At 39.8% G+C, this 61,036-nt stretch overlaps 2 protein-coding genes across 3 annotated transcripts; one reads left to right on the forward strand and one right to left on the reverse strand.

Moving 5' to 3' along the window:
- Positions 1-1,429: 1,429 nt before the first annotated feature.
- On the forward strand, positions 1,430-31,291 carry LOC117335357. Of its 2 annotated transcripts, none has more exons than XM_033895296.1 (5): positions 1,430-1,686; positions 20,325-20,427; positions 22,476-22,621; positions 23,477-23,891; positions 30,374-31,291. In XM_033895296.1, the coding sequence occupies exons 1-5, from the start codon at positions 1,485-1,487 to the stop codon at positions 30,531-30,533; spliced, it is 1,026 nt and encodes a 341-aa protein (XP_033751187.1). In that variant the 5' UTR covers positions 1,430-1,484; the 3' UTR covers positions 30,534-31,291. The 2 variants fall into 2 exon arrangements, with proteins under 2 accessions (XP_033751187.1, XP_033751186.1); XM_033895295.1 differs by lacking the exon at positions 1,430-1,686 and adding an exon at positions 16,615-17,213.
- Positions 31,292-43,922: 12,631 nt separating this feature from the next.
- On the reverse strand, positions 43,923-55,020 carry LOC117335723 (E3 ubiquitin-protein ligase Siah1-like). The gene is made up of 7 exons (XM_033895899.1): positions 54,943-55,020; positions 53,452-53,581; positions 53,026-53,190; positions 51,796-51,928; positions 49,289-49,395; positions 47,140-47,332; positions 43,923-46,974 (listed from the first exon to the last, which is right to left on the reverse strand). The coding sequence occupies exons 2-7, from the start codon at positions 53,546-53,548 to the stop codon at positions 46,797-46,799; spliced, it is 873 nt and encodes a 290-aa protein (XP_033751790.1). The 5' UTR covers positions 53,549-53,581; positions 54,943-55,020; the 3' UTR covers positions 43,923-46,796.
- Between the last annotated feature and the right edge of the window lie 6,016 nt (positions 55,021-61,036).

Consider the following 61,036-nt stretch of genomic DNA (forward strand, 5'->3'; position numbering starts at 1 on the left):
AGCTGTAAACAAAGATAAACATGTTATCAGACTGTATACAAAGATAAACATGTTATAATGCTGTATACAAAGATAAACATGTTATCAGGCTGTATACAAAGATAAACATGTTATAATGCTGTATACAAAGATAAACATGTTATCAGACTGTATACAAAGATAAACATGTTATCAGACTGTATACAAAGATAAACATGTTATCAGGCTGTATACAAAGATAAACATGTTATCAGACAGTATACAAAGATAAACATGTTATCAGGCTGTGTACAAAGATAAACATGTTATCAGGCTGTAAAAAGATTAACTCGGTTAATGGAAGTATTAGACGATATGACATATAAGTAAGTTATTTTGATAGATACTCAAACAGAAACAGGAAGACGTCTATGTCTGCGATAGATGATACAATTACAAAAAGTACTCCGACAATGCTACTTTTGTTAATCATGAGTGATGATCGATTTTGTACAGCAACTTTAACAGGAAACTGTGGACAGGCACGCCGGATATACCAATGAATAAAGGCATCAGTATACGTTATCCAGTACCTCTGAGATTCAGACAATGGCGAGTGATTTAACTCCGAAGCAACAGGTCATTGACAAGAGACTGAAGAGAGCCAGGTGACGCCCTGGAAACATCCTTTGATAGGGAGTGTTTTGTATGCCGACCACCTTTCTTCTGATGGAGTAGTTATTCTGTGATTGCCAAGCGGAGTGATACGTGTGTGATTGCCCTCTTGATATTGTAGGTTTACATACGTGGTGGTGATTGCGTTCATATTTTGTGGATACCATCAGGTAACAGAGATGTATGGATGGTTGTCATTAGCACATGGAGGAATATATATGTGTGAATATTATCACGCGGAGTAATACACTAATGTGAATACTATCACGCGGAGTAATACACTAATGTCAATAATATCACGCGAAGTCATACACATGTGTGAATACTATCACGCGGAGTAATACACATGTGTGAATACTATCAAGCGGAGAAATTCACACGTGTGAATACCATCAAGCGGAGTAATACACATGTGTGAATAATATCATTCGGAGTAATACACATGTGTGAATACTATCACGCGGAGTAATACACACATATGAATACTATCACGCGGAGTAATACACACATGTGAATACTATCACGCGGAGTAATGCACATGTATGAATAATATAACATGCTGTAAGTTTGGACGTTTACATTAAGCTCTATGGCACACGGGGCATTGCAAACATGGAGATATTTTCCAGACAGTTCCGTATGCAGTAATAAACAAGTATACATTTCACTGCCATCACACCGCTAGCTTATCGCTGAAGGAACAGCAACTTTACGGATGTGACAAGTTGTGTAATTCATGGAATGTAGAAATAAGCTAAAATAATGATGAGGCTTACGTCATCACCACTGAATGATCATAGTGCGACCTGACATGGACCTTTACGTTTTAGAAGCCTCACTACGTCATTAAAATGGACGACGAGTTGATCGTCAAGGTGATTGCCATATGTACTGTGATAGCTGTGGGACTGTGCGGGACTGGGTACGTCCTGGCCAGGGCAGTGGCCTACAAGTCTGACCCCACACTTAGGTGTATATACAGGGGCATTCTGATCTCCAACCTCCTGGCGATGCTTACCAGCTTTTCCAACTTACTATTGGGCACCATTGCAGGTAAATATGTAAAACTAATACAGCAATTCATACAGGTCAATATAGTCCATAGCAACCGATAAATTCAATATAGTCCATAGTAACTGATAAGGTCAATATAGTCCATAGTAACTGATAAGGTCAATATAGTCCATAGTAACTGATAAGGTCAATATAGTCCATAGCAACTGATAAGGTCAATATAGCATAATGCAACTTATAAAGCCTAAAGTGACAATATAGCCCATAGCAAATGATAACGTCAATATATTCCAAAGCAACTGATATGGTAAATATAGCCCATAGCAACTGATACAGGTCAATATAGCCCATAGCTGCAACTGATACAGGTCAATATAACCCATAGCTGCAACTGATACAGGTCAATATAGCCAATAGCAGTAACTGATACAGGTCAATATAGCCCATAGCAGTAACTGATACAGGTCAATATAGCCAATAGCAGTAGCTGATACAGGTCAATATAGCCCATAGCAGTAACAGATACAGGTCAATATAGCCCATAGCAGTAACTGATACAGGTCAATATAGCCCATAGCAGTAACTGATACAGGTCAATATAGCCCATAGCAGTTACTGATACAGGTCATTATAGCCCATAGCAGTAACTGATACAGGTCAATATAGCCCATAGCAGTAACTGATACAGGTCAATATAGCCCATAGCAGTAACTGATACAGGTCAATATAGCCCATAGCAGTAACTGATACAGGTCAATATAGCCCATAGCAGTAACTGATAAAGGTCAATATAGCCCATAGCAGTAACTGATACAGGTCAATATAGCCCATAGCAGTAACTGATACAGGTCAATATAGCCCATAGCAGTAACTGATACAGGTCAATATAGCCCATAGCAGTAACTGATACAAGTCAATATAGCCCATATCAGTAACTGATACATGTCAATATAGCCCATAGCAGTAACTGATACAGGTCAATATAGTCCATAGCAGTAACTGATACAGGTCAATATAGCCCATAGCAGTAGCTAATAACGTCAATATAGCCCATAGCAGTAACTGATACAGGTCAATATAGCCCATAGCAGTAACTGATACAGGTCAATATAGCCCATAGCAGTAGCTAATAACGTCAATATAGCCCATAGCAGTAACTGATACAGGTCAATATAGCCCATAGCAGTAACTGATACAGGTCAATATAGCCCATAGCAGTAACTAATAACGTCAATATAGCCCATAGCAGTAACTAATAACGTCAATATAGCCGTAGGAATTGGTACAGTTTTTACTGAATACCAAATTAAATGGTATTGAGTAACAAGCTAAAGGACTACACTAAATGCAGGAGTTATCAACATATTTAAAAATATATTGAGAGTTAAATACAGAACTATACAACACTACAAAGCTGTGTGGGGCTAAAGTGTTGATGGTTGGAGGCTATCAAAACAGAACTCGAAATAGATAAAAAAAAAATGTCAAAATCTGGATTGGGAGGTGTAAACGGCCATTGATCATTTCATCATTTTCAATATTGCATCCATAAGCTCTCTCCCTATCGTGACATGGATTTTTTCTTTATTTCCATGTCGCTGATGCAAAATGTAATATAGAGCCATGCGTGATGGCTACAGTGCTATCGAGCAGTAGGTTCCATTGCTTACATAAATACCATCAATGTACTTACATCATCTAAACATCGACAGGTTTTGTAAGATTGCCTCACGTCCTGCTGGTGCTCAATTATAAATATATGTAGCTAAATTGACTTGGCCAATTAGATCTGGGACAAAATTGCTGGCTGCGAATATCCAATTTACCCTGTCTTCTATCCGGGCATTCGCTCTGTGTTTAGACACTTGAGAGCTATGGAATATCCTGTTCAGTCCTGCCGTCGTCCTCATCACATATTCCTTATTAATTTTACAAACTAGAATTTTTATATCTTTCGATTGGGAAACATTGGTAAATGTAATGCAGGACTTATATGGAAGGAAGTATATTTGGGGTGTGGTTTTGCAAGTTGGGACTAATTCCTTGATTTTTTTTTCTGCAATATATACATAATTTATTATCTAGATGAAATAATTATTTCATTATGATTTCTACAACAACAGAGAATACCGACATGATATCGAAACCATAATTCTAACTTAAATTATCTAGATTTGCATGGACACCCTACAAAATGTACGGGGATAGACCATATGTACCGGAAGAGTAAGCGTTTTCGTGCCAAAAAAATCGAGTTCAAGTCAGGGTGAAGTCACATGATCAAAACGAGAACTAGTTTGGTGACAACGAAGCTACTAGGCATATCAATAAACATGTCTGTTGGAGTTGTCACCGGTAGCTCAGAAGTCACCACATCGACAAGTTATGGTGTTTTTTCATTCTTTATTACTCCACAAAAAAGACCTTAAAATACGATACAATACATTTTCACTCTCGCATTCACATATATTACCTAAAAGACAACTCGCGCCGACCAAGGTTCCGGACCTCCGATAAATACAGTAACGTATATTGTATTATTAATTATAATATAGTATTAATATAATAGAAATATAATTATATGTATCCATTATATTATAAGCGCGCGTATATAATCTTCCTACCGGGCAATACCGCTCCTGTACGGGTTGTTCATGTCTACATACAGTATAACTTGTAATAGTAGATAGATCTAGTAATGGCATTCATAATGGTGATGACGACCATTAAACTTTCCCATGTCTTCATTCACATGTATCTCTCGAGACCTTCAGCAGTTGACATCTGTCACGGAAACCTTAATATGGGAATAGGTCCTTAAATGTCTTATCGACTGGGGCATTTTCACCGTAAGTAGAAGAAGCAGGTATGCTACCATCTAGAAATGGAAAATTTACAATTGAGAATTGAATGCCCCGAAAGCCTGTGCCAAATATAGCGATAACGAATTGTAACACGAAGTTACTTACGTATTAATATTAAACATAAATCTTTCTAGAAACAAATGAAAAATATTGCAAACACTTATTCATACTTCGTAACAGGCATGAGAAACATTAGGCTTGCTGTTATATCTATTTTCCTTCCTCAACATAGTCACATGCGCATGTAGGTCAAAGTTCGTGCGCAAAGACATGTTTGTAAATATCCCCGAAAGTGATTTCCTGGATGTTGTTTTTGTACGCGTCACACTGATGACGGGAGTATTATGGTATGGCTTCTTCCGTCCGTCCCACCTAATTTTTTGTCCAGTGATCTCCTACATTTATCATATTTAATTGTTCCGTCCAGCGATACTTTTTAATTCAAACACCTATACAACACCATTTCTGTTTGAATACTGAGATTTAGGGTGTCTGTGGCCCGGGTATACCGCCACTGGATTCACACAGTCAGCTCGATTAAAACATCAGAATGCCAGGCTGTTTGCTGAAATATCTCTGGTAGGTTGTCGACAAACTTCATAGCTTAAGCTTTCAATAAGATTCATTGGTGTCAACACGAACATTAAAAAATATTCTGTTTAATCTGCCAGAATTTCCAAATGTCCCTCTTATAAGTTTACCTACCCGTGAATGGTGTATACGAAACACTTAAACGATCAATCGGAGAAGTCTGCCGACAGTGCCCTGGCAACAATTTATTATGATTTCTTTATCGTTTGGTAACTATGGAAATCCTAGAACTACACATCGTCTAAAACATCCAAAAATGAAATATTAAGTCTTTTAGTCTCACTACTGTAAACGTACACAATCAAATTTCAGCGCAAAACCAAATTAAACTAATGTAGATAACTACAATTAGCGGAATCATAATTTAGCGAAACGCTCCCAGCGCAAAAAAAACCGCTAGAATAGGATTACCGCTAAATTTTGTATAGTTTAAGATAAGGCTGTGGTTCTGCTCGGTCTATTTAAGGATTAAACTGTCTTTTTTGGTGTCTATGGTCGATACCCCCCACCACCACCACCACCACCACCCAAAAGAAGAAGTTTGTAGGAAGATACTTTACACAATCAGGTCGAAGAAATAACTATGGCAGGAAACGAACAATGAAATAAACAAATACATTATTTGGGGCTTATTGATTTTATCTTGACCCGCCTTCTCATTGGAGCCTTCTCATTGGTCGGTATTGGTATATATCGGTATCCCGATAAACACAATTATGAAATCCGTTTTGTGATTGGACAATTTAGAGGCTGATGAAAATTTGAATTGCAAATATTAATTTTGTTGTCTACATTAGGAGTGCCTTTGCAATCAAACAAAGTACTGATAATTCTAAATTGTCCAATTTTGATGGAACTTTTATTTCGAATAGCTCGGTTGCCATGGAGACCTCAGAATTTAGAGTATGTGTGATTGCGCCGGAGAATGGTTCAATGTATTGGACTTCCATTTCTGGAAATGGAAATGGCCACCATTTACTAGCTTCTGATTGGTGGAAATTTTGATGTCCAATCTTGATGAATGATGTATTAGGTATTAAGTTTTAGCTCCATTTGCTACTGAGGGTTTGAGGGACTTCTGTAACGGCTCCATGCTCGTGTTTATTTTTCTCTATGTTTGATATGTTTTAGGACAAAGTCATTAATTTCTGTATGTGAGTTGAAGGACAAAGTCGTATACCAATTTCTGTATGTGAGCTTTAGAACAAAGTCATATCAATTTCTATATGTGAGTTTTAGGACACAGCCATACTAATTTCTGTATGTGAGTTCTAGGACAAAGTCATTAATTTCAATATGTGAGTTCTAGGACAAAGTCATTAATTTCTGTATATGAGTTGAAGGACAAAGTCGTATACCAATTTCTGTATGTGAGCTTTAGGACAAAGTCATATATTAATTTCTTTATGTGAGTTTTAGGACAAAGTCATATATCAATTTCTGTATGTAAGTTTCAGGACAAAGTCATATATCAATTTCTGTATGTAAGTTTCAGGACAAAGTCGTATACCAATTTCTGTATGTGAGTTTTAGGACAAAGTCATATATTAATTTCTTTATGTGAGTTTTAGGACAAAGTCATATATTAATTTCTGTATGTAAGTTTCAGGACAAAGTCATATATCAATTTCTGTATGTGAGTTTTAGGACACAGCCATACTAATTTCTATATGTATGTTTAGCAAAATGTTTTATCAATTTCTGTATGTATGTTTTAGGACAATGTTATATTAATTTCTATATGTGAGTTTTAGGACAAAGTCGTATACCAATTTCTGTATGTGAGTTTTAGGACAAAGTCATATATTGATTTCTGTATGTATGTTTTAGGACAATGTTATATTGCTTTCTGTATGTATGTTTTAGGACAACGTCCTATTGTTTCATGCATGTATGCCTTAGGACAAAATCAAATTGAATATCTGTGAGTACGTTTTAGAACAAGTTCATATAAAATGTCTATCGATACCTTTTAATTTGTCACTGTATCAGTGCCAGAAAAAAAAAATCAAGTTCATATGGAAGAGAATCGTTGTAATCTAGAAGAATGTGTTCTGTAGTGTACGGCAGTAATCCCGTTACCGTATAAATCTCTCATATAAAACTGTTTAGCGCTCACCAAAGCTATCACCATGGGTTTGTGATTACATCCATAATACATCAAGGATTCAACATCAAACTTTACACTCCAGATAAAAATAGGATTACTGGAAAATCGGAGCGCGTGACTTCTTTGGACCATTTACTAATTATCAACTAATTTTCTTACTAATTGCGCATTTTATTACTCCCAAACTACACATTATACCAAACAACCGCTGTCTTTTCCCAAAGAGAGTCGAACAAAGGCACAGTAAGGTATAAGGGAATATAATTGTCATTGTCATTGTCATTGGGAAGCTTTGGAAGGCAGTCTGCGCAAATCTCTACGACAAATGAGCGATGAAATATGTAGATTGTAGAATCGTGAGGTTGATTGATGTTGACAGCATCTTCCAAGTGTGGCGTTCCTTTTGCTGACTTATATCGCAGACCTGATCCTACTATGCTCTCTCGTCTTCAAATATTTATGGTTTGCTGTTCTTGACACCGCACGACTTTAAACTCAATGACAATACTTTATTTTCTACCTCAATCCTTAATATTCATCAAACATGTTGGTCCTGAAGGATAGATCCTATTACGTCATCGATAACACCTGTCAGGTAAAATTATATCAATTCCCGTACTGTGAACGTGGTTATTTTCACGGGGGGTTAATTTCGCGATTTCGATATGTAAACTATACGCGTTGGGGTAATTTTCGCGATCGATCCACCTTCGTTTGTAGTTCGAGATTATGCAAATTGATATAAAAATAATACGCGTGGGGGGAATTTTCGCTATCAAAAGGACCCCGTGTAATTAGTGTAATTTCCCCCTCGCGTAAATTTCCACGTTTACAGTAATTTCTCTTCATACGAATGACGTAACAATATGTACACCACTGTTCACATCAGCCATAACAACAGAGTTCTTCATTTTTATGACGTTCCTATTAGACCCGAAGGTTTGGTATCTCCCATGACATCTACCAATCATCTGTAACACATTACAGTCACGTGGGCTATATTTATACTAAATATATTTGTTAGAGGGGAAGTAGATGGTTGAACCATTCTGTCTTTAAATAGATAAACGAAACACAATAAGGTCATTTTAGGATAGTGCCTGTTTGAATGGGCCCAATTAAGGGTGACTTTATGGTGCAATATTACGGCAATTCGATGTCGATTCACTATACTGCCACCGGAATGGACCAGCTATCACTATACTATGTTCTTTGCTCGTTCCATTTAGTGATGAGTACTATATAGGGATGATGTATGTGACGACTAAAATCCATAGGCTTTTAGGACAAATGCTAAAAAAATTGGCTTTTAGGACAAATGCTCAAACCATAGGCTGTTAGGACAAATGCTCAAACCATAGGCTGTTAGGACAAATGCTCAAACCATCGGCTGTTAGGACAAATGCTCAAACCATCGGCTGTTAGGACAAATGCTCAAACCATAGGCTGTTAGGACAAATGCTCAAACCATCGGCTGTTAGGACAAATGCTAAAATCATAGGCTGTTATGACAAATGCTCAAACCATCGGCTGTTAGGACAAATGCTCAAACCATAGGCTGTTAGGAAAAATGCTCAAAACATAGGCTGTTAGGACAAATGCTCAAATCATAGGCTGTGAGGACAAATGCTCAAATCATAGGCTGTGAGGACAAATGCTCAAAACATATGATGTTAGGACAAATGCTCAGACCATAGGCTGTTAGGAAAAATGCTCAAACCATAGGCTGTTAGGACAAATGCTTAAATCATAGGCTGTTAGGATAAATGCTTAAATCATAGGCTGTTAGGACAAATGCTTAAATCATAGGCTGTTAGGATAAATGCTTAAATCATAGGCTGTTAGGACAAATGCTTAAATCATAGGCTGTTAGGACAAATGCTCAAACCATATGCTGTTAGGACAAATGCTTAAATCATAGGCTGTTAGGATAAATGCTTAAATCATAGGCTGTTAGGACAAATGCTTAAATCATAGGCTGTTAGGATAAATGCTTAAATCATAGGCTGTTAGGACAAATGCTTAAATCATAGGCTGTTAGGATAAATGCTTAAATCATAGGCTGTTAGGACAAATGCTCAAACCATATGCTGTTAGGACAACTGCCCAAATCATAGGCAGTTAGGACAAATGCTTAAACATAGGCTGTTAGGACAAATGCTTAAATCATAGGCTGTTAGGACAAATGCTCAAACCATAGGCTGTTAGGACAAATGCTCAAACCATAGGCTGTTAGGACAACTGCCCAAACCATAGGCTGTTAGGACAAATGCTCAAACCATAGGCTGTTAGGACAAATGCTCAAACCATAGGCTGTTAGGACAAATGCTCAAACCATAGGCTGTTAGGACAAATGCTCAAATCATAGGCTGTTAGGACAAATGCTCAAACCATAGGCTGTTAGGAAAAATGCTCAAAACATAGGCTGTTAGGACAAATGCTCAAATCATAGGCTGTGAGGACAAATGCTCAAATCATAGGCTGTGAGGACAAATGCTCAAAACATTGGCTTTTGGGACAAATGCTCAAATCATAGGCTGTTAGGACAAATGCTCAAACCATATGATGTTAGGACAAATGCTCAAACCATAGGCTGTTAGGACAAATGCTTAAAGCATAGGCTGTTAGGACAAATGCTTAAATCATAGGTTGTTAGGACAAATGCTTAAATCATAGGCTGTTAGGACAAAGGCTCAAACCATAGGCTGTTAGGACAAATGCTTAAATCATAGGTTGTTAGAACAAATGCTGAACCCATTGGCCAGAGAGAGGCAGCGACAAGGAGGTAATAGAAAGAAAAGAAAAATCCAAGGGAGAAAACTAAATAAAAATTGCATTTAGTCGACTTTTACAATTATGCAATGAGGAAAAGCAGTAAAATATTAGGTCATATCTCCAATTAACCATGACCATCCACCGAGTACACTTCATGGTATTGTGTACTGTGGGAGATTGTACTGTGGTGATTGTACTGTGGTGATTGTACTGTGGGGATTGTACTGTGGTGATTGTACTGTAGGGATTGTACTGTGGGGATTGTACTGTGGTGATTGTACTGTGGTGATTGCACTGTGGGGATTGTACTGTGGTGATTGTACTGTGGTCATTGTACTGTGGTGATTGTACTGTGGTGATTATACTGTGGGGATTGTACTGTGGGGATTGTACTGTGGTGATTGTGCTAAAGGGATTGTACTGTGGTGATTGTACTGTGGGGATTGTACTGTGGTGATTGTACTAAAGGGATTGTACTGTGGTGATTGTACTGTGGTGATTGTACTGTGGGGATTGTACTGTGGGGATTGTACTGTGGGGATTGTACTGTGGGGATTGTACTGTGAGGATTGTACTGTAAAGATTGTACTGTGGTGATTGTACTGTGGGGATTGTACTGTGGTGATTGTACTGTAGGGATTGTACTGTGGTGATTGTACTGTAGGGATTGTACTGTGGGGATTGTACTGTGGTGATTGTACTGTAGGGATTGTACTGTGGGGATTGTACTGTGGGGATTGTACTGTGGGGATTGTACTGTGGGGATTGTACTGTGGTGATTGTACTGTAGGGATTGTACTGTGGTGATTGTACTGTGGTGATTGTACTAAAGGGATTGTACTGTGGGGATTGTACTGTGGGGATTGTACTGTGGTGATTGTACTGTGGTGATTGTACTGTGGGGATTGTACTGTAGGTGATTGTACTGTAGGGATTGTACTGTAGGGATTGTACCGTAGGGATTGTACTGTGGGGATTGTACTGTGGGGATTGTACTGTGGTGATGTACTCTGGGGATTGTACTGTGGGGATTGTACTGTGGTGATTGTACTGTTGTGATTGTACTGTGGGGATTGTACTGTGGTGATTGTACTGTAGGGATTGTACTGTGGGAGATTGTACTGTAGGGATTTAACTGTGGTGATTGTACTGTAGGGATTGTACTAAAGGGATTGTACTGTGGGAATTGTACTGTGGGGATTGTACTGTGGGGATTGTACTATTGGGATTGTACTGTGGGGATTGTACTGTAGGGATTGTACTGTGGTGATTGTACTGTGGGGATTGTACTGTGGTTATTGTACTGTGGTTATTGTACTGTGGGGATTGTACTGTGGGGATTGTACTGTGGGGATGTACTGTGGGGATTGTACTGTGGTGATTGTACTAAAGGGATCGTACTGTGGTGATTGTACTGTAGTGATTGTACTGTGGGGATTGTACTGTAGTGATTGTACTGTGGGGATTGTACTATGGTGATTGTACTGTGGGAATTGTACTGTGGTGATTGTACTGTGGGGATTGTACTGTGGTTATTGTACTGTGGTTATTGTACTGTGGGGATTGTACTGTGGGGATTGTACTGTGGGGATGTACTGTGGGGATTGTACTGTGGGAGATTGTACTGTGGGAGATTGTACTGTGGGAGATTGTACTGTAGGGATTGTACTGTGGGAGATTGTACTATTGGGATTGTACTGTGGGGATTGTACTGTAGGGATTGTACTGTGGGGATTGTACTGTGGGGATTGTACTGTAGGGATTGTACTGTGGGGATTGTACTGTAGGGATTGTACTGTGGGGATTGTACTGTGGAGATTGTACTGTAGGGATTGTACTGTAGGGATTGTACTGTAGGGATGGTACTGTGGGGATTGTACTGTGGGGATTGTACTGTAGGGATTGTACTGTGGGGATTGTACTGTGGGGATTGTACTGTGGGGATTGTACTGTGGGGATTGTACTGTGGGGATGTACTGTGGGGATTGTACTGTGGGAGATTGTACTGTGGGAGATTGTACTGTGGGAGATTGTACTATTGGGATCGTACTGTAGGGATTGTACTGTGGGGATTGTACTGTGGGGATTGTACTGTGGGGATTGTACTGTAGGGATTGTACTGTGGGGATTGTACTGTAGGGATTGTACTGTGGTGATTGTACTGTAGGGATTATACTGTAGGGATTGTACTATGGTGATTGTACTGTAGGGATTATACTGTGGGGATTGTACTGTGGTGATTGTACTGTGGGGATTGTACTGTGATGATTGTACTGTGGGGATTGTACTGTGGTTATTGTACTAAGGGGATTGTACTGTGGGGATTGTACTGTGGTGATTGTACTGTGGGGATTGTACTGTGGGGATTGTACTGTGATGATTGTACTGTGGTGATTGTACTGTGGGGATTGTACTGTGATGATTGTACTGTGGGGATTGTACTGTGGTGATTGTACTGTGGTGATTGTATTGTGGTGATTGTACTGTGGTGATTGTACTGTGGTGATTGTACTGTGGGGATTGTACTGTGGGGATTGTACTGTAGGGTTTATACACTGGTGATTGTACTGTGGGGATTGTACTGTGGGGATTGTACTGTGGTGATTGTACTGTGGGAGATTGTACTGTGGGGATTGTACTGTAGGGTTTATACACTGGTGATTGTACTGTGGGGATTGTACTGTGGTGATTGTACTGTGATGATTGTACTGTGGGGATTGTACTGTGGTGATTGTACTGTGGTGATTGTACTGTGGGGATTGTACTGTGGGGATTGTACTGTGGTGATTGTACTGTGGGAGATTGTACTGTGGGGATTGTACTGTAGGGTTTATACACTGGTGATTGTACTGTGGTGATTGTACTGTGGGGATTGTACTGTGGTGATTGTACTGTGGGAGATTGTACTGTGGGGATTGTACTGTGGTTATTGTACTGTGATGATTGTACTGTGGGGATTGTACTGTGGTTATTGTACTGTGGTGATTGTACTGTGGGAGATTGTACTGTGGGGATTGTATTGTGGGGATTGTATTGTGGTGATTGTACTGTGGGGATTGTACTGTGGTGATTGTACTGTGGGAGATTGTACTGTGGTGATTGTACTGTGGGGATTGTGTTGTGGTGATTGTATTGTGGTGATTGTACTGTAGGGATTGTACTGTGGTGATTGTACTGTGGGGATTGTACTGTGGGGATTGTACTGTGGTGATTGTACTGTGGTGATTGTACTGTGGGGATTGTACTGTAGGGATTGTACTATAGGGATTGTACTGTAGGGATTGTACTGTGGTGATTGTACTGTGGTGATTGTACTGTGGTGATTGTATTGTGGGGATTGTACTGTGGTGATTGTACTGTGGTGATTGTACTGTGGTGATGTACTGTGGGGATTGTACTGTGGTGATTGTACTGTGGTGATTGTACTGTGGGGATTGTACTGTGGGGATTGTACGTGGGGATTGTACTGTGGGGATTGTACTGTGGGGATTGTACTGTGGTGATTGTACTGTGGGGATGGTACTGTGGTGATTGTACTGTAGGGAATGTACTGTGGTGATTGTACTGTGGTGATTGTACTGTAGGGATTGTACTGTGGTGATTGTACTGTGGGGATGGTACTGTGGTGATTGTACTGTAGGGATTGTACTGTAGGGATTGTACTGTGAGGATTGTACTGTGGAGATTGTACTGTAGGGATTGTACTGTGATGATTGTACTGTAGGGATTGTACTGTGGGGATTGTACTGTGGTGATTGTACTGTAGGGATTGTACTATAGGGATTGTACTGTGATCATTGTACTGTGGGGATTGTACTGTGGTGATTGTACTGTGGTGATTGTACTGTGTGGATTGTACTGTGGTCATTGTACTGTGGGGATTGTACTGTGGTGATTGTACTGTGGGGATTGTACTGTGGGGATTGTACTCTGGTGATTGTACTCTGGTGATTGTACTCTGGGGATTGTATTGTGGGGGTTTTACTCTGGGGATTGTGCTGTGGTGATTGTACTCTGGGGATTGTATTGTGGTGATTGTACTGTAGGGATTGTACTGTGGGGATTGTACTGTGGTGATTGTATTGTGGTGATTGTACTGTGGGAGATTGTACTGTGGTGATTGTACTGTAGGGATTGTACTGTGGTGATTGTACTGTGGTGATTGTACTGTGGGGATTGTACTGTGGGGATTGTACTGTGGTGATTGTACTGTGGTGATTGTACTGTGGGAGATTGTGCTGTGGTGATTGTATTGTGGTGATTGTACTGCTGGGATTGTATTGTGGTGATTGTACTGTAGGGATTGTACTATAGGGATTGTACTGTGGTGATTGTACTGTGGTGATTGTACTGTGGGGATTGTACTGTGATGATTGTATTGTGGGGATTGTACTGTGGGAGATTGTACTGTGGAGATTGTACTGTGGTGATTGTACTGTGGTGATTGTACTGTGGTGATTGTACTGTGGAGATTGTACTGTGGTGATTGTACTATAGGGATTGTACTGTGGGGATTGTATTGTGGTGATTGTACTGTGGGGATTGTACTGTGGTGCTTGTACTGTGGTGATTGTACTGTGGTGATTGTACTGTGGGAGATTGTACTGTGGGGATTATACTGTGGTGATTGTACTGTGGTGATTGTACTGTGGGGATTGTACTGTGGGGATTGTACTGTGGGGATTGTACTGTGGTGATTGTACTGTGGGGATTGTACTGTGGGGATTGTACTGTAGGAATTGTACTGTAGGGATTGTACTGTGAGGATTGTACTGTGGAGATTGTACTGTGGGGATTGTACTGTGGTGATTGTACTGTAGGGATTGTACTGTGGTGATTGTACTGTGGTGATTGTACTGTGAGGATTGTACTGTGGTGATTGTACTGTGAGGATTGTACTGTGGTGATTGTACTGTGAGGATTGTACTGTGGGGATTGTACTGTGGTGATTGTACTGTGAGGATTGTATTGTGGTGATTGTACTGTAGGGATTGTACTGTGGGGATTGTACTGTGATGATTGTACTGTGGGGATTGTACTGTGGTGATTGTACTGTGAGGATTGTATTGTGATGATTGTACTGTAGGGATTGTACTGTGGTGATTGTACTGTGGGGATTGTACTGTGGTGATTGTACTGTGAGGATTGTACTGTGGTGATTGTACTGTGAGGATTGTACTGTGGGGATTGTACTGTGGTGATTGTACTGTGGTGATTGTATTGTGGTGATTGTACTGTGGTGATTGTACTCTGGGGATTGTACTCTGGGGATTGTATTGTGGGGATTGTACTGTGGGGATTGTACTGTGGGGATTGAAATCCACTAGCTCTATGATAAGCATCCTCTATCACCACTGCCTTGGTTATCATACGTGCCCCAACACACATGGCAGCACAAACCTATACAAACAAAGAATACCTTAATTGGGCGCCTTACTGGTTCTCAATGATGAAATACACCACAAAACAATACGATTAAACGTTAACAAACTACACACACGTGTAAGCAGTAGAGAGCTGGGCTCGATCGATCGGAGTCGAGAGATGCATTGGGTATTCATGCGCGCATCTTCTCGGATCTACAGAAGCAGACAGTGCTTGGAAGCTGTGTTTTGTAAATTCTTACAAATTTTCAATCCGACGATGAAAGCTTGATTCCTTTACCAGGAAACGCAAATGCATTGGATGAAATCATCAACACATATACTACATGGATATACTATAGATACTTTCGAAATTCGAGGGGCTGTATTCTTCTTATAAGAAACGTAACACTTAGATTTGAATATGACCCGCAGGACAAAGCCTCTCTTGTTGGGTACGATTGTGCATGCTCCATTAATACGTAAATACAAGTTACCATAGATGTCACTAGTGCGGAGTTCAGTGCAGGGAAAATGACAGGTGATGGATGTCGAGAAGTAACCTTTAACTCCAGGGAATATTGAATAAGAAACCATAATCCTGGTTATAAAGACTCTTGATTGAGTCGCGTATAATGTAGCTGTCAGAAACCCGTGTGAAACGTCTTAATGAAATTGATGTATTCATTACTGTGATGACCAGTAAAGACCAGGGATATTCATCAACACCTCACACAAGTTTTCTCACACTTGAGCGACCCATTCCAGTTCTCGTCAAATTCCTTTGGATATCGTCAATCACAGACGACAAATTGCATCCTGTGTATCGATTGTGTCTAAGCAGATTTTACAAAACAAGAGTGACGCCACAAAGTCCGTTATACTATATATGATTCCACTAGCTGCAAAGTCACAAGCTCAATTCTGAAAGAAAATATACATTGGGCAACAGGAAAGAACGCCTATGTAGTAGATATACAATCACTTGCGATTGATATAGTTCAATGTCATATACAATCACTGGCGGATTGATATAGTAAATGTCAAAGTGAACAATCACTGGCGGATTTATATAGTAAAATGTCAAAAGTGAACAATCACTGGCGGATTGATATAGTAAATGTCAAAGTGAACAATCACTGGCGGATTGATATAGTAAAATGTCAAAAAGAACAATCAACGGCGGATTGATATAGTAAATTTCAAAGTGAACAATCACTGGCGGATTGATATAGTTAAATGTGAAAGTGAATAATCACTGGCGGATTGATATAGTTAAATGTGAAAGTGAACAATCACTGGCGGATTGATATAGTTAAATGTCAAAGTGAACAATCACTGGCGGATTGATATAGTTAAATGTCAAAGTGAACAATCACTGGCGGATTGATATAGTTAAATGTGAAAGTGAACAATCACTGGCGGATTGATATAGTTAAATGTGAAAGTGAACAATCACTGGCGGATTGATATAGTTCATTGTCTAAGTGAACAATAACTGGCGGATTGATATAGTACAATGTCTAAGTGAACAATAACTGGCGGATTGATATAGCTCAATGTCAATGCGAACAATCCACGGCGGATTAAAACAGTGCAATGTCTAAGTGAACAGTCACGTTTGGATTGATATAGTACATTGCCAAAGTGAACATACTGCCATGGATATTGGCGCGAGTATTAAGGTGGGAGTTATAACTGTAGTCCTACAAGTGTTTGTGGTTATGGGTCTTGTAACCATGACAAGATTGTGTATAATCCGGAACAAAACGATCACGGGATCACTGATCCGGCTTAGTTTAGTGATGAACCTGTTGTCAGGGACGGCCAATCTGGTAGGGCTTTTAGTCGGCACAATACAAGGTTAGTAAGTAAAAAGAACATTGACCCTTGAATATATAGGAATAGCATACATGGCTGATACTTGATATGTCCGTGAAAGATCGATAAGTGAGACAATCTGATCAGTAAGAAGAACAACCTTATGATGTAAATAACTAGAACAACCTTATATGGTCATTAACTAGGATAACCTGCTGGGGTCAGTAACTAGGACATCCTGATGGGGTCAGTAACTAGAACAACCTTATATGGTCATTAACTAGGATAACCTGTTAGGGTCAGTAACTAGGACATCCTGATGGGGTCAGTAACTAGGATAACCTGATGGGGTCAGTTACTAGGACAACCTGATGGGGTCAGTAACTAGGACATCCTGATGGGGTCAGTAACTAGGACATCCTGATAGGGTCAGTAACTAGGATAACCTGATGGGGTCAGTAACTACGACATCCTGATGGGGTCAGTAACTAGGACAACCTGATGGGGTCAGTAACTAGGATAACCTGATGGGGTCAGTAACTACGACATCCTGATGGGGTCAGTAACTAGGACAACCTGATGGGGTCAGTAACTAGGATAACCTGATGGGGTCAGTAACTACGACATCCTGATGGGGTCAGTAACTAGGATAACCTGATGGGGTCAGTAACTACGACATCCTGATGGGGTCAGTAACTACGACATCCTGATGGGGTCAGTAACTACGACATCCTGATGGGGTCAGTAACTAGGATAACCTGATGGAGTCAGTAACTAGGACAACCTGATGGGGTCAGTAACTATGACAACCTGATGGGGTCAGTAACTAGGACAACTTGATGGGATCAGTAACTATGACAACCTGATGGGGTCAGTAACTAGGACAACCTTATATGGTCATTGACTAAGACAACCTTATAAGGTCAGTTACTAGGACAACCTTATAAGGTCAGTAACTAGGACAACCTTATAAGGTCAGTAACTAGGACAACTTTATAAGGTCAGAAACTAGGACAACCTTATAAGGTCAGTAACTAGGACAACCTTATAAGGTCAGTAACTAGGACAACCTTATAAGGTCAGTAACTAGGACAACCTTATAAGGTTAGTAACTAGGACAACATTATAAGGTCAGTAACTATTGAATTTTGGCTGTGAAACAATGAAGAATTATTTGGAGATTTAACAATCAATGTATAAGTTCTCATAGCTAATAATATGTGATAAAATGATAACAAACAGCCTGTGTTAAGATATTGTCTTACTTTTATAACACGTTAAGTTTTGAAGATATTGGTAATTTCGAATAAAATACACGCTGATGCAACGATAAGATGGTACCCCTTTGTTCTCGAACAAAATTTTGTTGGAAACAAGAAATATCTTTAAACAAGAAATATCTTTAAAACAGATAAACGGCATAGTTTTAATGCTGGTGGTTATGATATAATTAAATGAACGAACTAATGTGTTTCAGCACAGAAAACAAAATTATATCAGTTTGAATCATTTTTGGTGATAATAAGACTGCATTTGAATCAGGAATTTAATTTTATTAATGTGTCATTTGAAAAGATACATCCACTTATTCAGCTTGCATTCAACCTTAACTTTGTTTCGTTTTTAACTGCATGTCTGTATTTTGCATTTACCGCTACATTGCCCAATCACATACTTCATCTTGACCAGTAACGCCATGTGTCGCGTCATATCCGGACCAAAAGAAAATTATACGGCTATGCCGAAAAAGATAAACGGCATAGTTTTAATGCTGGTGGTTATACTGTAAAACTGCTGGTGAAATAAATTAACAAACTAATGCGTTTCAGCACGGATAACAAAATTATATCAGCTTGAATCGTTTTAGTGATAATAAGGCTGCATTTTAATAAGGAATATAATGTAATTAATGTAGCATTTGAAAAGATACATCCACTTATTCAGCTTACATTCAATCTTAACTTTTTTTCGTTTTTAATTGGATATCTGCGTTTTGCATTCACCGCTACATTGACCAATCAAATACTTCATCTTGACCAGTAACGCTACCTGACGCGTCATATCCGGGGCCAAAAGACAATTATACGGCTATGCCGAAAAAGATAAACGGCATAGTTCTAATGCTGGTGGTTATACTGTGAAGCTGCTGGTGAAATAAATTAACAAACTAATGTGTTTCAGCACGGATAACAAAATTATATCAGTTTGAATAATTTTTGATGATAATAAGACTGCATTTGAATCAGGAATATAATTTTATTAATGTGTCATTTGAAAAGATACATCCACTTATTCAGCTTACATTCAATCTTAACTTTTTTTCGTTTTTAATTGGATATCTGCGTTTTGCATTCACCGCTACATTGACCAATCAAATACTTCATCTTGACCAGTAACGCTACCTGACGCGTCATATCCGGGGCCAAAAGACAATTATACGGCTATGCCGAAAAAGATAAACGGCATAGTTCTAATGCTGGTGGTTATACTGTGAAGCTGCTGGTGAAATAAATTAACAAACTAATGTGTTTCAGCACGGATAACAAAATTATATCAGTTTGAATAATTTTTGATGATAATAAGACTGCATTTGAATCAGGAATATAATTTTATTAATGTGTCATTTGAAAAGATACACCCACTTATTCAGCTTGCATTCAATCTTAACTTTGTTTCGTTTTTAACTGCATATCTACATTTTGCATCTACCGATACATTGACCAATCACATACTTCATCTTAACCAGTAACGCCACCTATCGCGTCATATCCTTGTACAAAAGAATATTATACGGCTATACCGAAAAACAGATACGTGTTGTATAAGATAAGTACAGAGAGACTCCGAAAACAGGCACACCCCACCATCGAGTACTCGTGTTTATCATCATGCAGACAACACAATTTTTAGATGCAAATACAATTGCAAGCAATTATTTCCCTTCGTATACGGATAAGCAACTACTTGTATACAATCTATAATTTGTTGTTAAACATTTGTGTGTGCTTATACCGGTTTGCTGTATGTTATATGTTATACATTATATGTTATACACAATATGTGTAATAGATTCAGATTTACCCTGCCTAGTCCCGCAGCAGCGCAGTATGATTTCCTAAAACTGTATCATAATTTTCTTCCTGGTGTTCGCAGGTACTTGGACCCTTGGGAACACCGCCTGCCAGCTGGTTGGGCTAACCAACCTCGTTCTGACCTCTGGGGCGACGTGGATCATGGCCATAGCAGCCGTAGAAAGGTACAATGCACCTCCATTTCCTCCTTTTTATGAAAATTTATTTTATCTTTTAAAGAATAGACACAGTGCATCAACTCAGCAGAGATATTCTTAAAACGCAAATTCTAAGTAGACCAGACATTTTTTCGAAGTTGGGTGATTTGTGAATCCGTTTTTTCTGATTGGCCGATGTTTAACTTGTAAACTGATTGACACTTTATTGAGATAACATGTTGACAATTCGGTTCCTAGTCAGAGGATAATGAATTAAGTTGTTAAGCATTTCGTCAGCATTTTACGTTATTAAGCATTTAACCTATATTCCAAATACATAAGATTAAACTTCTTTTAATAAGTAGTCAGACCACATCTTACGTTGAGGCGTATAACTGATCAAATCAAAGCCAACGTTTTATAATGAAACGTGACAATATTGGTTTCGAGTTTGAAAAGTGTACATTTTAATGACAAAATGATCGATTGCCTGAAGGTCTTCCTCTCCATGCTTTCTCTTCCGGCTCCACATGTAACGAGGCCACATTGATTCCAAAATACATAATAATTTCTTTAGATGCATGCTGTTTCCAGTTTTAATGATACATGCTATCGAATAATTGGAATCAAAGGAATGCACTATAATATGATTGAAATAAGAGAAACTAAACATCGGCCGTTTTGAGAAGTACGGCTACAGCATAAACTACATCAAGTTTCACATGACTATTAATTTCGACATGACCACGGGTTCTGATGAAAATGGCACGAATTATTGTCTGAATGAAAACGTGTTATAGACCATATTCTGGAACATTTTCTTCAGGTTAGTAAAGTAAATATGATAGAAGTTGTATGACACAACTAATATGATATTTAAGAGTGTGACGTTTCGATGACACCACTGACACCTTCATCATACTTATTACCAAACGTACTAGCACTGTCCTATGTGAAACTCGCACTTTGTAACTCGCAACTCGAAGAAAAGAACCCTAGTCCTCCTTGTCCAATGTGGTGTCCGAGATTGTAAAAGTTTCTATCTTCTCTGAAGGATGTTTCGTCTTTATTATGATCCTATTGACACCAAGTTCGAAAATAGTGTGACGAGATGGTAAAAATAAAGTTAACAACGAGCTTAAGGAAAGCTAAGAGAAGACCGGGAGGCGGAACACCAAATAAAGAACAAAACGAAAGGGCAGGTAGTTATTCCGTACATCAAAGGTTTGTCTGAAACCACTCAGAGAGTTTATCGCGGTCATTTGATTGTTACAGCCATGAAACCTCACAAGACTATCCGAAATATCCTAGTCCATCCTAAGGATAAAACACCAAAAGAAAACGTCGCCGAGTGTTTAAATACAAAATAGGATGCAAGAACTGCGACGCTTATATCGGAGAAAAGGGTAGAAGATTTGGGGTCCGACTTGACGAACATCAGCGTGGAATCCAAAGAAAGAAAATTCACCAGATTAGAAGGGAAACAATCTGAGTCCAAGCTTAATTAATCGGCTCTTACAGACCATTCTGTGCGGCAAAACCACATAATTGACTGGGGAATTCATAAATTGTGGCAGGGAAAACCACTTGTCCAGGCGGCTGATCAGGGAGGCCATCTGGATACGCCGCAGGGACGAGGGGGCCATAGACTCTCGCACATCTATGACCAGGTGTTAAATAAAGCGTAGCCGATTCGACTACAGTAAATCCCACAATCTCGTACACTTGTCTGATTCTTTTTTATTTTCACCATCTCGTCACACATTTTTCGAACTTGGTGTCAATAGGATCATAATGAAGACGAAACATCCTTCAGAGAAAATCGAATCTTTTACCATCTCGGACACGACATAAGACATTTCTAGTACACTTCACATTAGTCATTAGTCTGATGAAGGTCAACTTCGCTAGCCAAGGGTGTTCAATACGATACTCTCCTTTTCACCCTTGGCTAGCGAAGTTGGATGAAGGTGACAGTGTACTCATCGAAACGTCACACTCTTAAATATCATATAAATTCTATCACGTGTTAAAGACCAAAATCATCAGGTTTCCGTTGGATTTATTTATTTCAGGTATTTCCGGTTCTTGTTGGCCTCCGACCATCCGTCGACATTTTCTCAGAAGAACGTGAACATCCTAGTGGCGGGAATGTATGTGTTGATCATTCTCGTGGCTACTGGGCCCCTCTACGGCTTAGGGGAGTACACCAACTTCCGCGGTGAGTGGCTTAACCCCTGTCATGTGACAGATAATGGTAATGTGGCAGGTCATATGTGTCTAATATACAATGTAATCGAATTTCGTCACCTCGAAGTCAGTGCAGCCAAGAAAAACCTTAAAAAGATATCGCGAATATTCGAGGAAACCGAGAATATCTTAAATATATTTTTACTCTCGAAACTGAATTTTTCCTTCGAGTTAAACAGGGTCTTCGATTTATCAGAGTTTGAGATAATGAAATTTGACCGTGTAGATGGTTTGTTTACTGGATTTATCGCCCCTGTCAGTGTTCATTTTGAGGTGTCTCCTTATAGTAGTCGGTGACTACCTCACTGAACATGCATTGAGGCCCAGAGTAATTAGGTTAACGTATCTTGCCCAAAGGACACAATCACGACAGTACAGTACTGGTCTGTTTCTGAACTTGACGAGAAACACGAACCGACACGGGTAGGGAGCGTCGAACCACGCACCTCGGATCTTTACTTGAGGTCACGTGACTGGCGCTCTAACCAACGAAGCAGGAATATTTTGATAAATTGTTTATGTTATTTGCCTCTTTAACTCTAAAGTTAGGATAATTCGCTCTTTAAGTTTTAGCTTTAGTAAACATTTAACTTTTCAACTTTGCTTAAGAGCTTATGTGATTTCATCGTATGAACAGTCCACTTACATGTACATGCTGTTAAGTTAACTGGATTGATAATTTTCATTTGACATTGCAAATATTGAGTTATTATTACGTCATGATAACAGTTACATGCCTGTGTGTATAAAAACTCACATAATTATTACTCTGATTAAGACCTTTTAAGACATTCACATTTTTATAGCGTGTATTTATTATTAACAGGTCACGTGACACTGACAATAATGGCGAACTCAACCATACAGAATATATCGCATGCTGACAAGATGGCGGATGAGAGATTTCACGTTACGCTCCTTCATCGGGCGACTGTTATCGGTAAAATCCCCGACCCCATACCGTGGTTCGTGAAGCACCTAGAACAGGACTATGGAATGACCACATCTCGATTCATGTGGATGGACCGGGGTCTCTGCTTTCTGTTACGGGCTTGGACACAGCGTCACGCCCTGTCGTTTTGGTCAGCGTATCAGGCGGACGGACTCAGATCACAACTCACACGTCATCTGTGGCAACAAGAACTATTATGGAGTGCCCGGATGGAACACCTGGATTTCGTTGCACATCTAGATCAAGATGAGTACAGAAGATATGTGGATATATACGTTCCCCTCTCAAAGTGAGTATAAACTAGAGGTGGATTGTAAAGTACTATCGTATGATATAGCGAAGATCAGAGGTTCATCTGTCATGGAGAATCGGAGGGGATCTGTGAGTAAGGGAAAACATCGTTGTTGTTTCGTCTAGTGGTAGGATGCAGGGCTAAGTGACCGAAGGGTCGCTAGTTCGAGTCCCGGTGCGGTTTCTGTGTGGTATCAATGAACTTGCTTTACTCCTTTGTGTTCCGGTCAAATAAGCTATATGAGTATGTGGTAAGACAGTGAAAAACATGTCGTGTGAACGCTATTAGCGCCGAAATGGCAGCTCCGGCAGTATGCTCCCAGGAAGTTGAGAAAGATATTGACAAACTGTACAACCCACGTAGTGATAAGTGTAGCGTAGCGTAGTGCAATCAATTGTGGGTATCCGACGATAAATGACCAATTACCATGGATACAAAGTTGTGAACCACTTTTCGATACTCTCCTTTTCTATACTCTCCTTTACAATACTCTCCTTTACAATACTCTCATGTAAGATTACTTACTCTTTACCAATACGCTCCGGTACAATACTCTCCTTTACAAGACTCTCCTGGGACAATTAGTGCGTACGATGATTCCTTGACCAATATCGGGCCTGTACAATAAGCTCCTTTCAGATACTCTCTTGACGATACTCTCCTTGACAAGACTCTCCGGACAAGAAGCGGCGGGATCAAGACGCGCCGGGGACAAGACGCGCCGGGACAAGACGCGCCGGGACAAGACGCGCCGTACGAGAAGCGCCGGACAAGACGGCCGTGACATGACGCGCCGGGAACAAGACGGCCGGGGACAAGACGCGCCGGCAAGAATGGCCGACAAGACGAGCCGGGACAATACGCGGCCGGGACAAGACGCGCCCCGGGGGACAAGAAAGCGCCGCAAGACGCGCCGTGACAAGAAGCGCCGACAAGAAGAGCCTGGACAAGACGCGCGGGGACAAGACACGCCGGGACAAGACGCTGACGGGGACAAGGACGCGCCGGACAAGACGCGCCGGGACAAGAGGCGACGGGACAAGACGCGCCGGGACAAGACGCGCCGGGACAGGACGCGCGGGGACAAGACGCGCCGGGACAAGACGCGCCGGGACAAGACGCGCCGGGGCGAGACGCGCCGGGACAAGAAGCGGCGGGACAAGACGCGCAGGGACAAGACGCGCCGGACAAGACGCGCCGGGACAAGACGCGCCGGGACAAGACGCGCCGGGACAAGACGCGCCGGGGCGAGACGCGACGGGACAAGAAGCGCCGGGACAAGACGCGCCGGGACAAGAAGCGCCGGGACAAGACGCGCCGGGACAAGACGCGCCGGACAAGACGCGCCGGGGCGAGACGCGCCGGGACAAGACGCGCCGGGGCGAGACGCGACGGGACAAGAAGCGCCGGGACAAGACGCGCCGGTACGAGACGCGCCGGGACGAGACGAGCCGGGACAATACGCGCCGGGACAAGAAGCGCCGGGACGAGACCCGCCGGGACAAGACGCGCCGGGACGAGAGGCGACGGGACAAGACGCGCCGGACAAGACGGCGACGGGACAAGACGCGACGGGACAAGACGCGCCGGGACGAGAAGCGCCGGGACGATAAGCGCCGGGACAAGACGCGCCGGGACAAGAAGCGCCGGGACAAGACGCGCCGGGACAAGACGCGCCGGGACAAGAAGCGCCGGGACAAGACGCGCCGGGACATACGCGACGGGACAAGACGCGACGGGACAAGACGCGACGGGACAAGACGCGCCGGGACAAGACGCGACGGGACAAGACGCGACGGGACAAGACGCGACGGGACAAGACGCGACGGGACAAGACGCGCCGGGACAAGACGCGACGGGACAAGACGCGACGGGACAAGACGCGACGGGACAAGACGCGCCGGGACAAGACGCGCCGGACAAGACGCGCCGGGACAAGAAGCGGCGGGACAAGACGCGCCGGGACAAGACGCGCCGGGACAAGACGCGCCGGGACAAGAAGCGCCGGGACAAGAAGCGGCGGGACAAGACGCGACGGGCAAGACGGCCGGGACAAGACGGCCGGGACAAGAAGCGCCGGACAAGACGGCCGGGACACGCGCGCCGGGAAAGAAGCGGCCGGGAAGATGACGTCGCCGGGACAAGACTGCGCCGGACAAGAAGCGCCGGACAAGAAGAGCCGGGACCAAGAGGGCCGGGACAAAGAAGCGGCGGAGACAAGAGGCGCCGGGACAAGGACGCGCGGGGACCAAGAGGCCGGGACACAGAAAGCGCCGGGACAAGAATCGGCGTGAAATACTCGACTTAACATACTCTCCTGGACAAACTTCTCTTTACGATCTATCCTTTACGATACTCTCCGGTCGACGATACTCTCCATGTACAAGACTTCTCCTGTACAATAACTCCTTTACAATCAGTCTGAAGTGACACAATACTCTCCTTTGACGATATCGTCCTTTTAAAGACTTACGTTTGACATACTCTCCTTTACAATACTCTCCTTATTCCTTTACACGTTACCTCTTTACAAGTACTTCTGTTACTCTCCTTTACAATAATAGCCGGTAAATACGCGCCTGTACAAGACGCTACGGGACATAGACGCCGGGACATAAGTCCGTGGACAAGAATCGCGGGGACAAGACGCGAGTGCAAGACTAGCCGTTGACAAGACGCCGCCGGGACGAGACGTGCGCCGGGACCGATACTCGCCGTGACGAGAAGCGCGGTACAAGAATCGAGCGGGTACAAGAAGCGCCGGTACAAGAAGCGCCGGTACAAGAAGCGCCGACACGACGCGCCGGGGAAAGACGACGGGTAGCTAAGACGCGCGGACAAACGCACAGGGACAAGGAGTGACGGGCGAGACGTCGCCTTTCCGAGACGGCCGGGGACAAGAAGCGCCGTGACAAGACGCGCCGTTCCAAGACGCGCAGGGACAAGACGGACGTGCGAACAAGACGCTCCGGGACAGACGCGCGGGACAGAGACGCGACGGGGACAAGAAGCCGGACAAGTACGCGCCGGGACAAGACGCGCCGGGACGAGACGCGCCGGGACAAGACGCGCCGGTACGAGACGCGCCGGGACAAGTAAGCGCCGGGACAAGGACGCGACTGGACAAGACGCGCCGGACAAGACGCGCCGGGACAAGACGCGCCGGGACAAGAAGCGCCGGACGCGCCGGGACAAGGACGCTACGGGACAATGACGCGCCGGGACAAGACGCAGACGGGACAAGACGCGACGGGACAAGACGCGCCGGGACAAGACGCGCCGTACAAGACGCGCCGGGACAAGAAGCGGCGGGACAAGACGCGAGGGACAAGACGCGACGGGACAAGACGCGCCGGGACAAGACGCGCAGGGACAAGAAGCGGCGGTACGAGACGCGCCGGGACGAGACGCGACGGGACAATGACGCGCCGTGGACAAGACGCGCCGGGACGAGACGCGCCGGACGATACGCGCCTGGACGAGACGCGCCGGGACACTAGACGCGCCGGTACAAGACGCGCCGGGACGCGCCGGGACAATACGCGACGGTACAATGACGCGCCGTGACAAGACGCGCAGGGACAAGACGCGCCGGGACAAGACGCGCCGGGACGAGACGCGCCGCGACGAGACGCGCCGGTGACAAGACGCGCCGGGATCAAGACGCGCCGGGACGCGCCGGGACAAGACGCGCCGGGGACAAGAAGCGCCGGGACAAGACGCGCCGGGACAAGACGCGCCGGGACAAGAAGCGGCGGGACAAGACGCGCCGGACGAGAAGCGCCGGGACAAGACGCGCCGGGACAAGACGCGCCGGGACAAGACGCGACGGGACAAGACGCGCCGGGACAAGAAGCGCCGGGACCAAGACGCGCCGGTACAAGACGCGCCGGGACAAGAAGCGCCGGGACAAGACTGCGCCGGGACAAGACGCGCCGGGACAAGAAGCGCCGGGACAAGACTGCGCCGGGACAAGACGCGCCGGGACAAGAAGGCGCCGGGACAAGACGCGGCGGGACAAGACGCGCCGGGACAAGACGCGAGTGGACAGACGCGCCGTACAAGACGCGCAGGGACAAGACGCGCCGTAGCAAGACGTCAGGTACAATACTCTCTTAAAATAATTACTTCCAATAATCTCCTTTACAATACTCTCCTTTACAATACTCCCTTTACAATAACTCCTTTACAAATACTCTACTGACAAGATCTACTTAAAAACTCTCCTTACAAGATCTCCGTTACATAATCTTCTTTACAATACTTCTTCATACTATCTTACATATCTCCTACAATACTTCCTTTACAATAATCTACTTTACAATACTCTCTCTACAATGACTCTCCGTTACAATACTACTCCTTACAAAATCGGTCTTTACAATACTCTCCGTTACAATACTCTTTACAATAATCTCTACAATAACTCAGGTACAATACTCTACTTTACCCAATACTCTCCTTTACATATCTCTGTACGATTATTCCTTTACGATACTCTACTTTACAATACTCTCCTTTACAATACTCTCCTTTACAATAATCTTCTTTACAATACTCTCCTTTACGATAATCTCCTTTACAATACTCTCATTTACAATACTCTCCTTTACAATAATCTCCTTTACAATACTCTCCTTTACAATACTCTCCTTTACGATACTCTCCTTTACAATACTCTCCTTTACAATACTCTCCTTTACAATAATCTCCTTTACAATACTCTCCTTTACAATAATCTCCTACAATACTCTCCTTTACAATAATCTCCTACAATAATCTCCTTTACAATACTCTCCTTTACAATACCCTCCTTTACAATACTCTCCTTTACAATAATCTCCTTTACAATACTCTCCTTTACAATAATCTCCTTTACGATACCCTCCTTTACAATACTCTCCTTTACGATATTCTACTTTACAATACTCTCCTTTACAATACTCTCCTTTACAATAATCTCCTTTACAATACTCTCCTTTACAATACTCTCCTTTACAATAATCTCCTACAATACTCTCCTTTACAATACTCTCCTTTACAATACTCTCCTTTACTCTACTCTCCTTTACAATACTCTCCTTTACAATACTCTCCTTTACAATACTCTCCTTTACAATACTCTCCTTTACGATACTCTCCTTTACAATACTCTCCTTTACAATAATCTCCTTTACAATACTCTCCTTTACGATACTCTCCTTTACGATACTCTCCTTTACAATACTCTCCTTTACAATAATCTTCTTTACAATACTCTCCTTTACAATACTCTCCTTTACATTACTCTCCTTTACAATACTCTCTTTTACGATACTCTCCTTTACGATACTCTCCTTTACAATACTCTCCTTTACAATACTCTCCTTTACGATACTCTCCTTTACGATAATCTCCTTTACAATACTCTCCTTTACAATAATCTCCTTTACAATACTCTCCTTTACAATACTCTCCTTTACAATAATCTCCTTTACAATACTCTCATTTACAATACTCTCCTTTACAATACTCTCCTTTACAATACTCTCCTTTACGATACTCTCCTTTACAATACTCTCCTTTACAATACTCTCCTTCACAATAATCTCCTTTACAATAATCTCCTTTACGATAATCTCCTTTACGATACTCTCCTTTACGATACTCTCCTTTGCAATACTCTCCTTTACGATACTCTCCTTTACGATACTCTCCTTTACAATACTCTCCTTTACAATACTCTCCTTTACAATACTCTCCTTTACCTCCTTTACACTACTCTCCTTTACAATACTCTCCTTTACAATACTCTCCTTTACAATACTCTCCTTTACAATAATCTCCTTTACAATACTCTCCTTTACAATAATCTACTTTACAATACTCTCCTTTACAATACTCTCATTTACAATACTCTCCTTTACGATACTCTCCTTTACGATACTATCCTTTACAATACTCTCCTTTACAATACTCTCCTTTACAATAATCTCCTTTACAATAATCTTCTTTACAATACTCTCCTTTACAATACTCTCCTTTACAATACTCTCCTTTACAATAATCTCCTTTACAATAATCTTCTTTACAGTACTCTCTTTTACAATACTCTCCTTTTCTATACTCTCCTTTACAATACTCTCCTTTACAATACTCTCCTTTACAATACTCTCCTTTACAATACTCTCCTTTACAATACTCTCCTTTTCTATACTCTCCTTTACAATACTCTCCTTTACGATACCCTCCTTTACGATAATCTCCTTTTCTATACTCTCCTTTACCATACCATCCTTTACAAGAGACCAGTCTTAAAATAGCCATTGCTGTTGACAGGACGTTTGGCAATAAACCAAGCTCCAACATCTTCCCTATTTACCAGTCTTATCGTTTGTGTGATCGTCCCTTTAAAAAAACTAAATTGACCTCTTTACGGAATCTCTATTATAGATCAAACAATAGATTCTTGCCTGAATATGTATTGTTTTTTGTTGCAGACCTTGGTCAGTGTACAGTGGATTTCACGTCACCGCACGTGCACGCCACGCTATGGTCCGGATACCAATTGGTCATCAACACACTGTTGCCCCTCGCGCTCTCTCTAATAATGTACGCGGTGTTGTACGTTCGGAACCCCTACATGATGTCCGCGTTTGACAAGAACCTTTCACAGGAGGACTATTCTAGCCTTCGCGTCTTCTGTACGTCATCCATGACGTCATGCTTTTTCACTGTTATTTACTTTGGTGTGACGTTGGCCAACGCTGAAGGCTCGTACATATCACCGGATGTGAACTTTGCGGTGACCTTTGCTTATTATAGTAGTAATTTAGCTATGTGCGTGTGTGTTTGTTGTTACGACAATATGTGTCTGGCCGGACTCAAAGCCTCCTGTCAACAATGTTGGTTGTACTCTCGGGACTCAATTTCTAACGAGATCTCGGACATCAAGCTTCGTCAGAGAACACTGCCGAGAATAAGGTATGCCAACAAGGTTCGGTTTGGCCAGATTAATCTGTGACGTCATTTAACGTAATGTTTACATGTTACACCGGGCAGTGCAGCATGACTCCTTGTTGAGATATATATTGTTTTTCAGAAAGGCAATTTGAGGGAATCTGCTGGCCAGACAATGAATGCGATGTTTGGGCACGGTCAATGCATTACTAAATTGGTAACGGGGAAGTATGTAACGCATTAGTTATCACACAGGGTATAGAAAATACTATATTGATGCTCTTTTATAAAGGACTGGACGGTCATCTTGAATGAGTGAACCCTGATCATGTCAGTGTATGAAAAAAACGCAAAATCAGGCAGTGGTATTTCACAAATTCTCCAGGTACTGCTTTAGAAAGATACACACGGAAAACATCATTTAGAGTGAAAACAAAATAAATGAATTTAAAATCAAAGTTTTAAAACTTACTTATTATGCAACTCTAGAAATGAACGAAAATCGCCTTGTTCAATTTTGTTTGGTTTGTTTTGTTTAATGTCCTATTAACAACCAGGGTCATTTAAGGACGTGCCAGGTTTTGGAGGTGGAGGAAAGCCGGAGTACCCGGAGAAAAACCACCGGTCTACGGCCAGTACCTGGCAACTGCCCAACGTGGGTTTCGAACTCGCAACCCAGAGGTGGAGGGCTAGTGATAAATTGTCGGGACACCTTAACCACTCGGCCACCGAAGCCCCTGCCTAGTCCGAAGTCACTTGATTAAGGACAATAACATAACCATCATCTTGTTACTATCCAGGAATGCACAGTTATTTTACAAGGTAGTAGGTACGCTCTAAGATGTTATATAAAGAACGTTGTCCACAAAATGGCCGCCAGGTGGCGGCTTCTGATTGGTCGTAATTTAGATGTTGTTAGATTTTCCTGAATGGTATATTAATGTGGTATGACATGACACACACAATAGTGAAATGCGTTTCATGATTGGAAGACTTACAGGCTTCTGAAAATTCGAAACGTAAATATGAATTTTCATTAACAATAGGTTGATTAGCTAAGGAGTGCTTAGCCGTACTCCTGTAGGAATTTTAAACAATCAAAGTACTGAAAGTACTGAATTATCTGCTATATGTAGGCGTACACAACTTACATGTACACATGTTGAGTACACATGTACAATACACGTGTAGAGGTCACATGTACAGGTCACATCTACAGTACACATGTAGAGGGAAATCGACTATAGTGTATCTTATCTTTACTAAATTTCAGAAAGCAACGTAAATACTACAAAGTTTTGTCGGTACGAGGGTTGGAAAGTAATAAGAATGATATTAATTATCAGCATTGCTTAATAAGAACGCCACAAGACACATTCCTGTGACGTCATAAGACAATATTGAATTATTAGCTACGTCAATAGATCTGGTATTATTTTTTATTACTGAACAAAATACAGAATTCCGACAAAATAACGAAATCGTATTGGTTGGTTGAAAAGAATAAAGATAATACATCTGGGTGTTCAGGGAGGAGAAACGTCTTCTGATCTTTATAAAAATGGGGTTAAATCACATTCTCAAAACATGTTCCGTGAAGAGTATTCTGCTTTATCAACGACACCCACCATACATATCTTTATAAAAATGGGGTTAAATCACATTCTCTAAGCATGTTCCGTGAAGTGTATACTGCTTTATCAAAATATATCAACGACACCCACCATACAAATCTTTATAAAAATAGGGTTAAATCACATTCTCTAAGCATGTTCCGTGAAGTGTATCCTGCTTTATCAAAATATCAACGACACCCACCATACAAATCTTTATAAAAGTTTAGCTAAATCACATTCTCAAAATATGTTTCGGGAAATGTATTTTGTTTTATCGACGACATCCGAAATACAAATCTAGATCAAATTCGGGTTTAAATCACATTATCAAAACGAGAGCTAGAATAGTGTCAACGGAACTACTAGGCATATTAAACAAGCATCAAACATCGTATTAAAAGTTTTCTTTGGGCTCGAGCCAGCCGTAAGACGTAGTTTATAAGGATTTTTGTCTTATCCAAGCCATACGGCTTTAAAAAATCGTTAAAGAAACAAGATCAGGAACAGAGCCAACCATTGGGAAACATCAACAGCACGTGGCGTTATCAGTTATACTTAGAACAGGGTTAAATAAAAGAATATAATCATCTTTTGTCGTTTATTTCAAAAAGGAGACAATCCTCTTAGTAGTACATACTTTGAATAACACTATTGTAATTAGCGCGAGTTTCCTCTGTCCCTGACACCAGACATAGCCAGAGGAAACTCGGGCTATGAGGGGCATTGTCGTCTTAAATGTGACAAAAACATGAATATTCCTCCATTTCGCTTACAAATTCGAGAAATAACCAAGTATAACAGTATAGCGGATAAAAAGAGTGTATTTCAGCTTCAGTGTAACTATAAAGTATCTACAGAAAGTCTATCACTAGTAAAGTCTACCACTAGTGATAGAGTCCACAAAATAACTACAGAAAGTCTACCACTAGTGATAGAGTCCACGGAGCGAGCAAATGGCTCACATATATGGAATCAAAACAAAAGTCTGAAAAAGCCTACCAAGGCGTGATTACAACTGGGCGGGCATGCTTCAGGCAAGAACCTTTACAAGTCTGTTGTGTCAAAGACAAATTTCTTGTTTTTGATTAATCTAAGGCTCTTTAGAATTCTGGAAAACCGGCTGCCAGACTCTGCCAGGAGTGGTGTATAATTGCCAAACAAAATCTTGCATATTTCTTACTTCTCTACCAAGCTAATATCAGAACGACATTTCTATTTCCCAAGACAAATGAGTTTAGTTTTCTGGCTATTCATTTCTCATCCGTACAAAACACGAGTATGAGGAACCCGGAAGTTTGAAAGCTTTAAGTCATGGATTTAAAAAAAAAAAGTTTCTAAAACAAGAACGTACAAAAGAGGAGATAGATGTATTGTGTTACATCACGAGTGACAGGAAGTTTGCCAGACACAAATCCGTATATAATAACGAATTGTTAAAAACAAGACAAAAATAAATAAAAAAGGAAAACAAACTACCAATTACTCTGTCTAAGACCTTCTCCTGGTAAGGAGATTGAAAATTAGACCTGTCCTTATGAGCTTGTCAATTACTTTGCCTATAACTTCAAATAAAATATTTCTTTTCTTTTTTTTTTAATGTTCTGGTCGGGTTGCGCAGTGGCAGCATATGTGTTTCTTTGACCAGTTGAAAACAAAGTATATGGCAATATTATATAGCAAGCTTTGTTGAGAAGAACTCTCATATTGGTATTTTATGCTTACCGAAATGTATCTCATTATCTGAGTGACTCTTACCTCTTTAAATACCTCATTACTGTAGATCATGTAACATTCGTGGTGTGTAATCATTAGTTATGTTCGTGGTTGGTCCTCGAAAATAAGTAAGATGAGTTTGAAGTTCTACGCTACTGTTTGTTGGTATCACCGGAAGCTTGACACTGGACACCGCAAAAGTAAGTAACCGCGAATATTGCCCGAGGTACAGTATATAATGAGACTTACTCGTCACCTAATACATTTTTCATGTATATCAATGAAATAAGCACAAAATTCTTTGTAAGTTTGAATTTTATACAGAGAATGGGTTAAATCGATTTTATCTACAAACTCCAATCTACCCTTTTCACGTTTTTATTTTAATGACATGGCGGCCTCTAAAAATCCACTAAGTTACCTAAAAACTCCCGGAATATAATTCATGCATTTAATTCGTAATAAACGTCGCCTGCTCAATACTATTTACCAATAATCGTCTCTTTGAACGTAGCTAGCTATATATTTAACATCTCCGAACTACCAAAGTCTAAAACGAATATTCTAACCATGAATAATACATTGCTCTCTGGCAGGGAAAATCTTCTCGGTAAGACATTCCTTTAATAACGAGGTATGTACTTTTTTATACCTGTATATTAAAAGGGCCTTATAGACGCGAGGCATCATTACCATGCCATGTAGCAGAGGACCGACTAGGAAATAGAGATCAAAAAGGCGCAATTAGTTTTAAATCAGGGAAAATTGACTGGCACATACCAACTATGAGACAATGGATTACGACAATCAATGTACTGGAATCCCCAAGACAATTAAAGTCGCCGACCAATATAACAAGTCCCTAATAGCAGTAATGGTGTACTATAAAAATACACTATCTACATCTTACACTGCATTTATTTATTTAACGAAGGACCCCTTACTACGGAACAGCATTAGGGCCATGAAGCAAACAAATTAAATTCATTTTTTCATGTTAATAACTCGAAATTTCGACTTAGTAACTCGAAATTTCGACTTACTAAATCGAAATTTCGAGATAATAACTCGAAATTTCGACTTACTAACTCGAAATTTCGAGATAATAACTCGAAATTTCTGTACCTGTACCAACAAACTATTACTTAATTAGTTCATAAAACATACATAAATACATACTACAAGGAAGTTGAGTTGCGGCCATAGGTATTTCTGGCTAGGTGATTTGCTGCTATATATCGAGAGTTCGAGGCCCTGACAGGGCACATTAAAAATTGTCTTTATTCATCATTTGTGTTTCTATGTTAATCATAAGTATATTCAACACAATCTATCATATTCACTTAAAGGGGCATCCCACGAAAGCAAACTAATTTTACCTTTGGTTATTAAGACGAATTGGCTATAAATCATCCTGACCTAAACTGATAGAGAAGATGAAGTTGATTTTTCATTCTTGTGTATATATATGTATGTGGGAGGCCACTTAAAAGTGGCCAAGAACTAAGAAGGCTTATAGTAAATTGATAGTGGAGGTAATAATGACTATAAGGAGGGGCCTTTCATCTATGTTTTTAGTCTTTGACAAATCACGGAATTACAAGTACAGATGCTATCGAAGACTTTGATTAAATGAATTTAACAATTCTGCTTAAAACTTCATAAAAGTTGAAAGATGGTCAAACATGTACCTGTATAAATGAATCGCCTGAAGATGGCCGTTAGGCCTGAAAACGTTAACAAAACACAACCGTTGTCATGTTGAATTTATATTTTTCAACTATATATACATATACATACAGTGCATTCCTCTTAATATCATGTCCTATTTGTCAGACAAAAACATGATATTAACAGTAGTGTGACATTAAGAGAAACATGTTTTTTCACTAAATCTAGTGCATTACCAATCTCCAGAACTAAAATTATTATCTCGAAATTTCGAGTTATTAAGTCGAAATTTCGAGTTATTATCTCGAAATTTCGAGTTAGTAAGTCGAAATTTCGAGTTATTATCTCGAAATATCGAGTTATTAAGTCGAAATTTCGAGTTAGTAAGTCGAAATTTCGAGTTATTATCTCGAAATTTTGAGTTATTATCTTGAAATTTCGAGTTAGTAAGTCGAAATTTCGAGTTATTAACATTAAAAAAATGAATTTATTTTTTTTGCTTCATGGCCCTAATGCTCTTCCGTAGATTATGGCAAAGAATTGGTAAAACAGGAGGTTAAACGGGAGGTAAACAGGTAGGTAAACAGGTAGGTAGAACGGGGGTAAAATTGGAGTAAAACGGAGGTTAAAACGGCAAGTTCAAAGGGAGGTAGAGTGGAAGGTTAAATGGCAGGTTTAAAAGAGAGATAGAACGGGGTCAAACGGGAGGTAAGACATAAGGGGGGCGGGGGGGTAGAAAGGGAGGTCAAAGGGGAGGTAAGACAGAAGGGGGGGCGGGCAGAAAGGGAGGTCAAAGGGGAGGTAAGACAGAAGGGGGCGGGCAGAAAGGGAGGTCAAAGGGGAGGTAAGACAGAAGGGGGGCGGGCAGAAAGGGAGGTCAAAGGGGAGGTAAGACAGAAGGGGGGCGGGGGGTAGAAAGGGAGGTCAAAGGGGAGGTAAGACAGAAGGGGGGCGGGCAGAAAGGGAGGTCAAAGGGGAGGTAAGACAGAAGGGGGCGGGGGGGGGTAGAAAGGGAGGTCAAAGGGGAGGTAAGACAGAAGGGAGGCGGGGGGTAGAAAGGGAGGTCAAAGGGGAGGTAAGACAGAAGGGGGGCGGGCAGAAAGGGAGGTCAAAGGGGAGGTAAGACAGAAGGGGGGCGGGGGGTAGAAAGGGAGGTCAAAGGAGAGGTAAGACAGAAGGGGGGCGGGTAGAAAGGGAGGTCAAAGGGGAGGTAAGACAGAAGGGGGCGGGGGGTAGAAAGGGAGGTCAAAGGGGAGGTTAGACAGAAGGGGGGGGGGGGGGTAGAAAGGGAGGTCAAAGGGGAGGTAAGACAGAAGGGGGGCGGGCAGAAAGGGAGGTCAAAGGGGAGGTAAGACAGAAGGGGGGCGGGGGGTAGAAAGGGAGGTCAAAGGAGAGGTAAGACAGAAGGGGGGCGGGTAGAAAGGGAGGTCAAAGGGGAGGTAAGACAGAAGGGGGCGGGGGGGGGGTAGAAAGGGAGGTCAAAGGGGAGGTAAGACAGAAGGGGGCGGGTAGAAAGGGAGGTCAAAGGAGAGGTAAGACAGAAGGGGGCGGGGGGGTAGAAAGGGAGGTCAAAGGAGAGGTAAGACAGAAGGGGGGCGGGTAGAAAGGGAGGTCAAAGGGGAGGTAAGACAGAAGGGGGGGGGCGGGTAGAAAGGGAGGTCAAAGGGGAGGTAAGACAGAAGGGGGCGGGGGGTAGAAAGGGAGGTCAAACGGGAGGTAAGACAGAAGGGGGGCGGGTAGAAAAGGAGGTCAAAGGGGAGGTAAGACAGAAGGGGGGCGGGCAGAAAGGGAGGTAAAAGGGGAGGTAAGACAGAAGGGGGGCGGGTAGAAAGGGAGATCAAAGGGGAGGTAAAATTGGATGTAAAAAAGGAGGTAGAACAGGGGATAAAATGGGAGGTTAAAACAGAAAAAGGGGGCGGGGAGTTAGAAAGGGGGGTAAAATGGGAGAATGCTGCATAGGATTCACTGTCATATTGGCTTAACTCCATTAGATCAATAATACTTACAGGAATACAATGTAGACATATCAAAATAGAAAACATAACACACGTCTGTGTGTATTTTATAGACGGAGAAGTTCCCTACAGAATCCAAGCGGTCATTGTACCAATACGACGCAGCAGTGCCAATAAGTCCGATATAATAATCCCCCGACCGTCTATGGCATGGTGTACTCAGTTTTAACTATCTAGCTGTCTTAACATCAAAATCATCTACGTCGTTAAACCAACAAGAGGCCCAGAGGGCCTGAATGGCTCACATGACCAATCAGGAATAATGACGAAATTAGTTTCCAATTTCCATGTTGCCTGTAATGTGTTGTTACTGTTTTAGGAAAAAGTATACAATATTTCTAAAAGATGCGATATGATTCATTAATGTACTAGGTGAATCCTACTATTGGGTTTTACATTATGCGCATTGTCGAAGTTATTAATGATATTGAAATACCAAAAATTGCTTCTATTGGTGTTTTTGTTAAATCAATCAATACCCATGTAAAACCCATTACATGTAGCAATGAGTATTGACCCTGTGCGGGAAACATAGCCATATATTTTATAATAGTGACATTGAAAGTAGGCCAAGGTCATTTGTATGCCGAATCTTTATAGCTATCAATCCTAGTAATAACTGCTAACAAATATCTGGTATATGGGTCTTCTGAAACTTGTAAATGTAAACTTACACCAAAAGTTATATCAACTTATATCAATCACGCTTGTTGGCCCGGATGGAAGCGCTTGAGGGGATTTTTTTTTTTTTTTTTTTTTAGAAAATACCAATACGATGTCTGTAAACGTGACGGCCAAATGTATAGGTCCAATGTACACTTTTTACCCAACGACAGGACATCATACTATTACAATTATTTTTTCTTTGTTTTCATGGTAAATACTCAAATGTGATTGGACGAAAAATTCTTTTCATTCTTCAATGAAAGAAATTCCGAGAATGGCGCGACAAATGTGACGTCACAATACGACAATTGACGTTGCGTATTGATTTGAGAAAAAGAATCCCATTTAAAACCAGTAAAATTGTACATAAAACATGTTTTAAATTAGAAAATCATTTTCAAAAATTAATTATAAGCGTTGATGTAAAATTTTTTTTTTAGTTTCATCGGGGTATGAAACAAATTTTGTTTGCAAACTTCTGTAAGAATCCGCTACGCGGATTCATACAGTTTGCAAACAAAATTTGTTTCATACCCCGATGAAACTAAAAAAAAAATGACATCAATGCTTCAATGAAAGAACAATTGGCAGAAATTGATAAATCAGGAGATGTCGACCAAAATCGCTTTTGGAAACTTTTTAAAAATCGTTCTAGAAAAACAGGCTGCGGCCAAACAGAAATGATGTACAATGACAAAACCGTGCGAGAGCACCAACAAATTGTAGATGGATGGGGTCATCATTATAGTAAATTATTTAATAATGAAACTCTGGAGTCGTTTGTCAAGACGGTTTATCAAGATGTATTGTTGACGGTAAATGAAATTCAAAATAAGTCTTACCAGGAAACAAACACGTTTTTATCAGATTATTTTACAATTGGTGAGTTGCACACAGTAGCGAAAAAACTTAAAAACATCAAAGCTAGCGGGTACGATAGCCTAGTCTGCGAACATATTAAGTATGGAGGTGATAAATTGTTAAACTATACTGCTGTGCTGTTCAATTTGATTGTTAAATATGAACATATACCCGAAGACTGGAAAAGAGGAACACTTTTTTCTTTGTACGAGTCTACAGAGGTATAACTCTTATTCCAATCTTCTTCTCTTTTTTTTAAACATTTGAGTCAGTTTTGTCACTGAGGAAGGATATTTTACTAGACTCTGAAACGTTTCCGAATAGACAGCAATCTGCATATAGGAAAAATGTATGTAGTTTATTACCTCGTTTAACTTACAAGAATGTGTGAAATATAACCTTGAACATGGTTCGGAATCTTTTTGCCTTTTTAGATAGCATGAAAGCTTTCGACACAGTTTGGCATGAAGGCTTGCTTCTCAAGCTGTACAGCATGGGCTTTAAAGGGAAAAGTTGGACTTTATTAAGAAATATGTATACTGGTTTTGTTAGCTACCTTTAAAGGTCACCAATCAGCATACAAGGCGGGTCGTTGTCAGCGAAAATGTACTTAGTTTTTATTAATGATTTACTTAATGATGTAGAATTGTCAGGGAATGGAGCATTTTTACTCGAGTCCAAAGTGAATATACCTACACAAGCTGACGATATATGTTTGATCAGCAACACAGTTATCGGTTTACAAGGTATGGTCACAATTTGATTTTCATTTTCTGCTGACAAAAGTAAAATCATCATTTTTACGAAAAATAGAAAGCATGCCTAACCAAAAGGCACTTACTTGTATGGTAAATCATTACCGGTTGTAGAACAAATTACGCATGTTGGAGTTATTTTAAATTTTAATTTTTGTTCAATAGACAGAACGGAATCGGCATGTAAGAGACTAAAAAGTGGAACCATGTCACTCGTTCGATCTGGTGCTCACCCTAAAACCCTTAATCCTCTAACTGTCGCCAAGGTTATCAAATCAAAAGTGTTTCCGTCAGCTCTTTATGGATGCGAACTTTGTCAGCTGTCTAAAACAGAGTTAATCATATTAGAACGTGCTCAAAACCTCATTGTTAAATCTATTCAAGGTCTTAACATTAGAAATGATATGGCGAATTCCTTGATTGGATGGACCTTTATAGAAGGCTATATTGATATTAAGAAACTTTTGTTTTTTGGTCGACTTTGAATAATTTAAATATTTATGTCACACTATTTTTCTCAAGCGGCTGTTCCTGTATTTATTTAATAAGTCTTGTCAAAATAGTTTTATCCTGGTATGTAAGAATACTACACAAGTAGGATCTGTTTAGTTACCTATTACAATATTCTGTAGATACAGTTTTCCCAAGTCGTTCATCATGGAAGTCAATTGTTTATAAAATTGTCTATCATATGGAAGCAATAACCATGTTTAGGTAGCAGTGTACAGTAAAAATGCCAAATTCTGAAAAATATGGCACATGTTTTAGATATGTAAACATTGCCAGTTAACCTTACATATAACCTCTAATAAAGTATATATATTTGAAATCTGTACAACATTTGCAATTTTAATAGAGCTCTGAAGGATAAGTAAACTGATATTTTCTGTGATTTTTAGAGCTGTGAATACCATGGTAACAGCTTAAAAAATTCTCAAAAATTGCAAAATATTATGATATTTGACCCAAAATGGCACAATTCTCTACACAATTTTTTTCTGAAACCTATTTAAAATTAAATATCTCTATCCCAAAGACAGAATTAATCTTGTTTGGACATATGTTGTAAATTAAGTTTTTCCGCTATCTTACCTTTTCTGTGGGCTTCCATTTTGCGCTGTAGGCCAAACTAAATTTCCTGTGTAAACACACGTTCGGAAAATCCGGATATTTAAAATCCGGAACCAATTTATTGATTTTTGTTTTAATAAATGTGAAGCCTGTATGTACTACTTCATACTGGATATACCAATTATAGTGTACATTTATTTTTTCATTTTTTATACATATCATAATACAGGAGTTATTTGCTTAACAAAAAAATTGCCCATGGCCAGGCTGTCTTACTGTGGTGTGCTACCTTAATAGAATGAATAATGATTCAGATTTTGATAGATTTCGTCTCATTCACAATATAATCACTCCAAATATTCTATGGAGGTTCGCACAAAAGTTTCCTGAACACCTCAATAAGATTAACAGTATTGTTCGGTTATGTGTTAATGTACGTTTATCAAATTCTTTTGAGCTGTCATTTTTGTGGTATTTTTCATAATGACCGTATAACACATGTAATATTATAGTGTACAAAAACTGAAAGTATAAGAGATGATTTATGATGTCTACTTTGCTTAGATTTTGATTTGGAATTAAACACCCTTCTACACTCGTTGTCTGATTACAACTTAATCCATGTACTTCTGGGAGGAAGCCCTCCTCACATGTTAAATTTTCAATATTTTTCTTTAACCTTAAATTTTACGCACTAAACAAATCGTATGCCGTCTCCGCAAAATTAGCCAATAAGTATAATTTCAACATCTCCATGATAATTTATGTAGTACACAATAAGTTATTTACGCAAATCAGGATATATTATTTATAGTAAAACATGAATCACCAGGCCCGGATCCAGGATTTTCGAAAGGGGGGGGGGGGGGGGGGGGGGTGTCCAGTAATTTAGTGATAATGCGAGCGCCATAGGCGCGAGCCGACTTTTTTTTTTGCTAATTTGTCGACAACAGATGCCAGTGCCGTTTCATGTTATACGGTGTTTCCTCATTCGTACCTGTCGGTAATTAGTATCACTCTATTCACGTTAAAACCGCGCATTCTTATCCATGTTGTGTTTCTGTCTTGCTCTCATTATGAAATCAATCAACTTCACAAATTTCATCATCTTATCGAATCTATGTGATGAAGTTACGCAAAATTTCGTATTAAGATATAAATATTGACTTACCAGGTGTTGTTAACCTGTCATTGTGAATAATGTCTGTTGAAGTCGAACCCCAGTCGTCTAGGTGAAAGGCAAGTGTGTTGCCACTGTGGCGTCCGGAACTTGAAAATATCCTTCAGAATGTTTTATCATATCTGACCCCTTTGAGTTTGAAAACAGGTCAAGGTCATTAGTATGAGGAAACTTTATAGCATCACTAGACCAGTAGTGCAATGCGTACATGTAGTAGATATCATGAAGCTATCCTCAACAGTATTGGAGTTATGCATTGGAAACAGCAGATGGACAGATGCACGGACGGAGATCCTTTTAATATCTCCCATCAACATGCTTTCCGGAGATAATAATACTTTTACAGGGTTTGGTTTAGTTTATTTTCTTTAACGTCCTATTACGAGCTAGGGTGTTTAACAGGAACAAAATTTTATTTTCATGGAAATTGATGAAACTTGGGGAGTAGACCTTTTTGTTGTAACAGACAAAATGGGGCTGATGAGTACATTGAGGTTATCGATTGTATATACCACCCTTTGTTTCTATATACGCAGTGTTAATATATTTGGAACAATTACTGAGAATTCAGCATCTGAATAAATATATAGTCAATAACTGGAATTTTCATTTGAAGTAATTTTAATTCTTTAGTGCAATTGATATTTATCCATATTCCAGAATGAATAACATACTAGTACTTGGACATTCACATTAGAGCTAGCCTAGCAGACGATAATCCTTGGCCGTTTTCGTTTTTTGCGGTCCAAACGGTTGGATCAGTTGGAACGGTATTGCTCGATCGTTTATGAAGTAATGATGGACCTTGTGATTTTATATTGTTTTCAGACGAGCCTTGACAAAGACTCCCAAGGCCTGTATTAACATTTACATTTAAAAACTGACGAATCGGTTTGTCGTCATAAACGAACAGGCCCCTTGTGTCAGTGACTGGTCTGTTGATCACCAGAGGAACTGGTATACCGACAGTCAGAAAAGAATGTGTTTGTTTCTTAACTCGTTCTTTTTTTTCAACAACTTTTAAATTAAGAAATTTACAATCAGCATATCACAGTGTATCATCATATAATTTCAGACAGTTTGGCCTTTTACAATGCAGTTTTGCCGCCATTACATTCTCAGGTTCAGTTTAAAGCAACCGAAAGCTTGACCTTAGGAAATTTTCTTCTGCATATCAGTGTTCCATCATAAAATTTCAGTAAAGCTTCTGTATGGATTTCTTTGATGCATTCTACCAGTGTATTTTCTGTTCTATTTTTAGTAAGTGATCTCAACCTTTCTCCTTTTAAGCCTAAAGACGTCCCAAGTAAGCATTTCTTCAAGGAAGCACTGGAGGAAGTCAAAGTGCCATTGGTCCTCAAGAACCCAATATATTGTGAAAACTGACTTGATGATATGTGTGTTTCGATGTCCACGATGTCAAATTTTGAGAAAGGGATCTTAATACTGAAATGTTGATGCCATTCAGAAAGGTAACATCGCCATCTTGATTTTCACTGCAGGTGAGACAAGAGACACGGAAAGCAAAACAACACAATTTGTAGTATTATAAAAAATGTAATATAGGACTACTGAACGTATGGGGGTACAGAGAAGTGACTAGATAGCAGTTGTTCTACAAAGAAAGGTCTGCAAACGATATACGGCACAAAGACATAATGGTTTAAACATACAAAGCGCTTCACAACAATAAACTAAACCAGGATGCATGCTACCTTACACATTGTGTTAAGTATTCTATCACCCTTACAAGTGATGCCCAGATACAAAAGTAAGAGATCATGGCAAAAATATTCTTCTCAAAAGTAATATTGCTGTAGAAGGAGAGGAGAAAATGTAGCGGTCAGACAGGGGTTCGAACCCGGGACCTCAGATCCCTAGCCGGATGACCTGCCAATTGAGCTACCTGGTCACCGATGATCAACTCAGTCCAGTCCCGCTACATTGCAAATACTTCTCTATTCTGCTGCCCTTCCTAATCAACCCTCTTGGTCCATCACTTATAAAAAACTTATACCAGGACTGTTTTATAAAGCAAGAATTACAGGTCTCATCTGTCCAGCTTTGTCAGTTAAGCTCCAAAATCCAGTCAAACTTTTTCCTAAAAACCACCAAAAACCCTCCATTTCATAACATGGAAGCACACTAAGTCTTCTTGTATAGCTATCAAATTACATTTGTAATTATAACATTGCTAATTAAATTTGAATGGTTTGTTTTTGTTTAACGTCCTATTAACAGCCAGGGTCATTTAAGGACGTGCCAGGTTTTGGAGGTGGAGGAAAGCCGGAGTAGCCGGAGTACCCGGAGAAAAACCACCGGCCTACGGTCAGTACCTGGCAACTGCCCCACGTAGGTTTCGAACTCGCAACCCAGAGGTGGAGGGCTAGTGTTAAAGTGTCGGGACACCTTAACCACTCGGCCACCGCAGCCCCAATTTGAATGGAATTGTATACATTGTAGATATGTGTAAATAACAATGCATAGCAAAACAGAGATAGAGTTTCGCAAAATCACTAATTCTAAAAATTCATGCGAATATGTCAATTTTTCACCAAAAATCACTCTTTCTAGACTAATTTGTAAATCAATTGAAGAACCAAAATAACAGATTTTATATCAATTTCTCAAAATCAAAGGTTTTTAATCCAAAAAATACAGCCAAAAAAAGGAAAGTTTGTGTAATTTTAGAATATGTTGAGATGTCTGTACTACAATACAACCACGTTCCTAGTTTGGTTGAAATAACATCAACACTTTTTCAGAAACGGAGCTTAACACAAAGCTTTAAAAGTCCAGATACCCAGCATTAATAATTTTGCTAAACCATAATTTTGTGGTGATATTCCGCAAACGAAGGCTGTGTTGAGATGTCCACTTTGTGGTGATATTCCGCAAACGAAGGCTGTGTTGAGATGTCCACTATGTGATTCAACTATATTCCTTTTTCAAATATCAAATATTTTAAAACATTCTATTGTAAATATAAATGCTTGGTATAAAAAATTTAAAAATTCATAATTTCCCTACATTTAGATGCACTGTTTGTCTTCAGAATAAATAATGTTGCCGGTAGCCCTCTGAGATTTTCGCAAAGCTAATACCTGTTCAAAAGGGGCATTCCTTCGTTTGAATAAAGCGTGTGTCTCCAAAATGAATTTTAATGGGAAATGTATATTTTTCCCAAGTAGTAAAAGCCATAATCTTTAAATTAATACGGCAGTTTTATTCTCAAGGGAAATCAAAGTGCTTAAAAGTATTAAATCATAAAAATTCTCAATTGGATCCGAAGTAGAACTAATTACAGCAAAGGCAGGTCTGGTAGGCACAGAAACTCATATAATCTTCATTCAAGAATAGATTTTATCAATAGAAATTTGGCATGTTTCTGATGTCCGAACGAAGGAATGCCCCTTTAAATTATGAAATTTTAATCAAACTTCAACCAAAATCACAACAATGGGAGATAACTCTCAATTTTCTACCAAAATGACAGACATCATGTGTAAGGTAGCATGTTCCATAGAGGGGACAATTCCAACACATATCACAGATTAAATGTGTACAATAGCATATAGACTTAATATACAGCTTGCTATTTCAACATTATAAACTGAATGCATCTATGATTTGGTATCTAAAAATGTTTACCCAAAAAAATGAGTAAAGTGTTTTAGGAAAAACCACTTTAATGTTATGTTATTTACATGATGTCTAGGACATCGGACCATTAAATATGTATTATGTCAACTATTATCCAGCACTAATTTGTGTACAAAATTCTCAAGCTTTGCGACAATATTATATAATCTCTGCTCTTCAACATCTGTAGTTGACTTTGCTCCTCTAATTAAGCACTGATACTGTACATTTCCCGTTTTGCCTGAAGGTATTTTTTGTCTGATTTTCACATTCTGATCCCTATTTCTACTCAAAACCTGGAAAACAGAACACAGTTTTAGAACACTTAGTTCTACACATCAATAGAACTATTTCAGGGATATTAGGTATAATTTCTTCTTTTTTTTAAAAAAAGTCAAAAAATTAACCCAGCAAAATCAAGACACTACAGTAATACATAAACAATATTATTATATGTCCTTTTTCTTTGTTCTCTCCCTTTTTGATCTCATTTAATTCTTTCTTACACTTTCAATCACACATGTTTATAACTCTGTTCATTACCATATTCATCCATTAGTTCATCGCACACACATTCATCAACAAGCATCCAACTACACAAACACACCCACCCACGCACCAACGCAAACACATCTACTCACACACAGACACGCCCTCACTCAAACACATCCACTCACATACAGGCACACACCCACGCAAACACATTGAATACATCCCTTCACATGTCAAATCACTCCTCTTCCACACATCTCGCATTCTCACAGTCAGCTTCCTCAGCACATAGAGATTGTCACATTGATGCCAAGATTTCCATGATCTGCAAACAGCTGAGCAATGTTTGTATCGAACACAAGACAGTCACTAGCTATGATGGCGGACTGTACACCATCGTGGATACTGCGTGGTGTGGCCTCCCATGACAGGCGTCGACGATGGCCATTCAACTCCAGTCTGTGAACAAACAAAATTTCATTATGAGTTGTCTCCCTTCAAATAAGTCACATGCAAAACAGATATAAATTCTAACCTTGTCCTCTAAATAAAGAGTTATATTTCTTACAAAACAGAACAATGTGATATTGTTACTATTGTTAAAGTTTAAACTTATATACACACCTGTATGCAAAGTTCTCTGCCTGTTTGCGTGTGCCTATTAGCTGGACAATGGCGTAGAACATTTGTTGTCCCTCTGTTTTCTCCTGTTTTTCTAGCACCAACATGAAGTTATGGCCGAAGCATGACTGCATCATAACCCAGTCAACTGCACCAGGAAGATTGATGTCTGTCGCCAAGAATACAATGTCTTCACCTGTTAAACATTAAAAACATTTTTTTTTAGATTTGTACTAAAATCATTCATCCACGGTATTAGAGGGTGTCAAGTCTAGTGGATAGTTTGTTTAACAATCATAAAAACAGCCGAGATGATGACATATGAAACCAGGGCTTTTTCTGGGGGCTTTTCGGGCCGTTAATGGGCCCCATTCCCAATTAAAATTATTTTATATATCAGCCAAATTCCCAAAATTTGCGGTTTACTCCTGAAAAAATCTTTCCCAATTCACCAATTTTCTTCCCAAAATGAGACAAAAAGGCCCTTTCCCAAACCAGTAAGAAAAAGCCCTGGAAACACTTCATGCAGTTTACAGTAAAATTTATTTGTAAAATTTTTAATTTAATCACTTTAGGTCTGCAGTGAATCTTCATAAGTCTTCAAAGGTTGGATCTTGATAGGTTAGTTACGAGATAAAACAGGTACAAATCAATTTAATCGTTTCATGGTAAACAAATCCCCAACAACACACTGATACACATCATTTAACAGCCATAATCAACAATTAATCTTATTTATTATCTCCCTTTACGCATGAAAAATATGGTGGGTAGCGATCGCGAGCACATGTGGTTTGCCAAACACAAAACCGGGTCGGATAACATAAATGTGACTTCAGAGACAAACACTGTTTCTGCAGCTTCTAGTGAACAAATCTTTAGTAAATGTGTTCATGTGATCCATGGCATTGCGAGGATAGGTAACTTATGACGAGAGAAAAAATAGTGATTTTTTGTCATTAGACCAGACATTTCATATGACTTTAACATGGACAGACTGACAGCTGATTTATAATGCTTGTTATTCCCGTCTCATATAAAACTAATCTTTACAGCTTCAATACAAAACTTAAACATGACATAGGAACAGTTTCATACGGGTACTTGAATGTTTGCTTCATCATCCATGTGAGGGACTCTTCAACTGATGAAGAGAGAAAAAGTTTACTTCAAAAATAATAGAAGTTTACATGGTTACTTTGAAGGATGTCTGATAATGAATTGTCTCACCAGTGGATTGTAACTACATTAAGAAGTTTTATTTAATTGGATTATCACGAAATTCCTAAGGGATTATGATTATACAGTGATAGTGTAGTGATAATATAGATCTAGTGATACACAAAATCGTGACAAATGTCATTTCAATGTCTCCTGTTTTTCTGACAAATTCTCAATTGTAATGTTGCGCAGAAATTTATCATGAATACAAAATGTAAAAGTTTTACCACTTATTTTTAAACATTATTTAAATGAAAAAACTGAAACCCTAATTACTTTCAACACAAGTGGATTTGTGGATATGGCAGTGATAAATCTGCATTTATATGGATCATTTTCCTTAGTTTTTTAAAAACTATAAGTTCAATATGCAAACGATTTCAATGTTTAATCCAGAATTTCTTTTGGTCCCAACAAAATTTTAAGAGTCCATGATCCAAGCCTCACATAAAGATTTGGCACTGAAATATTTATATTTCCACTTAATTCAGACTCAATGAACTATATCAAGTCCTGCGTAGGAATACATTTGTCATTCTAAAAGTACTTAGTAGGGGACTATATTTTTTTAATTCCATTTCAAAAGTGATCATATTTATATGAAATAAATTCAATTAAAAATAATATTTGTTTTAATTTGTTATTAAGTTTGTTCACAAAAGAAATCCTGAAAGTAATAACCATATGTAGACGAAGAGTGATGACGTACATTTCGGCAAGTTTCGTGGTAGACTTGCACAAGTCCCTATTAGTCAAGGACAAAATATTATACAAAAATATCAAAAAAATATAAATATAAGGATTGAATAAAGTTATGTTGAGGTGTATGAGGATATAAACCTCAATAAGTCTTGAGACAAATTTATTATGAACTGCGAATGAACAAGTAAAAGAAGTGTTGACCATAATAGAATGAGCCATTGAAACATACCTTGAAGTGTGGTGATACTTTTGTGTTGCTGCATCAAGTGAGACATTACTTGCTCCAGTGATCCCTGCCACTTACACGAGGCCCCGGGACAGGGACAGCAGTAAGGTCTACACGAAGATGATAATTACATGTATTAGAAAACAAGAACAATGACGAGAGATAGAATCACTAAAACATGGTTTATATAGATTTTACACATGAAAACTCCAGCACTTTTTCTCCGTTTTCAAGGTAATTTTTTTGTACAAGCTTTGTAAGGAATAGAGGTAATTTTTTGTCATTAATGTGATTAGAATAAGAAAACTGTGTAGAGCAAATGACTGTGCTTGTGATAAATAACCAAGCACTGGAATCAGAAATTATTGACAAGAGGCCCAGAGGGCCTGTATCGCTCACCTGGTTTTCATGAGATATGAAACAAGAATGATGCTTAAGTATATTTGTCACTGGTAATTGCTATGTCAATATATCATAGGCATTTTATATGGGTACATGAGGTTTTTATGCCAAAAAATACATTAATCCATGAAATGAAATTGACTTTTGGTGCAACCCCATAGGGATGCTACCACACAAATGTGAGTGATATACATTGCTTAGTTTTAGAAAAAAAGTTGTTTAAACCAATTGACCCCTTCTGACCCCGCCCTCTGCCCCCCCAGGGGGTCAGTTCCTTCCTTTATGAAATTTTGAATCCCTACCCAAAAGGATGATACCAGTCAAATATAAGCTGTTTCAGAGAAGAAGTTGTTCATATCAATTTAGCCAAACTGACCCCTTTTGACCCCACCCCTCAGCCCCCTGGGGGTCGGCCCCGTCATTTGTACAATTTTGAATCCTTAACCCAAGGGATGCTACCAGTCAAATATTAGAGATATCTATTGTTTAGTTTCAGTGAAAAAGTCGTTTATATCAATTCTGCCAAAATTACCCCTTTTGGCCCCACCTCTTAAGCTTCCCAGGGGTCAGCCCTGTCATTGTACAACTTTGAATCCCCACCCCATGGGGGTGCTACCAGGCAAATATGAGCGATATCCATTGCTTAGTTTCAGAGAAGAAGTTGTTATATCAATTTAGCCAAATTAACCACTTTTGGCCCCGCCCCTCAGCCCCCCGTGGGGTCAGCACCACCATTTGTACGATTTTGAATCCAGACCCCAAAGAGATGCTCACAGTCAAATTTCCAGAATATCAATTGCTTAGTTTCAGAGGAGAAGTTGTTTATATCAATTTAGCCAAATTGACCCCTCTTGGCCCCGTCCCTCAAACCCCAAGGGAGTTAGCCCCACCATTTGTACAATTTTGAATCCCCATCCCATAGTGAATCGCTACCAGGCAAATCTCTCCTGTACTCTGACACCCCAGAGGGACCTCTCTCCTGTACTCTGACACCCCAGGGGGACCTCTCTCCTGTACACGTGCACCGATACCACAAAGGGACCTCTCTCCTGTACCCTGACACCCCAGGGGGCCTCTCTCCTGTACCCTGACACCCCAGGGGGACCTCTCTCCTGTACCCTGATACCCCAGGGGGAACTCTCTCCTGTAACCCGATACTCCAGGGGGACCTCTCTCCTGTAACCTGATACCCAAGGGGGAACTCTCTCCCGTACCCTGATATCACAGGGGGACCTCTCTCCCGTACCCCGATACCCCAGGGGGACCTCTCTCCTGTACCCTGATACCCCAGGGGGACCTCTCTCCCGTACCCCGATACCCCAGGGGGACCTCTCTCCTGTACCCTGATACCCCAGGGGGACCTCTCTCCTGTACCCTGATATCACAGGGGGACCTCTCTCCTGTACCCTGATACCCCAGGGGGACCTCTCTCCTGTACCCGATACCCCAGGGGGACCTCTCTCCTGTACCCCGATACCCCAGGGGGACCTCTCTCCTGTACCCAGATACCCCAGGGGGACCTCTCTCCTGTACCCTGATACCCCAGGGGGACCTCTCTCCTGTACCCTGATGACCCAGGGGGGCCTCTCTCCTGTACCCTGATACCCCAGGGGGACCTCTCTCCTGTACCCTGATACCCCAGGGGGACCTCTCTCCTGTACCCTGATGACCCAGGGGGACCTCTCTCCTGTACCCTGATGACCCAGGGGGACCTCTCTCCTGTACCCTGATGACCCAGGGGGGCCTCTCTCCTGTACCCCGATACCCCAGGGGGACCTCTCTCCTGTACCCTGATACCCCAGGGGGGCCTCTCTCCTGTACCCCGATACCCCAGGGGGACCTCTCTCCTGTACCCTGATACCCCAGGGGGGACCTCTCTCCTGTACCCCGATACCCCAGGGGGGACCACTCTCCTGTACCATGATACCCCAGGGGGACCTCTCTCCTGTACCCTGAACCCTGATACCCCCCAGGAGGACCTGTCTCCTGTACCCCGATGAGATCTTTACCCTTGGACAAGTTTGTCATTTTGTATTGCCTCTCTATATGAAATCTCTAATGAAACAGCTGCCTCCTTTAACTGTAATGATAAGACCATGTTGATGTACCTGTATTCACATGTCTCCTCATGATCTGTTTTGTCCGTGTGTAGCAGCGTGACAGGACAGCCACTGGACGAGTATTTACAGGGGAACATGACAGTGCTTGCCACTTTCTCCATTGCTAAATTACGTATATTTCCTACAAACAGAGAATGTAACATTACAAAACAGCTATATATCAATCTATCATATGATTTAAACAATAGGGATGGGTATTGCCTTTGAAAGTCATATTGCGATATTACACCCAATATTGCAATATATCGTATGATGTTATTATCCACCGTTTTTGATCACTTCAAATGCTGCCACTTGACTCGCCATTTCCTTTGCAGAAATGAACGTGGAAATCCCTTTTTTTAATAATATCAGAATCAAGCTTCTGGTTTTGTTTATTTGTAAATTATGTGTATATCAACATGAAGTTCTAGTTAAACAACTAACAAAGATAAAACAATTGATTTAAGACAACTTTATATTTACTTTATTCTTGGAAGATTGTAGCTATTGCTTCCCCATTCCAAATTTTCAAGCGTTATAGATTTATTTTAACTGTTTTTCAGTGTCTAAAATTTCATATAACACAGGAGCGTGCTTCGTGATTACGTATTTGAATTGATTGATTGACACCACAGGAAAGAAATGTGTCTGTTACGAAGTATTGATATGGATACGAAGAACCAACAAATCTATTAAAATAACGGTACTTTGAAACCATACCACGATATATTGTTTTCCATGTTCATATTGCAATGACCAGTATCAGTGATATTATCGCCCGACCAAAGAGACAAAATATGGAAAATATATACCATATAAACTACTGAGCGTTGGCGAGAAACACTGTACAATAATATACGCCTGTATCAATTCTCCAACGATAAGAGTCAGATAACAATTGTTGTCAAATATGTCTCAGCTAACACAGTAGTTTAGGTTCTAAAATCAGTTAATCTAAAATGGATACTGAATGCATGCATACCGCCTACTTATAACAGAGCATATTCCATCTTTGATGGGCATATCAAAACGAGAAGCAAGTGAGGTGTCTCAATCAGATCTCTGACCAACTGAACATTCCTTCAAATTTTAAAACCGCCTTTGAATGAGCATGTTCTATTTTTAAGATGGATGTCTGTTATATAAATCTTACTGAATCGGTAATCTTTTCAGTAGTGTTAAAGTTGAATTATTTATCGAAGTCAGAGAGAGGCTTTTCGATTAAATCATCCATACCTAAAGGACCACGACATGTTGGACACATGGTCAGTTTCTGTCGACACGCCTGACATACTATGTGGCCACTCTGACACTGCATGATTGGAGGGAGGGCATAGTCAAAACACACTGGACATTCAAACAAACTGGCCAGGTCAGAATTGTTGGGGTTTCCTGCAGCAGCTGAAATCAGAATAAAGTTCTACCAAACAATTGTAGCTATAATATCATGTTTAATTCTGGTAATAATGAATGTCTCCCAATTCTGTCAGTAATAAATGTCTATCAACTGGATGTAGATGTGTTACTTAGCTGATTGTCACCGATCTTCGTAGTCTTATCATGTGGCATGCTGACAGATTCTACATGGAACCTTTAAAAGTTATATAATGTTTGGACCAAATTGACAAATCAATATGCAAATCATCATAGCCTTGTACTTACCCAGGGCAGCTGCAGCGTTTGCTGGTCCGCCATTGGCTGCCACTGGGATGTGAGACCGCTGTTTTCCAGAGGATGATGTCTGTCGACTCAGGCTCATCTTGGAGGTCAACAGCACACTCTCCAATCAGAACTGCAAATAAACCAGGAACTGTCATCAGGAAGTACTTAACTTGACACATTTTTTTTTACCTTTTTCTCCCGCGCCATCTCCCTTAAGTAATTGATCTGTAAACCAGGGTAGCAATGTCCCATTACCTGTGCACCCTTCGCCTATGTTCATACAAATTCACTGCATTTATAGAAAGAAACCACTAAGCTAGGTCAAATAGTCATTTGATTAGTTATATCATGACAGTACAATAAATTTGATCCCTAGACCTGCAGGACTGATGTTTTCCCTCTGTAATAATATAAATAGTAGAAACATGACTTGTCATTTGAAAAGCATGACTCAATCTCTGACATTTGACAGAGGTTATAATTAAGTTATATACCTGGTATTAGTTTATCTGTTTTGTACGAAAACATTTTTTATAAACATATCTTACATTATATTAATTCAAGATAGGCCTAATTAATTTTGTGACTGTGTAATTCATTTCTGCTATTCTGTCTACAAATACAAATTCCATATGTCTGACGTCAGTAAAGTGTAAGTCCTCTATCAATCTCATTTTGAACTAGCTCGGGCCGACTAGCTCTTTGAAATAACAGGAGTATTAACTCGACGGCACGCATATCAAGTTGATCATGCATGAACACATAGTCATCAATGATGAAGTAAATAACTGTCCATCAACACTCATTGTATATTAATCTACCAAAATACTGGCCACCTTCATCGAGCTGAATATTATATAAAGCTGTGAATGATATCGATGGTGCCATGTGTTGGGGAAAGGGTTCATGATGAGAGTCAGAGAAGAAAAAAACACCTATATGTATATAATGAAACAGACATGTTCAGTTCTTTTGAGACTACGACATTACTAGTAATTTCAGACAGTGACTAAGCTAACCTTATGTCTGTATTGATAGTAAGTTTAGTAATACGACAAGAAACTACGAAAACACGTCACAATGAAATGAAATGTTGGCAATGTCGAGTGTCAGGTTGTACAGTAGCCATAACAGTTACTGTATAAATACGAATTCATGTTTTCTCACCAGGTGGATAAAAAAAGTCATCTTTATACATACATGAACGACACAAAACACTGATTTGGATAGATGACAATCAGATACTTAGCCTACCCGCTGAAATCAAATTCACACTGATAACAATTATTGGAAATTCCCTACAACATGTTTCACACAACACAAAACATGGCGGTCGAAGTTTCTGTTATTAGAGAGATATATTGGACAAACGTTTACTGGCTGTAACTATACACTAAACTTAATTGATAAAATTTGACAAAATGTATCATATCAAATAAAATAATGACCAAAACAGCTCCAAGATACCATAAAATGGCAATTTCCTCTTACCCAAGGTCTTTGGCTTTTGACAAATTTTGCGTTCGGGACTCTGTGTACTTCTTTTCGGAACACATCGTACTCTTTCCGTTCATTGCTCTGTGAGGTCCCCGAGGGGATATATTTCGGTACAAGTCGTTCCGGCCTCTACCAGTCCGGCCCGCTAGTCGTTCCGGCCCCTAACCGGTCCGTCCCTAGTCGTTCCGGCCCCTTAGTCGTTCCGGCCCCTTATTCGTACCTTTTCGACCCCCCCATGTTGTGTTTTTTTTATTATCTTTTCTGGTGTTATTTACATATCTATACATGTAAATACATATAATTTTACAATTTTATTCAGTACAGGTTGTCGCCCCTTAATCGGAATATTGTATAGCGTGAGTAAACGAAGCTAACAATATATCGTGTTGTTTTCGCGGTGTTGTGATTGGATCCGTGATATCATCCTTTGCCTCATGTGGTAAGTGTTTGATATTTTTTATGATGAACTGACGTTCAGTACTATACAAAAGATGGGGGGTGAGGGGTTATTATAAAACGTCACTGTGTATAACAAAGAAAACTAGAACAAGAAAAATTCAATAGATGGGAAATATATTATTTATTTATGCCGCATTTAATTGTTAATACATATAGTTTGCAATCATATTTTCAACTTTCAACTTCTTTCTCTTCACAAATTTACCGATGTGCAGAAAACATATTTACAACAATGTACAAAAGCATATATATATTTACAACAAAGTACAAAAGCATGTACAAACCTGACTTTATTAATTTATAAATATAGCTTACTTCTTGCTAAACAGGAAAATAAAAAGATTCATGTTAAATTGTGTAACTAAATTGCCATTATTTGATACATATATCTCATGTTTACTGAACTATGGATGAGAAGTTTGGGGATTTTGTCCGGCACCACAGTTAGAGAAAGTACACCTACTGTTCTTAAAAACATATTTGGTATAAAAAAAAAGACCGCCAATTCTTCCATGGTCTACTCTGAGCTCGGACGTTTCCCTTTATAAATTAGTCGCAAGATTTATCTTTTAAAATATTGGATTAAACTTCTGAATACCGATAATTGTTTTTTAAAATAATTCTATAATGAACTTGTAGAGCTTAACGCAGCAAAGCCAAGATGTAAAATGAATCTCATGTATCATGTAAAGTATGAGCTTAGTAGTTTCGGATTCTATGAGTCTGGTTGACCAAGTGTGTTCCTATATTTTTTTTTTTTTTTTTTTGCTGTCATACACACAACGGGTGCATGATATTTTTATCCAAGAGTTATGGTGGCTCGTTAGGACCAAGTATCAAATCTCGTATTCTCGCACTCTCGACCTTAGGTCGAAAACGCGGGAATGCGAAAACGCGACGGCGAGGGAGCGAAAACGCGAGATTGCGAAAGAGCGAAAACGCGAGAATGCGAAAACTCGACGGCGAGAATGCGAAAACGCGACGGCGAAAACGCGAAATTAATCTCGCACTCTCGCCGTCGCGATTTCGCTCCCTCGCCATCGCGTTTTCGCATTCTCGCGTTTTCGACCTAAGGTCGAGAACGCGAGATTAGTCATTAACGGCCGTCCTCGCACTCTCGCTCCCTCGGGTAAGGAAGTAAACTCAAAGAGTCTAGAGGATCGGGTCCTTTTCCGAATTCGATTCGGCAAATAAAATGGCTTCGAGTTTTGAAGGTATAAAGTGTTAGACTTTATACTGTTGTTTTCATGAATAAATCGTCGTTGTTTGATGACAAACGTATACGGTAATAGATAGAACCTAATCATGACAGGCCTGTTGTATATAGACTATATGTCGGTGGGTGATGGAGATAGGTGGGATCGAAATCCAAAACAAAAAAGGTTTAATTAGCCTAGCCCTAGGTCTGATACACAGTCACATGCCTCAGTGTACACCTCAATTATCTGAAGTAATAAGCTAACAATTTAAACGTTGTCTATAAGAATATAAACTACCGTACATTCAAGAATTAATCACATTTATTTGTTATGGAAATATAGATACCAGGGATGATATATTGATGGATTTGTTCTTCAAAGATTACACCAATTTGGAAATGCAAACAAAGCTGCACTATAAAGGAATTAGTATGAGGTAAGTGGACCTAATATGCACTAGCATGTAATGTATACATGTATTATGTTTAAGGATATAGAACAGAATATAGAAAAAAGGTGCATGTATGTGTGTCACACAAAAAATGTTGAACATGTAAGATTTTGGAATGTAATGAAAATTAATCTTTATGGAAAATATAGATCTAGGCACCTAATTTTTAATTATTTTTTTATGACTTCAATGGAATTTATTGAAATTTCACATACATGTAAAAAATAATTTGCTCTTTCCTCTGATAGGCCTAATATTTGCATAAATTTCTATTACTGAATTCAAGAGATATTGCATGTTTCACTTTTTTAAAAAGTTATCAATGAAATTCTAAAGTAAGAATAAAGAACAAAGTGACATCACATTTCGGGCAACATGTTTATATTTATCTATTTTTGGAACATTAAGCAGGGAAAAGTATTTAAAAATATCAAATGAATGAGCTAACAATTGTCTACTATAGTGTAAAGAATTTCAAGAAAATACATTGAAAAACTCGTGACGGCGAGGGAGCGAAAACGTGTTCTGTAAACTTAACACACTCATCTGGGGAGTGCGAGGTAGAGAATAAATCAACCCAGTCTGTATCGTCAAGTTTACTATTAAAAAGTTCGTAATTAGCTTCATTGTAACATCTTATGGTTCGTTTAAACGTCCTGGTAATTACTGTGCCTACAGTCAGTTCTACAGTCGTCGCTTTATGGTCAGATACCTCATCGCCAATGTCAATTACGTCAGAAAAGTTAGAAGTACACGTGTCGGAGAGTAAAATAGGGTCAAGTAAAGTAGAGCTCGTGCGTCCTATGCGTGTGGGTTTGTCGATTACATTAGTTAGGTGAAAGGTGTGGATAATATCATACACAACGTGCGTGTTTTCTACAGTTAAAAGATCGACATTTATATCACCAACTAATACTATATTTGGGGTTTCCTGAATAGCAGTGTCTATAGAATTCTGTAGATGATTCCAAAAGGATTGTGCGATATTAGGAGCTTCCTCGCATATATATATATATATATATATATATATAACCAACGTAATGTATATCATTATGTATGCTCCTTGGGTCGAAAACGCGAGAATGCAAAAACTCGACGGCGAAAATGCGAAATCGCGACGGCGAGAGTGCGAGGTAAATCTCGCGTTTTCGCCGTCGCGTTTTCGCATTCTCGCCGTCGAGTTTTCAAATTCTCGCGTTTTCGCTCTTTCGCATTCTCGCGTTTGCGCTCCCTCGCCGTCGCGTTTTCGCATTCTCGCGTTTTCGACCTAAGGTCGACAGAGCGAGAATGCGAGATTTGATACTTGGCCCTAAAGAGCCACCATACTTTTGCTCTCTCGCCGTCGAGTTTTCGCATTCTCGCGTTTTCGCTCTGTCGCAATCTCCTGTTTTCGCTCCCTCGCGGTCGCGTTTTCGCATTCTCGCGTTTTCGACCTAAGGTCGAGAGTGCGATAATACGAGATTTGATACTTGGCCCTAATGAGCCACCATAAAGAGTTGAGAAACAATTTCGAAATTTCTTCTAAATGTATTTTATATCAGCATATTGTAGATCATTTTGAATTGCAGTTGTATCTCACGAAGTCTTTTAAATTTAGAAATGTACTTACTTAGTTTAGGATACAAGCACACGATTTAAGTGTTGTAACTGATAGATACCAAGGTATCCGCAGAGCCCAAAGACTGTGTAATATGTAATAGAAGGGAAGTTGAAGTTGAAACCCATTTTATATTATTATGTCCAGTTTATTCAGAGTTGAGAAGTTTGTACATCAAGCCGTATTTTCATCGCCGCCCTTCTCTATTCAAGTAAACTGAATTAGATGAAAGTAAAAATGTTAAAACTTCAATAAATTTCAGTCAATACCTAATGCATGCTTAGTCCAAAAGAATATCTCTACTCAATAACTGAATTGCGTTAGACAGTATTTGTCAAGTTTCGTTATTTTGCTTGCTTTAGAGAGTGTGTTAATGGTATGAATAATAATTATATCGGTTGTGTTCTCCGCCATCTTGTTCAAATGAATTGTAATGTAAGTTTATGTAATATGTTATTCCTATATGGTGTGCTACAATCGGAAATAAACTAAACTAAACTGAAAAAAAACGTCTGTGCTGTATAGGCATGTCCACTCGGGCGTAACATTCGACGGTGACGTCATTCTTGAACTCTCATATATAACATGTAGCATGTCACTAATTTTCTCTCATAACGAGCAAAATACAACATGTAACATCTTACTAATTTTCTATTAAAACGAGCCAAATACAACGTGTATCATCTTATTTCTGTTATAACAGGTCGTATATAACATGTAAAATTTGAATAATTTTCTATTTTAACAAGTTGTTGTAACATGTATGACATTTGAAAAACGGGCCGTTTATATAACGATTTACATAATATAGCCTTTATTATTTAATCTCATTTGACCGCCGCTATTCAAACTCAACATTAGCCTATATAATAAAGTGCTTAATTTATTTTCATTTGTCAAAAGGTGATTCCAAAAATTTAACATTCTCATCTTGACTTTAAGTTCTAATGGGTATCTTCCCAAATCCCCATAAATCATATAGTTTGGTGTATTAGATCTAACATTTAATATTCTTTTACAAAACTTAAGATGTATTATTTCTAGAGACTTGAGATCTTCGTATCCCCAGATTTTTGCTTCACATAACAGAATCGATTCAACTAGCGAATCGAAAAGTTTGAGTTGCAAATCAACAGGAATTGCCTGACTTCGTATTTTTCTAAAAAATGAAAATATGGACTTTGGTGCTTGTTCGATAAGCTTACGACTAGCAATTACAAAATTTTCGTTCGATTTAAAAGTAACACCTAAATATGTGAAGCAGTCTACAGTTTCTAGTATTTGATCGTTAAGCGTGAAATTATGTCGCCGTTTAGTTTTTCATTTACTAAAGATCATCACCTTAGTTTTCTTTATATTAACTTCAAGCTTCCATAATTTACAATATTCATTAAAATCATTTAGAGCAGCTTGCATACCTTCCGATGTTTCAGAGAAAATAACAGTATCATCCGAGTATACATGTAATAATACAAATACCTCGATAAGAATATGGAGTTTTCTGGTAATCTCATCACTTAAATTCTGAAGGGGAACACTGCCTTTTGACATCATAAATTCTTCTAGGTCATTAAGAAATACGGAAAACAAAAATGGGCAGAGATTTTCCCCTTGCCGGACCCCGACTAAGCAAGGGAAAAAGTCCGAGGTTTCCAAATGGAAGTTTACACAAGATTTACATATTATATATTATTTTGAAATGTTTACATTTTATTCCGCTTTTATTCATTTTCTTCCAGAGTCCAGTTCTCTAGATATTATCAAACGCCTTACGGAAATCCACAAACGTACAATAAAGTTTTTTAACAGCCGATAAACAAAGAGAAATTAACGAATGCATTATAAAAATGTTATCCATTGTAGAGTGTTTTTTTTTTCGGAACCCCGCCTGGTTTTTAGATATCAGACCGACTGAGTCGGCGAAAATATTAAGTCTGTTATTGATTGAACATGTAAATTATTTTCCTAGACAGCTTATCAAAGTAATAGCCCTGTAGTTGTCGGGGTCATCGGAATTTCCTTTATTTTGTTTTAAATAGGTTTGATCACATCGATTGTCTAATGTTCGGGTATTAAACCTGTATCAAATATAACATTAAATAGTTTGCAATACATTGATATCATATCGGGTGACGAATTTTTAATATATTCATTTAAAATTTTGTCTACTCCAGGCGCCTTATTATCTTTTAATTGATTGATAGCGCTTTGAAGCTCATCTTCCGATATAATACGATTAAGTATATCGCCGTTTTCGTCATGGGTTGTGTTGTTACCTTCGTTATTTATCTCAAGATCGTTAGCATCGTCGCCATCTTGAATTCTGTTGAGATTTTTAAAATACTGATAAAGGGTCTCTATTGGAATTTCACCTGCTTTTTT

This window comes from Pecten maximus, chromosome 10 (assembly GCF_902652985.1).
Source record: "Pecten maximus chromosome 10, xPecMax1.1, whole genome shotgun sequence".
NCBI classification, from domain to species: domain Eukaryota; kingdom Metazoa; phylum Mollusca; class Bivalvia; order Pectinida; family Pectinidae; genus Pecten; species Pecten maximus.

What these genes read in the sequence shown, in the direction of transcription:
- LOC117335357 (XM_033895296.1), top strand. Translation starts at nt 1,485, where the DNA reads ATGGACGACGAGTTGATCGTCAAGGTGATTGCCATATGTACTGTGATA. An exon ending in ACTATTGGGCACCATTGCAG is followed by an intron (nt 1,687 to 20,324) that starts GTAAATATGTAA and finishes TGGTGTTCGCAG; the next exon opens with GTACTTGGACCCTTGGGAAC. An exon ending in ATATACGTTCCCCTCTCAAA is followed by an intron (nt 23,892 to 30,373) that starts GTGAGTATAAAC and finishes TTTTTGTTGCAG; the next exon opens with ACCTTGGTCAGTGTACAGTG.
- LOC117335723 (XM_033895899.1), bottom strand. Translation starts at nt 53,548, where the DNA reads ATGAGCCTGAGTCGACAGACATCATCCTCTGGAAAACAGCGGTCTCAC. An exon ending in GAGGAGACATGTGAATACAG is followed by an intron (nt 49,396 to 51,795) that starts GTACATCAACAT and finishes ATCTTCGTGTAG; the next exon opens with ACCTTACTGCTGTCCCTGTC. An exon ending in GCAGAGAACTTTGCATACAG is followed by an intron (nt 46,975 to 47,139) that starts GTGTGTATATAA and finishes GTTTGTTCACAG; the next exon opens with ACTGGAGTTGAATGGCCATC.